This window comes from Hippoglossus hippoglossus, chromosome 24 (genome assembly GCF_009819705.1).
Source record: "Hippoglossus hippoglossus isolate fHipHip1 chromosome 24, fHipHip1.pri, whole genome shotgun sequence".
Classification (NCBI taxonomy): Eukaryota; Metazoa; Chordata; class Actinopteri; order Pleuronectiformes; family Pleuronectidae; genus Hippoglossus; species Hippoglossus hippoglossus.
In genome coordinates this window covers 16530497-16591444 of record NC_047174.1, presented here as the reverse complement: position 1 = coordinate 16591444, position 60948 = coordinate 16530497, and the positions used below count along the sequence as shown (strand labels likewise).

Genomic DNA, 60948 nt, shown 5'->3' with positions numbered 1-60948 from the left:
AGTAGTATTTGGCAGTATGGCTCTTTTCTGGGACCTCCCTGCCCGTATGTATAAAGCCTTAGGTAGCTAGAACACACCTCCCTGACCGTCCATGGGCCTTCATGGAACGTGAGGCAGGGAGAGCAGCAGCTGAAAGACCACAACTCAGATCCGCTAGTCAGCTGATGTACTGGATTGTAGCTGAGCTTTTTCTTCATGACCTGCCTGAAGTATCGCCATGCTCAGTTCTTTGATCTCAAACTCGTCCTGTGTACCACATGTTGCAGGTAAGAAATCCAATGAAGACGTAGAATGTGTAAGAAATGTACCACCTTTATTATCCAATCCATATTTCCCATTCAGAACGCAATACAAAGCCAAAGCCATTTATATAAACAGAGAGTCCGAACTCCAGAAATATTAAACAATAACTGTCAAACTGTCAGTTTAAGACAAAAACATTTTTGCATTCAACACACAGTAGCATATCATCAGCAAAGAGGGAAGCTTTGTGTACATCAATCATGACAGAAGACCTAAAAAACAACACTTCAGTCAGATATGAAATATCAGTATCATACGTACACCTCACTTTAAGTCTCATCCACGTAGTTTTCACTTGTTGCATATAAAACATTGCATCAAAAGTATGGCTCACACTCACACTCACACACACACACACACACACAGACATATATATTACTAAATACAAAAGGGTGAAAAATAAACAAGACCTATTTGAATGTTAGATACCCGACATGTTAATTTTATAATGATGTGTTAATCCAAGGGAAGGAGTGTGTGTGTGGTACAGTGGAGGCTATATGTGGCTTTATGAAATTAAATGAGAACAGGTGTCACAGGTTTAATGCTAATAGTTATTAGCTTCACAGAGGTGATGATAATGTGGTGAAAGTCATAAAGTTGAAGAAGTCAGTCCAGTTGTTCCTCTGGAAAAGTTGAACAATTTAACCAAAAACTGATGGGAGATATTTATTATCTGTATCCTTAAATATGAACTAATTCTGACCTTCATCAACTTTACAGAGAAAGTGAACCCCAACAGAGTACAACGTAAAACCATCACAGGTGATGAGATTGTCCGACCATGTGAACGAGGTTAGTTTGATCAGGTTAGGAGCAGCTACAAGTGGAGGAACCGAGGGACAATCAGGAATGTCTGTGGTGTCAAATTAGTAAAATGAGCTGGGCTATCAGAAATACACAATGAGTCTTCTATGATGAGCGACAATGACACACAGCTGCCTGAAGGCTCAAGACTTGAGTCAGTCCTCTTAATTCAAAAATCCAATTTAAAGGCAAATTGTGTGTATATTATTTCAAACTATCAGCTTTTAGGTTGTGAAATTTGTGGTTTTATTTATCTGAGACAATTGTTTGAGTTTTGTACAAGGGCTCTGTACACTAAGATGTTGCTTTAAACGTGTCACAATATCAAAATTTATATAAAAAATAAAAACCTGGTCACATTTGTCTCTCAGAAGCTGAATTTCAATTAGAGATTCAAAAGAGTTTATAAAAATGTGTTCACATGAGAACACATTTATTTAGGATTAAATAATTTTTGGGCCTTTCTTCAGGGGAAATGGATTTTCTCTTCAGTAAAAAAAAAAAAGTATTTTTTTTAAAAAAAAGGCAAAAACACAACTATCATTCAGAGCACTGTCACAGAACAATTAAATACAATATTTGTTTGGTTGATTCGATTTTGTGATTTATCATCACAGCGTTTTCAATCAGCAAAAGCAAACGTTGACATACAGGAACCTTTTGACTGTTTAAAGTGGATCTATTTATTTTATACAACAGCTAAGTATAAAAAGTGAAAACACCCAAATGCTTTGAACCATTTCATCAAACCGATCAATCCCTTATCTGCTTCAACATTTAGACCCTCAATGCAACAGAAATGTCCACTTAACATTGATTAGTATCATCCTGTCATTGAATGTCATTCTTTGTAAATTAAGTGAAAACATAGATTCAACTTCACTTTTTCTAGAAACTGTTTGAGAATTGAATTTTCCTGCTTCAGAAAAAGATTTATTTTGCTTCAAAAACATCAAGTACAATTTTGACTAAGATCTGTACGCTACACTTATTCCATTGTCAAACACAAGATTGACAAGTCTTAAGGAGATTTTCATGCTGCCTTGTTGATTTATGTCCAAGTGCTGCTTTGCAAAGCTCGGTTCTAGAATAAGGCTGATAGGTATCCATCATTTGTGCTTTGACAGCTGTTAACAGTAGAGGCAATTCACGTGATGCTTTCATTTGTTTTGTTTGCAAAGTACAAGGTACATGTTCTGCAGGTTTCAATAACTTGGAGGGAATGACTATGCAAATACACACAAGTATTAACATCGAGTCTTTTTAAATAATGTAAACATATACATCTTATTTGAGGTCAGAGCATCGATCCTCTTCATATCTATCTATATTTTTTAAAAAGAGCAAATATTACTGGAGCATCGTCCGGATGTTCTTCGGCGTGGACTCGTCATTCAGGTGTTTTGTGGTGAATCTGAATGGACATAATAAAAAATGTATATTAGTATGTCACTAGCATGACTGCTGTGTGCAGCAGCTTACACAGAGGGAATGGAACCTACTTGAGGGCGTTCAGGAGGCCTTCTACGTTGTCTGCTGGCTGGTCCTTCAGGACCTTTATGCAGCCTTTCATCTGAGATGAAATCAACAGATTTAGAATGAGAGCTCAGAAAATCAAGAACTGCTGCAAAAAGTAAATCCATGGTCTGCTGTACTCATTTGTACAACTTAAATCAGGTGTGTGTGTGTGTGTGTGTGTGTGTGTGTGTGTGTGTGTGTGTGTGTTAGGGGTTTCACAGACTACTTGACTATCAAGACATCAACATCATTGTAGACTAGTGGTTCATCTGTGGTTTTAGCACAGTGCAGTAATACAGCACTGGCAGTGGTAATGTATTTACAGCAGATATGCAGCAGGGGGTGCTGTTGTTGATGAAAATAGTTGACAAGTCAGAAGCCTAGTGATGCTTGGTCCTCAGTGAGATGCAATACACACAGTATGGGATAACATTTACCACCATGCACTTTCTTTATGATGTTTGATTATGGTGAATAAGTTTGGCATGTCTATTTAAACAGGACATTTTCTAGGTCAAATGTAGATTATGTTAATAATGTGAATAGTGTTGGAACAGCTCATGTTGATTTGTGTGAGTTACTCACTATTAAAGTTTATTTCAATAAAATAAAACAATTGTAGTGTTGTACCACCTGTGGACATCTGCATTTATCTGGGAGATTACTACTGTTCTGTTTCATACAGTGTTTCACAAATTGATTTATTTGTGACTGCCAGCCACAATATTGGCATTAATATAGCATATTGATTATGTAATATTTTACTTTTTAAAGTAGGTTAAATATTTCACCAAAATCTTAAAGGCTCAGACTACAAGTATAATGTACTGCAGAACTGAATACTGCATACAACACATTACTCAACCTCCCTCTCTCTCTCAAACAAAAAGCATATCTCAAACATATCTGATTATATCGACTACTTTTGGGGAATGGGTGACAACTACTAAAATACAGTAGTCGTAAATTACCTAGTGTGTGTGTGTGTGTGTGTGTGTGTGTGTGTGTGTGTGTGTGTGTGTGTGTGTGTGTGTCTTACGTCTATCTTGGAGGACTTGTTGAAGGCACCGTTGGGGTGGACATGGTCATAAAGAATAATGACCCCGACCATGACCCTCATGCAAAACAAGAGCGTTTCTTCGCTGCTAAAACGACTCGAATATTCTCTAGAAAAACAGAAAGAGAGAGAAACACAGGATCAGAAAAGAAAGATTACATGGTGAGGAGAGTGAACTGAGAGCCAATGATTTATTTTTAATAATCTATACAGGCAATTCATTATTTGTTGGTATGCACTTTGATCAATACAAGCATTCTGTACACTGAGCTGTGTCCTTAAATACTAATAATACTTGAAATCAGGGTTCTCACGGCCACACATCAAAAGCAAAATTTTTTCGACTGAAGTTTTTAACTTGCTTTTGAATCAACAAACAAGCTGATCTCCCTTGATTAAAATCGACTACTTTTTGGGAATGGTTGACAACTAATAAAAAGCAGTAGTCTTGTACGGCCTATTGTGTGTGGGGCAAAGCATTGTAACTCACGGTGTCTCCAGCATGACTTTACAGATGCTGGCCATGGTGCTGAGACAGTCTGTCGTATTCTCCAGTGGAAGAGTCTTGTTCTACAGAAAACAGACACAGCGGGCACATTATTACCCATGACCTTATAAAACTGTACACGTTTTCTGAAATCATCATCCTCTGAAAGTGTGAATCAGTGTTAATGTGAGTAAAATATTTTTTTCAGTCAGATGAGGTGTCACCAAGATTACTCCATTTGTATTTTGGTATCAGTTGTCAGAGCGGCAGCATTATGAGAATGAATGCTACATATTCTGCTTTTCTTTATATATGAAATTTGCGACAGACTGATATACACGCAACTGAATTTTAAACTACAAGTGTGACAACTTTGCGCTAACAATAACTGGTGTTCTCACCTCTGTCACAAAGTTTGTGGTTGCGTTGCTGAGTGTTTTCAGCATGGGCGTGGCCTCAGCGTAAAACAGAGACATCCTGTTGGCCATCTCGTTGTTCACTTCACTCTCAATGTCCAACTTCAGGTACAGAAACAAAGAACAAAGATGAAGGGTTTGTTTTTATTCCAGACTTGTTTTTTCTTCTACTGAGGAGAGGCATCATCCCTACACTGCTGGAAAAGTAGTAGTATTTTCATTTTTTCACAATAACTACATTTTTAACAGTAGTAGCAACAGTGTGGTGAGTTTGGCCTATTTCTGGATTTTGATTTGACGTAAAAGACACATGAAAACACAATTAACAGATTTATGATGTCATTCTGTTTGTTGTTTTAGACAGAGAGAGCTCTGCATATCATAAATATAGGAATATCAAAGCCTGCTGTTACACAAGTTGAAATATGTGAATTTAAAATCCCCAGGAAAAAGACGACAGTCACCACAGAACAAGCGAAAGTAGATCTGAGTTATGTATCATTTCTTGACAACTCACATTCATGTTGTTTATTCTGTTTCGACTGATTGTTCTTCTGTAGTAGCTGAAGTCGTTCTGGATGGCAGGAATTCTCATCTGAAGGAAAACAATAAGACATTTAGCCATAACTGTTAAACACACTATTTCATACAAGGTCATGTGACCGAGACTGTAGCCCTGTTCAGACCTGGTATCAACATCACTCCTGAGATCCGATCACAGTTCAAACCTGATATTAAAATGTGTCCTGAATGAGTCTCCTGTTTACACTTGTGATAAGATTTCACTTTCCCACACTATATGCAATTAAAAACATACATTAGTTTAAACTTCATGATGATGTTCGTTTTAGCCAGTCTGAATTTACAAGACAATAGATATGTTTAAGTATATATAAATATGGTGGTTGTCAGTGTGTTTTTGTGCGAGTGTGAGAAAACAGAGCCAGGAGGGACTGTGCAAAACAACAGCAGTAGTAGCAGCAACCACATAGAGTTGAAATAACATTTTAATAACTTTGGGGGAAAAGTCTTTAAGTGATGTTCAGTTATAATTTTGTGGAGGTGGCCACAGATAAATCGCTATACCTGAAAACTTTTTGGATTCATTATGAAACTGTAGCAGGTCAGAGGATGTCAGCTGAGGGGGCGTTCCCTCATTTTGGGCAAGGACACATTTACGTTCACACAGTGAAAAGAATGTGGCCCAGCCACCTCTAAATGTGGTCTAAGTTATCGGATCTCAAATGCATCTTTTAGCTGGTTGGGTGCATTCACTCCTGAACATCAAGCTGTCCACTTGTGAACTCAGGGAGATGTTGATTCTTGGTCTGAAAGTGTGTGGGTGTGTGTGGGTGTGTCTTTTTAGCGGACCTTGAGCTCATCGAAGCGCAGAGTGAAATGGAGGATCTCCGCAAACTGTTTGGCCAAGGCCTGCTCCCTCTCCAGGTGCTGAGTGGGTGTGAAGGGCGAACACGTCAGCGACTCCAAAAGACTCTGCAAGCCCTCCTCTGTAGACAGACACACATTAACTCAATGCATTAACATGCAAAGATTGTGAAAAATATGTTTATACTAATTAATGGCAAAATATAAACCCTATGATGATACCACCAGTTAAAATGCAGAAAGGTAAGAAGTGCTGTGAACGTACCTAATCTAATAGAGAAACTGTAGAACCTCTTGAGTTTGATGACCAGCGGGCAGACAGAGTTCCACGCTCGCTCCTGCAGCATGAAGTCGTTAGGGTTTTGAATTGCCTTGACAAAAAAAAAAAGAAGGAGGACCACGTTAGAAAACATCCATGATCAACATCAGGTGCAACACAAACTTTGTATGCTGTGGAAAGGATTCATCTAAACTAAGCTCTGACACATGTCTAGGACACTGTCATGTCCTACTGTTCTGCACAAAGAAAGTTGAAGTGTATATTATCAGAATGGTGAGAAAAGACAACTAACGAAAACAGAGCCGATCAGTCTCCAGTGGATATTTTGCAAAAAAAACTTTTCCCCCTCTGTGTTTAGGCCTCTCATCCACATGCAAAAGGCTTGTTAAGCAAATGCCTTCCAAAGTGCAGATTTTCAAAAACTCCATTTTGAACATGTAAAGGAACATTTGGGAAATGACGACATCACAGTTTATTTGTGCATGCCCACCGTTGCTTTGTGTAATGAGCATGAGCCAGAAAAAACAACAGCAATGGCCACTATATATTGGTTTCTCTACCTTCGATTAGCACTGCTAGATCCAATTACAAGATTGCTGCTAAATTTAGCATCACTGCACCACATTACTGGCATTCACAGAAGTTTCCCTCGCCTAATATTACTTGGACCACAGCATTTTTCTCTGGTATTTGACACATTGTTGATGTAAACTATATCGCCACCTACTGGTTCAGGTATTCGTGTAGACGGAAATAGTTTTTTATTTTTTAATTAGGGGGAAAATAGCCGTTTAAAATATCCTCAGTCGTGTAGACAAGGCCTTATACCTCATCCTCATGCAGCTGGTTTGGGAGGAATTGGACAGAAGGCGAAAGTAAAGCAAACTAATGTGCATCACATTTGTAGGAACTTCTGCAACAATGCTGGGATGAATTTTCTAAACAATGTTTCATTTTCCTTGTGGAAATAAGGAAAGAAATGAGTACTCCATGGTTAAGTTTATTCATGTTTTTAGCAGTTATTTTCTTTATTTTTGTTCTTTGCTTAAATTTTAGAAACATCGAGGCACTGAATTATGTAAACTTAAATAACAGCTGGACTAACATTTTTGAGCAGTGTATATACTGTTCTTAGTTTGTGAAAAGAGAAGAAAAAGTATAAAAAGATAGTATTTCATCCCTGCACAGAGTTGGTTTATCGAATGAGCTTATGACAAGACATGTCATGTTCACAGTGTTTGTGCGTTGGAGTGCTGTGGTGTTCTTGTTTGCATGCTCCTTACATCTCTGATCTCCTGGCCGGCTCCTTTATACGACTGCAGACCCACCAGGATGTTCTCCGAGTCCTGGAGGACTGAGTTCACCTGGTTCCACACGTCTCGCTCTCCTTCTGTCGGCTGTGCATCTAACAAACAAACACACACACACGTGAATACACAAATATATGCTGACAAAAAACATTCACCATCACAACAATTACCTAAGCTAATAGCAGTCTGACAAATCAAACACATCACAAAGCTATTCATTGTTGCCTTTTCACATCAAGAATCCGATTCTGACTGATTTGAAACTGTACAAATATTAAACTTTAACTTCCATTTATATTTAATTATCTAACTTTTTATTGCAGAATCAATTTTCATTGACGTGAAATGGCTTTAGTTACAGTAATAATGACTGAGTGTTTAATCATGATGAAACACTGACTGGGGAAAACAAAGGCTTGAGTGCTGAATGTTTTTGTCAATAAAAATTAACCCTTAAATTTGGTTCATTTCCTTCTGATAAGCTATCATTTAGAAGATGAGTAAGAAAGAGAAAAGAACAAAAAACATTCAGCACAATGAACCGTGTGTATGTGGGTCAAATCTAAAACCACAGTTTCACTTGAGTCAACATTTTCCACTTGTGGCACACACAGTGTAGTTAGTATATCCACATACGTGTCCATCCACAGTCAGCCCCCAACATTTGCTGCCTTGAGCTCCGTGATGCTTTTAATTTGAAGTAAAAAACTCAAATATTATGCATGTGCTAAAAAATATGAAAACGACACTGATGACACTGGAAAACGTTTACACAGCAATTAGAGAACTCGCTGGAAACTTTAAAAGGAACCAGATGTACATCTCTAAGTAAATACACTAGAGCTGGATGCATTTTCTGCATCTTGTTTCAAAAGAAACTGTGTTTCTTGTTTACATACGAGAAAAAAAGGGTATTTCAAGGCAGCGATATTTGGAGGCTGACAATAAAAGAACAAGTAATAAGATATTCGGTATATATTGAAAAACTTAGCATGTTCTTTTAGTGCTTTCAGTTGTACACAGTACAGTACAACTGTGTCACTGCTTAAATATTTTAAAGTGTGATTGCAGGCGATTCACTCCAAAGCATGATGCTGTGAGCTCTTATAGAGACATGGAGCGGCGGAAGAGCCTTGTTTAAGAGCCATGCAACAAATTAATAGTGGTTTTAAAAGTGTGAAGCAATGTTTTTTTTACTGCGTATGAATGATTCAATAAATTGGATTTTTTAAAAATCTACCATAAGGCCATGCCTGCAAATATGTCTTAACATAAACATCAATTATTTGCAAGGGTCTGCAGGCCCTTCTCTCCCTGAACAATCCAAAAATGTGTTGTCAGCTCGGCCTGCTACAGTCGTTGGGAAACTTTTTGTGTGTGAGCTATCGTGACCTCCATAATAAAATACATAATTCTAAGGTGTCTGCCGGCAGAATACAGGCTCTGGCTGTCATGACCCCAGAGAGTCAAAACTCTGCAACAACAGCTCTAAATATAGAGCATCACTGACATTAAAACTCAGCGTATGGGGTCTGTTTTGCATTTCAAAACCCTTCCACACCCATCATTTCCTCTTTGCTGAATAAACAAAGCCTGCGGTTTGCTACATTGTGAGTGCGTCTGAGGTGCCATAGCGGAGGCGTATTGTGTTATTTTAATTGTATTTTTTCTGTGGGAGGTTTTAGAAAAAAAGACCATAGCAGATTTTTTGCTGCGTTTTAAAAATTAGCTATATTGTCTATTTTGTGTGTAGCAGAGCAGTTTTTGTTTTAATCTTCAGTTATCAAATGTGGAGAAATGTTTTCAGCATTCACTTATATTGAACTTATACTGATTATGTCATCAATTGGTAACTACACATAACATACCTGTGCAGGAAGCGAAACAAGGCTAAAGATAAAACACTCTGTAACATGACCTGATCTCTAATATGCTAGTAATTACATTATGCCACATACATATGCATCAAATTTGCCCTATTGTTAGTGAACCTAAAGGGTCATACATGCAGACAAGTTAGTATAAACTGACAGCAAAGGTCAAGGGTCAGCTCCATTCTTCTTCATCTTGGCATACAGAGAATAGATTTTTAAACCGCACTGAAATCAATCATAAATTAAAATAACAGCCTTCAGAGGCAGCATTAGAAATTTAAAGGAGAAAGGTGCATGATTAAATTGCTGAATAGGCTGACCCCTGACCAGTCAGAGCAGCCAACGAGGGCTTAAAGGAAAAATTAATTTAGGGATGCAGAAGGGAGGGGTTGGCCTAGCACAAAGACAAGCATTAGCTGTTCTCACTTTCAAAGTCAAGGAAAAAGTTTGGCCCCTGTTCAAGCTCTGTGCAAGTGAGCACTTTTAACAGATTCCCCATTTGGTTTCTGCAAGAGAGAAAAAAGGAAGGAAGAGAAAAGAAGAAAAGAGAGTGTGATGTTAAGAAGTCATCAAAAAAAGTTACGTGAACAGAGGTGGGAGATGAGAGCTGAAATAGCGAGCGGTCATTACTGAGTGGAAGAAAAAGAAAAGGGGGAGAAGGCAAAGGAGAAGAGATGGGAGCATAAGCAGAGTCCGTCACGGGTTCGTCGTCGGGAGCAGAGACCTGCTAACAGGGAGGAAAATGCTGAGCTGGACACAACCCCCCCCCTCCCCATATCTCTCTCTTCATCCATCTTTTCTCACTTTGTTCCACTCCTTGGCCAGACTTACTTTCAAAGTCCAGGAAAAAGTGTGGATAGTTCTCTATTTCCCTTGTTAGGACTTTAAGCAGGTTACCCATCCCAGCAAACCTGATGGTCGAAATACAATGGTTAAAACAGGAGACAAAAAACAACATAAATAAGTACATTTACACAAAATACATTTATGTGAAGGTAACTTTGTACATGACAAAAAGAGTTCAAATGAAAAATGTCTTCATCACAAACATGATTCGTACCCGACAGAGGTTGTTTCTTTTGGTTTGGAATGATGATTTTTCAAAGTGAATAGATTCCTTTTCAGCTCAGGTTTGTATACTTAAGTATTGTGAACTCGAAATGTTAATGAGTTTAGTGTATTTTTCTATTTTACACACACACACACACACACACACACACACACACACACACACACACACACACACACACACACACACACACACACACACACACACACACACACACACACACACACCCTGCCTCAATGGAGCATGGACAGGAAACTCAGGTGCTTTTACTTTCCAGAAAAAGTTTCTAGATATTATTTGGTCTGACCTACAGCTTAAAAACCCAAATATGTTCAGTTTGCTATAAGTAAACAAACCCCAGCATGCATTCATAGTGAAAAGGCTGAAACCAAAAAGGATTCAATGTGTTTTATAATATTACTTTGAGATTAAAGGTCTCACAACTTTTCCCTATTTTCTGCCCGAAATTGTGGCATATTTAAAAATAAATACAATTTCACAGACTCAGAAACTTGCGTTTCTCATTAAAAGTTTGCATCTGTCAGAGGCTTTCGAGTTGATGCCTGTTCGGGATCAATTGGATCATAAGTTTGTTTTCTTCTCTCCAATATGTGGTCTCAGTGCTAGTAGCAAATCAACCTGGACTATTAACATCCTGAAATAGACCAGGAAGCAATCTGGATAATTGCAGCTTGATAAAAAGGAAATTCTCCTTAGGATTGGATGGACCTGAGGTTTTCTTTTTTCAAGGGACCACAAAATCATCCTTACTGCTCAACCCCAATTTATCTCCTACTTCGAATTTTTGTTACAAACAGGAAAACAAAATGCATCGGACTCAGTGTCCAATATTCCTATGCATGATGATTATAATTGGATGACCAATTAAAAAAAAAAAAAAAAAATACAGACTTGGTGTGCAAAGACACATTTTTGTTGATTATTTTTCTGTTAATTGACTAATCCTGTGAGGTCAGTTCTCTTCAGTCAATTGCATTATCTTTAAATGAAAATCTCACTTAAATTCATGCACATAAAAATTAACGCTATTTCTGATCATTAATGGTTTGTGTGTGTATTAATCAGAATGTGTGCACACACACAGCAGGAACTTAGTTATTAAGACAAGTAATAATTCTTTTATTTATATTGCACTGTGTACTAGTGGAAGTCACACTGTGCAGCTATTCGTATGTTTCCTTGCCAGTAAAGAGGCTGAAAAAGCAAAATATCCTCCCGCTGCCACTGAACACAACTCCTGAGGTTCTGAACCAGCTTCTCTGCTCTTTTGGATTCTCTCTGAACGTGACCAAACACGGGGAGGGAGTCGTAAATAGCAGTTACACTATAAAAACTTTTTATTGGAGGCAAAAGGCAGAAGGCAGGTAGCAATTTTCTGGTGAAAAGTTTACTTCACCAGCCTTGGAGGGTGGTCACAAACTCTGTAATCACAGCAGGCCTCAGACTTACAATATATATGAAGCCGGGATTGCGGTAAAAAGAAAGAACGTCACAGTATGTCAGGGTTACGCAAGTGGAACTAGTGTGACCTTCAAACATTTTAAAGATTTAACCAGACGTTACATTCATGACAGGTGGAGAACAAAACTTGTTATTTGAATCTGTCTATTTAGTATTTGCAAGTGACTGTGTAGTTGAAGACTCATACTGTACAGAGGAACTATAAGATCTCTCACACACACACACACACACACACACACACACACACACACACACACACACACACACACACACACACACACACACACACACACACACACACACACACACACACACACACACACACACACACCTTCTCTTTCACTTCCAACGTGGTGTGAAGGGACAACAAAAGAGTCACTGTGCTCACATGATACTCACACTGCATTTCTCTGCACAGCTTCCAGCAAGCTGGCAACTATTTTCTCTTACGGTATTCATTCCTCATCTTGCACTCATCATCTATTTATATGTACATCACAAACTAGATGAAATAGTCTGCATACTGATCCTGCACGAACAGCTTCGAGTCTGGAGAGTCTCTAAACCTTAGCATGTCTTTCATTATCAATTTCATGCAGCAACGAGTGAGTTTTGGTTAAATAGAAAAGTAAACCACAAGGGGGCAGTGCTGGTTTATTTTTTCATTTCCTTGACAAGGATTCAAGTTGCAGTGTAATGGTGGCATGTTGGTACATGTGCTGCAGCAGTTGTTTTATCTAAGAGGAATCCTAACCTGCAGCCACAAAAAGTTCCTCACTTTAATCTCCAGCCAAACTACAGATATGCTACCTGCAGGCACAGTTTTCCATGACAACTGACAGTCAGGTCTGTCAGAGACCAGAGAGCTTCTCAGTAACATCCAACGATGGTTCTGGTTTTTATTTGCCACGGACAAAGAACAACAACAAAAATAATTCAATATAAATGATAATACTAAACAGTAATGAAAAATTTGTTCTTGCTTATTTTCATTGAAAATTGAAAATCTCGAGAATTATAAAACTGAATCATGACCCTCTCTCTGTGTGTGTGTGTGTGTGTGTGTGTGTGTGTGTGTGTGTGTGTGTGTGTGTGTGTGTGTGTGTGTGTGTGTGTGTGTGTGTGTGTGTGTGTGTGTTCTCCACATTTTACTCATGTTGTGGGGATTGGTCTTCCTTACGGGGACATGAAGCAAGTCCCAATAACATAAATCATGGATGTTTTAGGGTATGGGTAGGGCTGCGCGATATGGCAAAACATCTTATTACGATAATTTTTTTCATATCAGGCGATTTTCATATATAGTGCGATATAATTCGAACCCACTTATTTATACAAAAAAAAATTGCTCGTACTGTGGCACTGCACTTTACTTAAAGGTGTATATAATGTACATACTCAGCATGTTTTTAATTTAATAATAAAAAAATTCTATTGCCTTTTTCTATTTATTTATTCTGACCTGCCTGCTGCTGTAACAACTGAATTTCCCTGGTGTGTGTATCAAAAAGTTTTTATCTTATCTTATCTTAAATCAGCTTCACTGCACTGAGGCGCATCACTACACAGGTCAACAAGTGATCCGGCTCCTCTGATGTTTTCTAATCAATCACACTTAGAACTGATCTTTATAAAAACCTGCTGAATTCATATTTATGTTCCTGGATAAACGAGGCGTCGCTTCTTCTGCAACAAAGAAGTTAAAACACTGCATTGCATCATAATCTGTAATCAGAACTTCTGTCTGGAAGAGAGTGTGTGTGTGTGTGTGTGTGTGTGTGTGTGTGTGTGTGTGTGTGTGTGTGTGTGTGTGTGTGTGTGTGTGTGTGTGTGTGTCCGCTTGTCTCTGTCCCTCTTCACACACAAACTGATAATCACATGGAATATTAACCATCTAGTCCTATATTCTAAAATAGTTATTAATCGATGGTGTCGGATTATGACACCGGATCGTTTCGGTCACTTTACCCTGGTACTGTCTGTGCGCGTCACATTATGTCTCATGTTGTGTAGCAGGTTTAAACATTTCTCATAAACTCTCGAGCGAATCAAACAAACACAAGTAAACTCCTGTACGTGTTCTAATAACTAGTGATCAGTGATGGTGTTTATTGTTAAAGTGTAAAGTGAGCGCAGGTCAAAGGGAGAGTGGTGAGAAAGCAGACTCCGACAGGACGACCGTAATTATAGCTATTGTTTTATCGCCCACCCCTATGGGTAAGGTTCGGTTTAGCGTTGGCAAGTTACAACTATATTTCTGCTTCTGTTCACAAAGAAAACAATGATTTAGAGCGACACAGATTTAACACATCGGTTACATCTGTCTCCACATCTATTAAAGAGTAAGCAATAAATGAGGTTTACAGCTTTTGTAATAGAGAGAGGGATTAAGACAATATCTGTGTAAAAACCTTATTGACACATATCTGACAGGCAAGTTAAAAAAGCTCTTTTAGTCAGATGAAGTTTAACCCCGTCTCATCCTCTCAGAAAAGTTGCCAAATGCATTAAATAGTCACAGAAAAACTTGTTCACAGTTAGAGGCTGAGTCTTGAATGAGTTTTTTTGCCACATTTCTAATCCTTCTCACAAATCTGATAGTGACACCCTTTGTAACACAAAGCTTAATGGCTTTAAGCACATCACCTTACTGTGCCTCTAAACCTTTGTCGTGACCCGAGATGAACACAGGTCAAAAGATTGGATGAGAGTTTATTTAAAAGCTATTAACAACTTTCAAACCCTGGCAAGACACAAAAAAGGAGTGAGAGATCACGAGAGAGCGTGCAGAGAAACTTAACTTCATTTAGTAGTTATGCAACGTAATTCTGTGGAACTGAATGGTTTAGCAGTAATGTGCATTAAACCACAGTTGCAGACTTAAGTCTTGTAAAAGAATATCTACAAGACTATGACAGGACAAATACAAGCTGAATACATGGTCATGCAAATGGTAAACTGCTCTACATTTTCTGTTCTAAACCACTGGAAATCAAACTTTCACATCCCCTAGTTTCACAGAATCATAAACTTCTCTGGTACAAGAGACGTTTTTTTGAATCTCAATTCCAGACAGGGAAGGAAAAATCACGCAGGGAATTTTCTTGTCCGCTCGGTTCCTCTTTCACAACCACGTATCAATATTGCTGCACTGAAAGTGGAAACTTTGACTTTCCTCTTTCCCATAGTATTCACTACCAGCTGACATGGCTTAAAGTGAATTGAAATAGCATATACAGTGAGGGAATATTTCTGTGAAGAATGTGCTGTGGGTGCAACTAAAACCTTTAAAGAAGTAAGTATTGGAGACAAAAGGTATTTCCCTATGAGTCATTTACAAGAAGTTCTTGTTTAAAAAATCAGTAAAGAAAAAAAAAAAGTTAGATTAAGATGTCTATTCAAAAAGAAACTATTTTTTAATCAATGATTAAAACAAAGTTTCAACTCCCTCCAGTTGTCCAAATGGCTTTAAAAGGTCAGAGATTTGTGTGACTGGGGAACTACTGTATATTAGCCTGTCAGTCAACTGCTGGTCTTGATTAATGACCTGCCTTTCCATTACACAAGTTGTTCTCAGTGAGAGTAAATCCCCCAACAACCCCACTGTCCTCGCCTAACCTCAATTTAAACATACCTCCTTGCTTCAAAAAATGTGCCGGTGAAACCGTGCAGCAGTCTCAACGCTATCTGTGCTTTATAATTAAAGAAAAACTCTATGCATTTAAAGCACCAAAGTGAGTGCCACGTTTAAATTGCTTTTCCCTGCTGCTGTCTGGGCATCTGAAACAACCTCTGCTGTGGGAGAAATCATGCTCCAGGCAAAGAGACTAACCAAATGATTCGTGGAAGCCTGAATGTAATTTGGCATTTTGTTTTATGGCAAGGTTTAATATTTGTCTTTTAAACAGAGGAGAAGTACAAGGATCAGATGTCAAAAGTATGATAATATCTAGCATCTGTGTTTCTGCTATCTGTTCACCTCCAACCCTGAAGAGAAATAAATCTACATTTCTTTCAATCAGGGAGATCAAGTATTTTTACATGATCTATGGTGCACTTTTCAATGCCCCTACTTTTAAAACAGAAGCACATTTTTAAGAAAATGCAAGTGATTTAAATGAATAAGAATGACCTCTGCAAACGCTTGTTGAGGAAATAAATGAAGTCAACATGTTTGTAAGACCTCATTGTGTTTTGTTGAGAAACACTGAATGTAAACAGAGCTTTTGTTTGTACGCAGGGAAACTCCACAGGGCACCTTTAACCAAAGACAATGATTTCTTTGTTATGCTCACAGAAACAACATTTCATTTTTTTCCCCCATTTAAAATCTTTCATTTGTCATGTTTGTCCTCAAGAAAAGCTTCATTTTTAATTCATTGACTGTACATGAAGATGGACGACAGCCTTTCCAATGTCCCCTGGTGACTTGCTGCAGTATAGGTCACACTATATTGATTTTTCTCAAAGATGATTTCTGTCTGCAGTTCTTATCACACTGATGTAAGGGTGGGACATGACATGAGGCAGACCTTAATACATTTTGGAGTGGATCCAAATAAAAAGCCAGATCCAGGTCACTTTCTTAAAACACAGCGAGCTATGGTGTTAGCCTTGGTGGAGTTGTGCGCTCTTTATACGTCATAGTATTAAAATGGAGTAAAACGGAGGCTGACACGCGATTAGTGAATCGTATGCATCTACAGAAATCATCCTCAGATCGTTACTGTGCAGGCTCCAAATGCCATCATCGGTGCAAGGTGGCAGCTTTCATATTCGGGATATTTTGGCTTAATTTCTGGACAGTAGGAGGAAATGAGGACACCGCATCCATCTTTACATCCAGTCTATGGTTTAAACTTGTTAACATTTTGTGTGGTTCTGTGTTGTTTGTAGCAAACACCTTTGAGCAGCAGTTACTGGACATTTACTGAACATTGCTTAAATAAACTGTCACATTTATACAACTCAGATCAATGCTCTGTCCACTTTCAATAAGGGCAATGTAGCAGTGTGGTGTGGATATCTTATAGGTACCTGACATAAAAAGTAATAAAATAAAATACAAAATAAAAAAGGGAACCATTCCTCCTTCCTTAATCAGAGAAATACGAACTGAAATGTTCAATATTCCACAGTCCTGAGAACAAACACTACAGCAGTCTCCAAGAGAGAGAAAGTTTTGGGATTAATGCAACAAGTGCAGGCTAATCTTTGCTGTAGTCACATAAACCACAGCATTGTTGCTGGGCTGATGTGACTCAGTGGCAGCTTAGAGAGTGGTCTTATACAAACATGACTACACTAGCTTGATTTTTTTTTCTTTTCCAAGGAGTGTGTGAGTGTGTGTGTGTGTGTGTGTGTGTGTGTGTGTGTGTGTGTGTGAGTGTGTGAGTGTGCGTATTCTGTACCTTCTCTGGTGGCGGACCTCTACTTTCTCTCTATATCATCCGCTTTCTCTTTTTCTCTGAGGATAAAAAAAAGAAAGAAAGAATGTGTTAAAATCAATATTTGCATGTTTTAAAAACTGTGGGTCCTGCACATCACACGCGTCATTGTCAGACTTTCCACATTAACCACCTTTTCTCCCAACATACAAGCAAACAACTACAACCCCTCCTCCCGTCTCAAAACACACCACTGAATAATTCAACAGTGAAATCTAAATCTAGTCTGTTATATCCAAAATAAAGCTGATTAAGCTTCTGTCTGCTGCATGTTCACTGGAGTATTAAATGTCTTGTGACAAGCTGTAGCTGCTAATGGTCGGTCATTGGGGTGTGCTGTGCAGTAACTTCCTGCAGGGAGATCAAATAAAATAAATAAATAGAGGGCACTGTCATAGTCGGTCAAAAACTGGGGTGGCACACATTCGGTGTGACATTTATTGCCCAGTGCAAGAAGAAAAGACCAACAGGATTATGTGAAGCTCTTTACTCATATTATATATCAAAAACAAAAAAACTGCATCTAGATATTGTAATAACCTTGTTTTCATTTTGTGTTGTCATTTTATACGAAACATTTCCTTAATTTGAAGTCAAACTCTTCAACTGCAAACTGTCAGTTTACTCAGTGTAAGTGAATTGATTGGTGCTGGATCCAATCTCTGCAGCAACTTTTCAACAATTTTAGGCATTTGCAGATTTTGATCAGGGAATTATCTTTGGGTCTAATCCTGAGACACCGGATATAATGTGACCATGTTAAATTCCAATGTTAAGAGACTAAATTATCCGATGCATTGGCTGATTAGAATTTACATAAACGACAATATCTTAAGATCACTTCTTATATTTTTGTAAAAAAGAGTGGGACGTTTGTTGAAAAAATTAAAAAACATATTTTCAATGTACTCAGTATGTGAGGGTGACACCGTTTCTACACAGCCTAAATAACCATAACAAAAATATTTTATATTGCAGATACCGTTATATCTTCTCAGTAGTTCATAAATCAAATAAACAAGAATATACACACATTTACAGAATAAACCCATCCGTATAAACATGACAAAAGAGAACTGAAGAGTGATAACTGTACTCACACACAATAATTCTGTAATCTTTTGCTTAAGATCCAACCATTAGCACTCTTAGTTCATGTCACCTATCCAAACTATCATGCCAGAGATTTAAGGCTAAAACACACTCATACAGTTTGTCTTCCTTCCCATCCGTCACAATATATAGTTCTCATCCATCTCTGATGACCCCCCCCCCCTCTCCTCTGTGGAACCTGCATAGCAACAGAGCGTAGAAGGGAAAAAAAAGAGGTGGGATGCTGTAAATGGATGGATGGATGGATGCTCCAGAGGGACACTAGTCATTCTCCTTATAAGGGGATAGTAGTGTGTGGCAGCTCCCTGTTGCCAGACACATGAGCAGACTTCACCTCAACGTCACGCAAGAGAGAGACACACACACACACACTTACTTCATTTGTCCCTTCTGGAACACCCATTTGCCAAAACACCATGTGGACAGCACAGACTGAGCACTGATGAGAACAGACACTTCACCATCACACCCACTTCACTCATTACACATGCAACTTCTCTCTCTCTCTGCGTCTACTTCTACATCCACTCTCTTCTTCCCTTTTCTTTCTTCCTCCCTTCCTTTCACTTCTCTGTTTCCCTTTTCTGTCAATAGGAGCTGGATTTTCTCAGTATTTCCAGCCAGACCGACAGATGGCAACAGGCAGTGTGCTAATTTACACAGTAGCACTGAATATGATTAGTCCAATTAGCCAGGAATTCCATTTACAAAATCAGCAGTCATGGCTCCAGATTAAAAAACAGCTATTAGCTACGCCGATAGAAAATCAACCCAGCCTCCCACTTAGCCACTACGTTAGCCTGGTGAGCCACCTATTCAATAAACAAGCCTCACATTTAACCAGGCAGTCGACAGATGAGTCGGTCAGTTTAGTAGTCACTCAGTAAATCTGTCAGTCACCCTGGCAGGTGGTGGAACCAGACAGAGAGGAGGGAGACGCACGCCGACTCCTAAAAAATAAACATGTTTTTCAGGAAACATGGACAGAGAGCAGGAATGGAATTTTCCAGGGTCCCCACAGGAACATGAAGAATAATAATACAGGTCCATTATGTCCCATTGTGAGTTATTAAACAGTGAGGGTACTTTTATCCTGAGGTTTAGTTGAGGACAGTGATGCATATGAACATTGGTTGTGTTTATTTTTTAAATAATACATTTAGATTTTCTATATTATTCCTATATTTTCTCAGCCAGTCATTTTTCCATCTCACTTGTTAATGTAATGTTGGAATCAAACTCTACGTTTGTTTAGGACATTTAGTTGATGTTGTAACTGAACCTAAAATTAGTGAGAAAAGTGAGACAGTGAAAAGTCCAGTGTTTATCCAATGTTTTATAGTTGCTGAGATACCGAGAGGGAAATGTTTAATTTCTGTTATATTATAATCTTCACCTCCACTATTTGGCCAGATGGTTCCTTGAACATGGCATTCTTCCCAGATCTTCAACAAGCAGTTTTAGTTAGTGAGGCTAGATAATACAGTAACCATGATATAGGTCCTATATGTGACATTAAAGGAAGACATATTTTAGAAAGCCATGCAGGAACACCACTGCTTTAGTTTAGTTTCTTTTTCGCATTGAGCTCCACATTTTCTTTTTGTCCTGATTATCTTATGTCACCAAAGTGATACTGAATTGAAAAACTAAAATCTGACTTCTCAACTAGTTCCACACAGCGAGCAGGGCCTGTCCTGTGCAAATGCAGTTTTTGGTGTAGCTTCCAATCCTTCTCCAGACAAGTTGTAACTGTCTGGATGAGGGCAAAGAGCAGAATAGTGATTCTGTCTGATGTTTTGACACTGAGGTGAGTTCCAAGTGTCAGTGTGTCAGGTGATTCCCTGACTTAAACTGGGGCATTGCCCTTCAAAAGCACTCAAACACCCACCACCACAAAAACATCACCATCATGAAAAAAGTAACTGTCACGTTCACTCACAGCTGCACACCTCGCGTTTGAGGCCTCGTCTAAAAGCTCTGTTTCCATGGTGACAGCGGAGACATCCATTAAAATAGGGGAAGTGAATGAATTTGACAGAGTGGAACCCAGAGGGGACAAACACACACACGCACATAAAAACAATTCGTTCTAGAATGGTTTACGGTTTAGAAAAAGGGAAGGTATGTGATGAAAGCTGCTGTCACTTCTGGTTGAACGCCTGGCGAGGAGGTTGCCAAAACCCACTGGGTAGATGTTGAGTGACAGACTGCAGGCGGGTGACAATGATGAGAAGAAAGCGCCAGAAAAAATCCTGAGAGAACTCACAGATTAAAATATATCCATGAAAAAAGTTGTGCATCTAAAATAGATGTAAAAACCTAAAGAAAGACGGCATCATTGTCTTAAAACTTCAAGGCTGCTGAGGGGATGAATCATGAAAGTATAACAAAACTGACTGAAGCAGAGTGAAACTGAAGAGGCACCATTATCAAATCTGATCCTCATGTGAAGAGAACTTCTGTTAGTGACAAGCAGGAAGGTACAGATCTCTTCGAGGTGTGTTAATGTGTGGGACATGGAAAAACGCACACAACTGGACTTTGACAGGGCTGAGTGAACTTCCTCCTCTGATGGTCTGTAGCCACAGTTTACACAAGATGACAAAAGCCTCCATATCCCACAATTCACTGGGTTTAATGAACCATAAGAGTGAACATTCACGAGTTCCTCTTATCTTCCTCTCATATCAGCTGTGTTTTCACAGTGTGTTTACTCGGCCAACATTAGCCTCAAACCACTCAAGAAAGAGTACTCAAGAAATCAGTGAGCACATATTACAATCAAATGCAAATCAGACTGAAGTGTGCTTTTCTTACCAAAAGCATAAAACTACAGTATGTAAACATAATTTATCTTGAGTGTTGTTCTGTTCGTGTAAGCTGCTGACATTAACTTGAAAATATATTCATACAAACCCTGTCTGCCAGGCATCTTTTGATTGCCATTTAAACTGAAATTACTTACCTGAGTAGCTGTGATTTGCAAATGGATGAGTCATAAACGTGAAAAGAGGAAACTACCGGCATGAGAGTGCATCGGTAATAAGGTCACTACTGAGTGAAAACACCTAATAGCATGTGCTTGACTAACAACAAAATTACAACAACTCGTGACCAGAAAAAAATATATATATTTCCACTACAGTAAGTTAATGGAGAAGAACAAATTCAGTAATATCCTGTGTATTTTCACTTGCAGTGATGAGCACAGAGACTTTGGATGTGCAGGTTCAACATCAGTTTGAACTTACAAGATGAAAATATGTTTGATTTGTGTAACATGACCAAACTTATTCAGTCAAACCAGCTGCTCCATTTTGTCCTCCATAAAACTAATAGAAGGCCTCAGTACAAACCATGGTTAGCGTGACAGCTGTTGATGTTCACGACTGAACCTGTAAATCAATTATTTACATGAATGAGCATCATCTCCACCACAGGAAAATGCACATTTCCAACATGGCTTCAGGTCACGCAAAGGGAGTTGGTGTGCAAATCTGTGTAAAAAGTAAGCACAAGTCCCAGATGAGACCAACTCCAGCTCAGGTCTCTCAACAAGGAGATGAACTCAGTGTTCGTGTGTATGTGAGTGCACGTGTCTACTATGGCAGAGGATGTGTGTGTGTGTGTGTTTTGGTTCAGGCCAGGGTTCAAACCAGGGTTAACCCTTAATGGAAGTTCAATGGGCTGGAAGACTGCAAATCTCCCATGAGTGTGTGTGTGTGTGTGTGTGTGTGTGTGTGTGTGTGTGTGTGTGTGTGTGTGTGTGTGTGTGTGTGTGTGCGTGCACTACATAGTGTCTTTTTTTCTATTCTGCATGGCAACAGCTGATGAATGGATGATTGAATCATAACAGCCCAGTGAGCTCTGGGTTTAGGGATGTTAGGTGGGGTGAAGGGAGAACAGGGACATCGCCAAGCATTAAGATTCATTGACTTGACAGCGTCGTATGACAACATGTGCCCCAACATTCACTTTATATTAATTCTATAACATCATCATAGGTGGAGCACTCTGGGGTTCACACTTCTGTGAGTAATACCTTTAATTCATCAACAGATTCACAGTTGAAAAAGAAATTCACCGTAGACCAAAAACCCAAACCGACTCAACTGATTCTTAAATGTGTGGGAACTGTATTACTTCCTTTTTTCACACAGGTGAAGCTGCACAGCTTCATGTGTGTAATGTTTTTTTTAATCCAAGTTTGACTTCATTGTAGACAACATAGTTCCTCTTCACAAAATATTTCCAGAATATCTGGTCTAGTTTCTCTTTCCTTTAATATTCCAGTTCATGACCCGGGGTAAGCAACATTATATAATTGCTGTTATATACTTGTGACGTAGAAGCACACAAAAGCAATCACAGATGTAACAGGAAATCATTTTCCCTGCTTAGAGAAAAGTCCAAGCAGGCTAAACCTGATCGCAGTTTCTGGAATCTGGTTCCAGTTTAGTTCCTCACACACGTTTTTCAGCATCTTCAGCAAACAATTGACAAAAAAAAAGTATTTTTAAAAGGTCAAATGAAATAAGGAAAAGGAATATACTTTCCTCTTTCTGAGTAAAATTGTTTCAAAACCACCGAGATTATAAAATATTGAATATGGTACATGATGAAACAAGATCTGATGCCGAGTAGCACATTCCCTGACAGAGTCAAAGCCTACTGTGTGTCATGTTGAGGATCTGCCAATGAAAAATAAATACATTTTCAAAAGGCATGTGGTACTATTCAAACACAGTAAATCAGACACAGACGAAAATGAACACCAGCCAAAAGCTTCTACATGTTGGCTGTGTCGGGGAGTAAATTTACAAGCCAAGAGCTAAGATATGGAAAACTTTTAATAACAATGTAGCTCAGTAGTGAGAAAATCACGATGATTATTGAATAAAGCACATAAAATACCCTGTAGCACATTATTATCAGCACATAAGCATGGCTTTGAATTAAATGCTCGCTGCAATTCATTCATCAAGCAAACTAGGTTAAAGCTTTGGTGGAGATACAGTTTGACCTAGCAATCACCGCCATTCACTTCCACAAGCTGAGATGCCTGTCAATTAAGCAAACATGTTAAATCTGAATTTTCTTCCTCCTCAGTCCAGGGCGTTCTTTGTGGTATGACTTATTAAACCAAATAATTACAGATTAATTGCCAGATACAATCTAATCAGATGCTACATGGAATGGCAGAACGTTGATACAAAAGTGGCTGCTCCTCCCACAGAACATTACCAGTGTGCTGCATATTCAGTACTTAAGATCCAGGTCAGAGCAATAATGAAGCCCACAGGAGTATTTCCAGCTGCAGGTGCACAACCACACTTTCAATTTACTGACAGAGTGTGTTTAGTTCTATTTCAGTTGGTTTATATTTGAGCACCTTCTGTCTTTATTTTTGTATAAAGGATCATGGCTCATTAACTTCCATTTAGTGTTGGCTATTTTCAAAATAAACTTTCTCCACGGTAGCAAACAGACATTAAACTGTGACTCCACAACTGTATTATGTGTCTGTCTTCACATTGTATCCAGCTCTAATAGTAACTAAAATTCTAAATGAGGCCTGGAAATTTCCAGTGTTTTCTCTTTCCGTTGTGTGAACATCCAAACCTGTCAATCTGCGTGTTGATGTACTCTGTGCTCCATCTCGGAGCCCATCGGCTATTTGCAACAAATTAGCCTCTGCGGGCAACAGCCAAAATGTATGGGCTTCCGGTGTTGACAGCGGTTGTCAGGGGCATGACTCTGTCTTCTGTTGGCCATACACCGTTTACAGTCCCACTAGTTTCTTTTATCACAATAGTCAAACATTCTCCACACAAAACATAAACAGAGAGGCTTTTTGTGGATGTTTTTGGTTCAGACATCATTCTGGCTAATCTCTATTAACAGCTATCTGCATATTTTACATGGCATTTGGCAGACTTACAATTAGTGCATTCAACATCTAAGAGGGGCAATTGAGGGGTTCAGTATCTTGCCCAAGGACACTTCGGCATGCAGATGGGGAAGACTGAGGATCGAACCGCCGACCTTCTGGTTGGGGACAACCACTCTACCCATTAGCCACAGCCGCCCATATGAATGCATATAAATTCAAAATCTTATATATGATGTATTTCAGTCAATGTGTTCCACCTTTTTTTACTCTCTACACAGACTGTTTACCTGTGGCCAACAAAAGCCTTCTCAAATGTGATTGGTCAAACTACAAACTGAAACCAGAAGGCTTCCAGCCCTCAAAATCATGTCCATCGCCTACAGATTCTGCATGTGAATATGCAGAAACTGTTTATAATAGAATGTGTTATTGGATGGTAAACTATAATGAAACAAGTTGAACTTTTCGACCTCTTTAAAACACTGTACTATTCCAGTAGTTATGTTAAGTCAATCCATTTCCTCTCAGAGGAACTTTGTATAAACCAAGGGAAACCAAATTCAACACCAAACACCCAAAATAACTTCTGTTGCGGAATCTCTAGGAAAATCACTGGTGAGCATAAATCAACTGGTGTCTCTTACCAGCAGTGTGATCCAAACTGAACTACACTCACAGTACAATAACAACATACTTCTTCTATGGAGTGCTTCTGCTTTTCTGCTCTCATCGACAAATATTAACATTCTAAAATTCCATAATGAAGTTAGCACTGAACGTCTTTTTCCTTCACCAAAAGCAAGTGCAAAGGAGAAGCCATCAATACACCAGCCTTCTAAGTTTACCGTTGAATTGGTCTACTTTATTAAGTATTGGGACCATATTAAGTAGACGTGCGTAGAACAACTGTCAAAAATGTAACACTAACAAAAGCAGAATAATAAAAGCTTGGCACTAACAACGCAGGATTAAAGGCTCTATCATCTCCAGACCACTCAAACTATGTATGCACATATATCACTATTAGGGACTTTAAAGAAAAGTGGTCACCAAGTGGGAGCCTCTGCTCAAGATAAGCCCATTAAGTGTAAGCCCTCAAAAAAACAAACGACATTAAAAATCACACCAGTCTGCCACTTAAAACAAAATCAACATGATTGGCCTCGGCTTCCTGTATCCATTTTTTAAATCCTTCTGCTGTTTTGACTGGCAAGGAAAACAGGCCTTCAAATTGGGTTAGGGGAGCTGCGTCGCCCTCAGGCTCCCTACGCTGGAGCAAATGTGACAGCAGGGCGTGTTGGGGGGGTTGAGCTCTGCTCGGGGGGACGTTGGCTGAGTTTTGCCCTAATATGGACAAACGCGGGGTGGGGGGGGGGGGGGCGCTGCTTGAAGGCAGGGCAGAGGGTGGGCTCGGTGGAAACATACCCAGCACCACCACAATGGCAGCCTTGCTTCCCTCTGCTGTATCACTGATGCCTCTCATCCTTTGATGCCAGTCAACTACATTCACCAGCAGAGGATTCAAATGTTTTGGTTCAGTAACCGCTCTCAGCTCTCTACGCACAATGAAGAACTCTTTAGCAGTTAGGACCCGTACATCAAGCACCGTTAAGTTTCAAGCACTCCTGATACGCACACGCACACACACACACGCGTCAGTGACACTAAAGCACAGTGTCAAGTCTCCTCCTCTGCAGCAGTGCTCATCTCTGTTCAGCTGCTGGCTCTGTGTGGCCTCTGGTTCAGTCAGTCGGGTTGCTGCCTAATTTTACACTTGCTCCTTACAAACTCACCACTATCCCTCCTCCACATCTGGTGCAGAGAAGAGGCAGAGATGCTGATAATGGCCACAGAGACAAAACACTCACAGTGGTCATATTTTTCTGCTAAGGGAGCTGAGGGGGAGGCTGCTGGATGGGGTGGGGGGTGCCCGAGAACGTGGTAAACAACTCAGAGATGTCCGTCGACACTGAGAAAGAGAAAGTGGGATGGAGAGACTGCCAAGGCACATAAGAGCAATGAAGAGAACAATAGAGGGAGGAAAAGAAATCCAAGCAAAAAGCTAGTAGGAAAGTAAAGGAGGGCGTTTGGTATTTGGAGAGGAGGAGGAGGCAGAGTGGCTGTCTGGCCATCGCTGCATAGAGTGGGACTCCAGGCGTAAAAATTCCTCCTACGTCTTTACTCAATGCCACTTCTGTTCTGCCAGGCCCTGCATGTCAGCAGCACTGCAGATACAAAGGGAACCATGTCTGTGTGTGACCGACTTGTGTGGCTCTAGTGTTAGCAAGTGTGTATGTGAGGGCATCAAGCCATCTCCACCACTACAGGCTCCTTCTCTGCTGGGTGTAGGTGTGGCAAGCTACGCTCAATGAACTACCATGACCGTGGCAGCAAGATTATTCTTAACAGTATAATCAAGCAGACAGATGTGCTACTGTTATGGATGTTCTTAAAAATGCCAACATCAACAAACACTGAAATTTGAAAAATGTATTCATACAAAAGAGCCATGCAACAAATTAATATATTTTTAGCAATGGCATACGGTTGCCGAATCTGTGCCTTGATGTCTTCATTGGTCTCGCATTTAGTTTGTTGTACTGTATACTGTATCAGGCTTACAATTAGACTATTTTATTAACTTACAATGAACAGTTGGGAATTTTGGGAAATACTCTTTGCTTTCTTGATGAGACTAAGATGGTCAGTTATATTTGAGGCTCCTTTCCGCAACTGGTTACCTTAGCTTCACATAATCAATGGACAATCTGCAGTTGGTTGCTTACAGAAAATACTATGAACGAGACAAAACAATGGTAAAATGTAACGGGAAAGGATTTATTCCCTTGGACTGACAACAAAGTGGAACTGTTAAAGAAAGTTTCAACAATGTTTTGCATTCACCACTGCTAGTTGAGTCGTGACTGATAAGACCCAATCGGGAAGTGTATGCAGGTGACTGTGCCATAGTTTCCAGTCTCCGTTTCTGCCAGTCCAGATAATAAATGGAGCTCCCGAGTTTTCAGACCTAATCAGGGCCAAAGGCGTTTCCAAAATTCTCTGTTTTAGGTGTTCAAAAACTTGAGTAGTGTGTAGTGCGAGTAGTGTGGACGGCAGACGTGAACTTAGCAGCAGTAATGAGCTTTAAAACTACAATGAAGTACTGTGGATGTAGCTTAACTGAGGTAGCTGTTCACAGCTGAAATAGGGATAGAGTGAGAGAGATGGTCTCGCACTAATTTGTGTAAAAAACAGGCTGTAAAAACACAGGGAGTCAGTGGGGCACAGGGGTTTCCTTGTGAAAACAAACCTATTTATGGCTTTCCATGAACGCTGGCTCGACTATAAAGGATCAGCGCTTATCAATCACAATGGCCGAGCAGACGATGCTTGACATTTACAGACCATGCAGGCCTTTGGTCTCTGTCACCAGACAAGTCTGTCAACCGAGGCCAAGATCAAGTGCACTCAGTTAGTCATGCTACATAACTAGGCCAAGTGTTTTGCTTTTCCCTCTTTATGTAAGTTTTTCACATTGTTACCTTTACTTTGTGTCTGCATGCTGTTATACATCTTAAATCTATGGCTGATAAGTGAAAACCTGGCCCCACACACAAGTTAGGGAATCCACTCACCATTTATAATTTTACACACTGTTTTGTTCTATCTGCTGTTTTTAATATGTTTAGTATATATTATGCCATTAATTGCTACTTTTCACTGCGTTTACATATGGGTGTGTGCATAGCACCTTTATCATCAGTAGCCATATGCAACACCCACCTTTGTAGTCTTATTCTGTTTCCTGTGTCATAAGTTTTATGTTGTGTAGCATTAGTTTGGCCCTTTGGCCTATGAGAAATTACATTTCGTTCAGCCGTGTACTTTGTATGAGGATGAATTACAATAAAGTCAATGAATTTAAACATAGGCTGCAAAATTATTTAATCATGCATACTGGTATACTATGGGTTTATTGCAGCAACCTGTGGACCTCTAGGTAAGTACATAATTAAATTATCAAGCATAATAATCATCATTAATCATCATAATCCGAACATTCAGTAAGAGTTTAAGACATTAATCTGTAGTACTCACACATTAAATCAGTTTGGACACAGTCAGTGAGCTGTTCTCACAGACCTGCTGTTGTTTTGGTGCCTGCACTGTTATTTTTTTGTGCCGATACTCCCTCGTTACCAAAGGTCCTAATAAAGATCCCAATAACTCTGCTCGCGCTGACGGTTAGCCTGTCAGGAACAATAAACAGCTGTAAATCTGTAGATTCCTGCACCTGCTGAGATCAGTGAGTGTGCTGCTGAGTTGCACAAAGCCAGTCAGACAGAGGCCAAGATCCCTTTGCCAGCTGTGGACATGCAGAAAAAAACAGGTGGAGTGGCAGAGCTCAGCAAAACCAGCTCACTATTCTCTGTAAAGATTAAATGTGACAGTAAACTCAGCTAGTGGTACACATGGTGATGGATTTCGTTTAATCCCTTTTTAGTTTCCAACTCAATATGATTTCACACTCACTGATCTGGCAGCAGGTTATTTCACCTAACTTGTGACTCACAGCAGAAGGGTGATGTTTGCCATTTGTGAATTGTCAACTTTGCCAAACTGAACAGGAAAATGATGTTTGCAGAATAAATATGATCAGTCGCGAAAGGAAGATAACTAAATCTAAGGAGCCTTTTTTAATTTTATTTGTAGTTTCTTAGCTTTCAATCCAGCTCAGTACTGTTACACATTTTCCAAGCCTCTCCAATTTTCCACTGGCCTAGAAAGTATGATGCTTTGGGCATTTGGGCATAAATAAACTGCAAAAGCAAAGATGCCCGTTGTTGAAAGTAATTTGCAGAAAATCCATAAGACAGATGGCGTGCATTGTAAATGACCCCAGTGTACCACCACTCAGGTTTCAAAGACAACACTTACTTTTCTAACATGAGGCAGCATTGCCCCTCACAAGGTTAAATAAGGCCAAAGTCAGACTTGAGCAAAAAGGAAGAAAAGAGGGATGTCAAAAATTTGTCACCACAATAATCAAAACAGGATGAGAGTTCAGTAAAGAAATATGAGAGTTAAATAAAGAAATACTGAATACGATGGAGGATTTGAAACCCCCAGAGTCATTATTATGAAATAAACCTTACATTTTTCCTGAGGAGAACCTGTGTTTTTACATAAGCCAACAACGACAAACCAAAGAAAAAGTCATTGACAGTAAAAAAAAAAAAAAAGGGAAAATAACCATAAAAGAACAACACTAGCAAGTGACAAAGTGAAACTGCACTGACTCACAGAGAGCTGTTGTCCCGCTGACAGGATGTGAGCATAAAAAGTGAAACGTGAGCGGGAAGTGTGCAGGGTCATAAGGAAGCACAGTGCCGCACACTTACTCTATGGTAGACATGCAGACAGACGTGCAGACAGAAAGACAGGCAGTATTGAGGTAAAACAGGAACTCAGAGCAGACAGTCCCATTCACAGTGTTTTACTGCGACACAGACACGGCCGGCTACACACAAATTACTCCTTTCCTGAGACAAATAAAAACAGGAGGGGTTCAAGCGGGGCGAAAAATGAATAAAAATATGAGGGGAATTTTGGCTGGAAAATATTATTCCTGGTGAATATTGAATGCTGGAGGCTTAAGTGTTTGAAGCTTTTAGGAGATAAGCTGTTCCTAAGGCTGAGATTTACTAATCCTACTTTGCCAAATTGTGAGAGAGAAAAGGCTCCTTGTGTAAATGGGCACCCAATTACAGCAAAAATGATAAACTTGATTCATGGGTCTTTTTCACAGCAGACATTTTATGTAATAGTAAGAAAGGCACAGGTGTTATTAAACAATTGCTCTGTTCTATTCAAATGTCCCAGTAAAGCTGCTGTCAGACATGAATTGAACTCCGCAGTTCCACCGTATTTTCTCCAGAGGAAACCAATGTGTGAACGCAAATGTCCAAGTGAGACGCTCCGCAGCCTCGGCGGACTTTCTCCTCCTGGCCTCCTAGTGTAATGTGTCAGAGTACCTCATGCTGTGTTGTGCATGTGTGTAAGGCAAACTCTGGAAAAACTCCGTAGCCAATTCTCTGGATTACCCACAGCTCATGTCTGAAGTAGCTTAAGTAATGACAGTGTGAGTGAGCCTACATGCACAATAAAAGGACCCGGAAACTGAAGCAGCTAAATACAATGTGTCAAAATGTCATGTGTGAAAAAGGCACGATAACTCATCATGACGCCACTATACCGCCTTGGTACAACAATACAGGCGGTTTTGCTTGTCACTGGTGAGAACTCCATTTTAAGCTACAGTCACACCAAAATTCTCTTCCCATCAGGCTTTTATCTCCAAGGGAATGGGAAGAAGAAACATTTGCAGGGATGAAACAGTTAGGCAGTCAAGCATTTAGCTGACCTACAGGAAAGCAGTTTTTAATTGTTACTTAAATTACTTTTAAACAATCAGTTTGTTTTAAATAGCTAAATTCAGTTGAGTTTTAACCTACAACATAGTGGGACTCTCAAATGTTCGACCAGCAGCTGTGTCTGGCACGTCAGTGTTAAATGTTTATGGAAATGCTGGTAAAGGAAAACAAGCTGGAGAGCTTGTGATTTTACATAAACATTATTTTAGAGTTTACAACTGGACATGCAAATTTGAGTTTAGTTGATATAACCACAATAATCCACAGTATCAATAGTGCTGTCAGGAAAATCCTGGCTAAAGCACAATTGCCACAAGATGAGTATCCATTCTAATTAGTACATTACATACACCCAATTTTAACCTGTGCAGACTTCATTGTTGGTGCAATACAAAAAATTTAAAAAATAAAAAGAATATATGATATTCTCTTAAGACTTCATCTGCATAGTGTTTCCATAGTTATCACTATCCCAGTTTGACATGACTGTCACTTTAATGCTCTCTGAAGATCTCAACTTTATCCACCGTCACACGTGTGCACACACAAGCACACACACATGCACACACACTCAATCTGTTAGCCGAGCATCTGAGGCTCTAGAGCCAGTGAGAAGTCTGTTGTGTTTTCTGTTCCAGCCCAGATGGCAGCATTGGCTGAGTCAGCGGTGGCTGATGGTCCACTGGATGATTAGACGTGGATAACAGGAGGAGAGCCGAGCACTAAGAGCCAGGAGCAGTGGAACTGAGGGACGCCACTTTGTTCTGTTTGAATCAAGTAATCACTTAAGCAAGTGTAATGAGTGTTCAGCTTCTCCTGGATGGACGGACACACACACACACACACACACACACACACACACACACACACACACACACACACACACACACACACACACACACACACACACACACACACACACACACACACACACACACACACACACACACACACACACACACACACACACACCAGAGCTAGGCGATATGACTTCCAATCGATATAACGATTATTTCAAACTTTTACCTCAATTACAATTAATGAAGGATTATTTTCGGTTAATTGCTCAGCCCTAACACACATGATCTAATAAGGAAAATCAAGATGACTAAGCACAATTCACATCCTGACACACTTCAACTCATATGAGATCAAATGTACAAGAGACAGGGGTGCAGTACTGCAGGTTAATCTGAGCTGGCATCAGGAGTGAAATGATGCCAGAAGGGTTCACGCTGCTTGTTCAGCTAAAATCTCAATGAGATATTAAGACTTGGCACTGGTGCACTGAGAAGCGTTGGTAGGGAATCCTCTGGGATTTCCCATTTAGTGTTAAAAAGCATATTGTGATTGATAACAGGACTCGCATTAAAAAAAAGAAAATGCTGCTGAAAGCAGTTTCATTTGGCGTTTGAGAACAGCTAAACTGAAAATATCACATTACCTCTATCCGGTCTACTGAGACTTTAATGCAGCATATTTCAGTAACTGGAAACCCCTTTGAAATATGACCGTAATGGCTATAGTCATTATATTTCACACATCAGAAGGTTGCACCAATACCAGTTTGTAAACCTTGTTGAAAGGTGGATACTGGAATCTGATCACAACTACACACACACTCAACCCAAAGGGGAAGTATTGCACACGTTCCTGTGTGATTTTGGTTTAGGTTTGATTGTACATATTTTGGACCGGTGTGGGTTATTGGGGAGGTTGTCAATGGATAAAAGTTACACCTGCCTAATCGTGATATGAATAATAATGCTGAACATCTTCCACATGCTTACTATGGTTAGCATTTGTGCATTCTTTTCTGTGGCAGAGCTCTTGCTCTAGCATCCTAGCAGAGCTACTTAAGTGCAAAAGAAACATTGCGTTGCAACACAAAGGATTTCCCCATGTGCTCGCCTCAGGCAACCTGTAATACAGCAGCACGTTAAAAACCACAATATGAAAAAAAACGCCGCTGTTCGAGAGGGTGTGAGATGCCATATCCTGTTTTTCTGTTTAACACAAACACTGATCGGTGAGAACAGCCATAAAAACACACTGCATTCATACTCTGCCAAGACACATTTGTAAAGCCTGGCTTGTATTCTGCTCTTTTTAGTGTTCTCCCATTTGCTGTAGCACAAAGCATCAGCACGGCGTCTGAACCCAACAAGAGCTGATTAGTCAGTTTACATGAGCTGCAGAGTCATAACAATGAATAAAATTATCAGCTGGATATTTTAACTATTGCCAAACCAAGTCTGGAAGGGGACTAAAGACATAGTCAACATATAATGGGAGCGAGGCCGTGATTAAGAGGAGTCTCTCTACTGTGGAGACAGTGTGGGGAATGTTATGCTGTCCAGACATTTGAAAGCAACAGTCCAACACCTCCGTAGAGTCAAACAGATTTGATTTGCACATGGTTTTGAAACAAGTGCCACATATGGGATTCTTTTAATATCTTGCTGTACATAGCATTGACTTGGCACCTTCCCTTTGGGGCTATATAAAGCCCTGCATGCCATAACTCGCCCCCACCACCTAAAAGTGAATACTGAGGTGCACACCTAGACTAGACCACGCAAAGAACATGCAAAGCATTTCGACTTATTCCGAGAGAGATCTGGTTCATCCAGAATAGTTATTGTCCACAGTATGTTGTAAGTCACAGAATTCAACCAGCATTCCAGAAGTGCTGCAATTACAGCCTGGCATACCAACTGAATCAAAACACATAGACACTCACACATGTGCACACACAAGCTGTTGTTAGGGGGTGCAGCTGTTGCTGTATGTCTTCTCGAACAAAAGAGCGCCATTTCAGTCCAACGAGAGCCGCAAAACAGCACATTCCTCTCAGAACTAACAAAAAGTTGGTATCTCAGCTGGTGGCATCCAATAAATAACTCATTTTGAGTCCTAACACCCTTTGCATTGACTACTTGGCTCCTTTGCATAACTTCTTTGGATATGATCCTTGAGAAGTTCTTATTTGTAGGGGTGGGAGTTGCAGGGTAACTCCGGATACATGGCCCACGAAAAACGAAAATAAAACCATGCAGCGATTCTGTGATATATTGTACGACAATCATATAACGATATCATATCTGTCAAAACTGAAGAATAAAAAAATGGTAAAGTGCAGGATAGGTGTATTTATTCACTGCAGTTTGGTGTCAGTTTCACAGCGTTTGACTCAAACTGAGATTAAACAAAGTACAAAGAAAGTGCCTAAAATCGGATCTTACTCTCTAGTCTGTAACTTGTCAATGTGTCATATTCCAAAATGATATAACCATCGATATTTGCCACCAGCATATTACATTCTCTTCTCGTGAGTTAGGACGACTACACATATTACCATGACTTATTCTAACCCTTAATTCTTAAATAATCAACTCTCGCCCTCGCCCCCCACCACCACCTCATTGTGAGTTTTGCTCGGTGAAGTGGTGGTGGAATGAATCAATCATGGGCACTGATTTCACTGCTGCCGTTGGACATAGTGAAGTATGTGCTCCACTAACATCCCACGAGGCGGGAGGACGCAGTCAGTCCGCGGCAGCAGAGAAGCGAAGGAAACAGCTGCTGGAGTCTGGTATTTACAGCGGCAGTCTGGTTACCGGGGGGCTCCTCCACCGGCCAAACAGGTTGAGAATCGGATTGTGTTCAAACCACCTGCTTGTCTGTGTGTGCACTTCGTTGTTGTCACTACGTGTTGGACTTCACTGTTGTGGAGGCAGTGATTGCGGATGGAAACACGTCGTGACGTTCAACAAACAGCGATCTTCACTCCACTCGGTCACTCCTTCGCGTGGCTCAGTAATAAAGTAAAGCAGCAATGATATACAATCTGTGAGTTGACAACGAGGAAACTGAAATGAAATGTAAACTGCAAACTGGCTGCTTCTCGCAAAGCTACGTTTGCAGGCTAGCCCGTTAGCGCGGCACCAGCCCTGCTGTCAGGTCGAGCCTGGAAATGGAGGTACATTCCCCAAAAGAGACTAAAGTGGGTAAAAACTTTGACCCGTGTTAAAGTCTCCCACTCGCCCAACGCTTCATCTCGGACACACACAACTCATCCCAGCGCTCTGCAGAGGCTAACGCTAGCTAGCACGTTAGCGCCTCGTCCCCGGCATCTCTCTCCATGTGAATTCGTTTGACAGTCACTGATTCGACGGGGCCACACGATTTGGCGCGACACCAGGCGAAGTCCAGCCGACTCAGCGGCCACTAAACACGGGTAAAAGTGGGTAAAAGTGGGGGGGGAACTCACCGCTGCGACTCCCGGGGGTCGTAGTTTGTTCGGAAGTCAGAACCGAAGTGTTGCTCTTCGCAGGACTTTCACCGGCCCTGGCAGCTCCGTCTGTCCCCAGCAGCCGCACCACAACACGCAGCACTTCCCCCTCCCTCCGCCGCCACAGGCACCAAGAGAAAAAAGTCCAGTCTCAAGCCCCGCCCAGTCACACTTTTAATTGGTCCAAATTAGGGACAGTGCGAAACAAACCAATTAAATTAGCTATTGATGTTGTCTTTGTCCAATACAAATGCGTCAACTCATTTTCTCCCGGCGGTGCCTGGCAAATGTTTGTTTTTTTCTCAAAATGCAATTCAAGCTGAAAATGAAATTGATGATGAAAACACAACATAACAGAGTCAGATCTGTCTTCATGGATTAAAACAGGTCAGGACAACACAATCACTGCATTCAGAACATAGAGGTATTTACAATTTACAAATGTAGTTACTACATGGATTTCTGGGGGCATGTGAGATTCATCTTACCCTTCTCAGTGTTTCTTTTGTGAAGCAAGTATACTATCAGATATAGCGAGTCAAAGATAGTTAGGCCATATGTTTATTAATAGTCACATGATTGATAAACCCAAGCTTTCCTGATTTTTGAAATTTTGTGATTAGAAACGAAAGTGAATAACTTTGCATTTAGCGCTGTGAGTTGGATCGACCTAGAAATCTAAAGAAGTCCCCCCTAAAATAAATTTGAATATATTATTGTCAATTGTTAAAAATACATTTCAATTTATTTTAAGGTGAGAGTTTCAATTTCAAATTGGGCATCACACATTAAAGAAGTTAAAGTCAACTTTATTGTAAATTTTTGCCATATGTACAGAACATAGACAAGAAATGCTGTTTCTCTCAGAACACAAGCCGATTCAATTAATAAGAGCCAAAACATAACAAGTGGGAGCAGAACACAACAGATAAGAGCTCAAATATAACGAATAAGAGCTCAATCATAAACAATAAGAGCTAAAACATAACAAATAAGAGCTAAAACACAACCAACAAGGGCTAAAACATGACCAATAAGACCTAAAACATAACCAGTAAGAGCTAAAACACAAGAGATAAGAGCTAAAACCTAAAGAATAAGAGCTAAAACATGATGAATTAGAGCTTAAACACAATGGATAAGACCTAAAGAAAAAAGCAAGCAAGATTAACAAATTATCTCAGTAAATAAATTAGAATTTAATCAAAAAAGGATTAATTGGTTCCAGTCCTAAGTTTAAGTTACAGTAATTTTCAAGCGTTTTTTTTAGATCTTGTCATAACTTGCCCCCAGTGATCTGTTCATGTCATCCCACCAAATGCTTTGGTTATGGCCTCATCTCAAAACTGGGTCAGGATTCAAACTGGAACTTACATCATAGCAAACTTCCTGCCCATAATGGCTGCTCTATGCTGGCATCAAGATTGATGAATGACGTCAAAGGCGTGTTTGAACACTTGTGGCTCGAGAGAATAGGGTCCTGCACCCTTCGCCCTTAGGGCTACAATAAAAAGCAAAAGGACCCCCCCCCCCCCACACACACACACAAACACACACAGTTTCCTTGTCATTGCAATGATGAACAGGGTCAACACACATATATGGGCCAATGAGGTTACATGATAGAGGGACACCCATGTCTTGCAGTATTACATCCGCTGGTTGTCATGGTGTTGATTTTGAAGTTGTTGGTGCAACTGTTAATTGTTGTCAGTGCTGAGGAAAAAAAATGATGCATGAAGTAGCATGTTGACAAGCACCACTTTGAGGGATGACCTCTGACCTGAGACTTTCTACACAGAAGTCATCAGTTTGTCACAGAATATGTATAAAAAGTATTTTAGTTGGTCAACTTGTCCAAAAGTGACATCTAGTGGTGACTGATGGTAGTGTCTGCTGCCATAGCTGATGCAGAGTCTCAAGAGAGATCACTGCTGCAGTGTAAAGTTCCCACTCACACAGAGACTGCACCAAATGGCCCATTTACTGAACAGGCTGTGTGCAATAATCACTATAATACAGATGAGATGAAACTTTCCTGTGGCTACACTGGGAGTAATCTGTTGCAGTAAATTAGGTCCCTGCATGAATGTTCTCCAGAATCTACATGAATAGGTTTATTTGGATCACCAGAGAAAATTGGACCACATGAGTTTTCCATAAATAATGCAATCATAGGGTTTAACCCTACGTAAATGGGAATAGAATCTTTCAAATGGAAAAATCTGAATTACAAAAAAAAATGCATAAAAGAGTTGGCATATTGTTTTTCTCGTGAAAGTTTGCACTCCACCACAGACCTGCATAGAATGTCTGTTCTATTCTATTACTTTAAGAGTCAAAGTGTGTCTCTAATGATTGTTAAAGTAAAATTTGCAAGTCAAATTGCTAAAATATATTCCTGACCCTGGTTTTCTGCTTGTTTCAAAAATGTAACATTGTCAAAAATAATTTGCTGAGATATCTGCCTTTTCCAACATTTTATTTAATAAAACATCGAAACAAGCAGCTATCAAGTGGTATTTTACTATATCATTTTAGACAATCGTCATTTGTCATGGCTGACTAAGTCTCTAAATGGAACTTCAGGGCAGATGTGATACCACTGTGCTGTTGTTGATAACAGAATGAGCATTTAATTTAGGCACTGAACCAAGTCAATGCAAATTGCCACAATGAACACAGGGGCAGTGGTGAGCAAAGAAACCCAAAGCCAGCTTCACAACATGCTCTATTTCACAAATGACAGCCTATGTGGCATCCTGTTTCTTTTTTAATACATCTGTACAATCTATATAACGATTAAATGACACACCCTCATTCCAGAATAAAGTGACAACAAACTGAGCTGATATTATACCTTATATATGCAAATGTCACTGGTGGTTTCTATGGCTTCCACTTTGGTCCATGGTGCAGAATTAACATGAACAACATCTTCAGCCTCTGGGTGGCAGTAGTTCACCACACTGCTGAGTCAGCTGACCCCAGCTCTATCTGCACAGATATCAACAAAATTAATATAATGAATAATCTTTGCTTTAAGAAAGGATGCACAGCAGCTAATCCAGTTGAATAAAAGTATGATCTACAGTTTGTGCATTCAAAAAAACAATACTGGTGCCGAATCTATCTAAATGTTCCAAGCTGCTTCACTTAATACGCTTTCTCATCCATGTCCTACAGTACCTGCTTAATTATTTACACTTTATTCCTGATGATTTATGTATATGGGTGGAGATTTCCAGCAGTCACCTACTGGTTTATAGGATTATAACTTAATATTGTCCCTGAGCAAGGACACAGAAATCTTGTTTAGTGTCTGCACTTATCTACTCCCAGGACGGGATCATAAATTAGCTTAATATGGTGATGTAATGCAGTGGGCTGCTGTCTCCGAGAGGTGGCTTCAAAAGAGGTCGTGTAATGTGAGCATAAAATAAAACACGTACCAATATCAGCGTTCACGCCTCAGCGGTGGAAGCCGATACAAAAACAAATGCCCTGTTTGATCTGCCTGCTCGGTTTGCCCTCGGCACCGTGCAGAGCGGGACGACAGTTTCCACTCTTTCATCCCTTTAATGTTGACACCTTGCTGGGCGCTGAGATGCTTGTGTTAATGCAGGGGCTCTGGTGTGGCACTCTTCATAAGCCCGAACCAAAACATTTTTCACCATTGGGAAATAAACTAAAAGGATCCAAGTTGGATTTCAGTGAAACAAAGTAGAATTTTAATGAGACGAAGATCAATCTTATTCCTTCAAATTGATTTGATTCCATATTTTTCTCTCGGTCATCCATCTCAAGAGCAGTGCCTGTATGCCCCCTGTTTGACAACCTGAGCGTGGACCTAGTGCAATCCAACTTGTTCATTTGATACTTAAAGTTGATTCCCACTCATTTCCCCTTTCTACCTATTAGCTTTAAAACAGAGGCAGGAAAGATGTTAAATAATATGTCAACATTAACATTTTTTGTGGGTGAGAATCTGAACGCTGCCAGAACAGCTGTGAATATACATGGGTTCTAAATGTCACCACTGCTGCATGATGGAAAGGCTTTTCTGTTGCCCTGTGGACCAGGTGCATTGAAGTGTCACCGCCACTTCCTCACAACCTCTCCAAAGTGTCCAAATGTCAGCCCTGTGTTTGGCCCAGTTATGGAAACACCAGCATCTTCGTGGTGGGCTGCAAGTTCAGCATAGAGGACAAAATGAATCAAATCAGCCGCCCCTTTTGCTTCCAGGTTCCTCTGGTCTAGTGACACTCGACTAAACTGATCCTCCTTGTTTGCATGTTTAAGTTTTTCATATGCTACCATAGCTTAAAAATACAAGTGAAACCTGACTGAACATAAAACCTCCAGTCTGAACTGGTCTGTCTGACAGAATGTTTAGGAAACATCCCAAACAGGCTGTGAATCATCAAGCTCACAGCTTGAATCACGTTTCAATTTTCGCCTGTCCTAAAAGGAGGCAGCACTCAAGTGCTCCGCTGCCCTGCAACACCCATGTGCCTCCCAGTGTTGTCACACTAATTGGCTTCTTTTCTGCGAGCATGCTGTGCAGTCACACACACACCCACACACACACACACACACACACACACCCACACACACACACACCCACACACACGTACAGCTGGACAGTAAACAGCCTGTCTCAGATCTGCCAGGCTCTATAGACTTTAGATCTTTCTGGGCATTTTGATCTAATTAACTTGGTCATAACCCCCTTCGCCTCTTCTTTGTCGTTCTGTCTCCTCCTTTTGCCTGTTTCTCTGCAGCTCACTGGATCATTATCCAGGCGGCTGCCTCCAGAGCTTTGCTGCACTGGTGGTGGTTTTAATGCTGCTTGCTGTTAATCGCATATATGCATCTCTCTTTTTTCCTCCATTCTCCACCTTTTGAACACTGATCTGCCTGTGAAAAGTCAATTTTAGCCACACTGGGCAGTTCATCCAAAGGACTCCAAGGTTACTGATGGCAACAGCGTCTTCTTTTGTGTCTGGATCAATGGCCAGACAACCACAGTGGAATTACAGGTGCAGAAACAGAAAACACAACAGCAGAAGCCATGACTGACTGATTAGTGCAGACAGAAGGGAGAAGAAAAAGTACAGGAATCCCCCACAAGGGAAAGCAGAGTAATCTGAATCCAAACCCACAGTATTCTCAAGCTATGATGCACCTACACCCCAGGCTTTGTCATCAGATTAGCTTCAGACAGTAATGGGGCGATGAGGACTCAGGCAATTGTTGGTATAGGAGCATTTATATTGTTTGCACTGAAATTGAACAGGAGTCAATGTTTGCCCTGGAGCTCTACCCTGTGCTTGAATATTCAAGTCAGTAGCCTGAATGTGCCTGCAGTGAAGCCCAGCTTGTGTTGTGGTTGGAGGAAAATGAATCCTTTAGGCTTGGTCCGCTCCCATAAGGTTTGGCCATAATTCTAAAATGCTGATGATTGTTTTTCACCAGAGGGTTTTTTTTTATGACCTATTTTTTACCAAGATCATTTCCCATTTTTCACTTCAGGTCAATATCAGTGTTATCGCTTATAGAACCAAAGAAATAAAAATACAAATAAGAAATTGTAAAATAAAACAGAAATGAGGCTGAGAATAAGAAAGCTAGTATCAACACCACACAGGCAGTCAATGCTGAGTTCGTTACTCTTGAAGAAAAATGTACACATGCTGTACATCAACATTAGGAGACCTTTTAAGATAAAAACTTTGTTACTAGATCACATTATTTTGAAGAAAACAAGTAGCATAGACACAACATTGACATATTTGCACCTTTTAAGCTATTAGTGAAGTTGCTAGCAGTTGCCTATACATCCAGCAGATATGGCGTAACATTAACATTAGGTTGTAGTCCTATTTCTGTCCTCCTATTAAATGTAAGTCTAGTATCTCCTCTCCTCTATACCACTGGTCTCCTCTCTCAGCAGGAAGTTAAACGTTGGCATAAGGCATTACCTTCCACCAGGGTTGTCCCCTGTCACCAATCCTGTTTGTGGTCTTGGAGAAGATTTCAAATTGCAGCCAGGGGCCGTAGAATTTCCTCTCTGTTCTTTGCAAATGATGAAGTTCGGTTGACTTCATCAGACCATGACCTTAAGTAGGTCTGGCACGTGCAAGAAGACTTTTCTTTTTGGTTGGTGTAATACATCCTTACTTATCCAGATTCAATGTCTCAGTCAGTAACCTTTGACATCTAAAGTATGTATTTTTTCACTTGCCAGTAGGGGGCAGGCTAGGACTGCCTGTGATAGCAATAGGCAGGAGTTTCAGGATGTGGTTGTGAGGCACTTGGTACCAGAAGGGTGTGGTGTGTGGCAACTTGTAGGATTTGCCTGTCCTGCCATGAATTAATGAAGTGAGCTATTTTCTACACCATTCTGCTGCAATCTGTGATGTAGGCTATGCATTGAGGCGCTTTGCAGCCAAGTGGTTAGGATGGATTTACAGTTTGCACTTTTCAGGTTGGGATGGAGCTTCTTCCCCAAGTGGACTTTATGTAGCTCAGGATCTTTCTTGTTAATGAGTGAGGGTAGACTGGAGCAGGAGACTGACAGGTGGTTTATTTCGAACCTGGCCTATGTTCTTGAGCTTTGAGCAGTGACTGAAAGAATGAGACTGTGGTTACAAGAAGTGGAAACTAGCGGGAACACAGCTCCTTTGTGTTGGAAAGAGCCAGTTGAGGTTATTAGGAAATCTGAAAAGAAATCTTCCGAGGCGCCTTCTATTGGAGGTCTTATGGGCATGTCCAATTAGTGGGAGGTGCCGAGGTAGACCTGTTGGAAAGATCACAGATCTCATCAAACCTGGGAATGCACCGGCACTACCATGGCAACTGACCCCCGGAAAAGCTGCACAACATGAATTGATGGATGTATGATTCAGGTTTCACTTGGACTTCTTTTCAAGATGGTTGGATTATGTATTGAACAGATGGGGACTATGTCATGCAGAAAGCAATCTACTGTTTTGCGTATGAGATCTCCTTTTTTTTCCAGAACCGTTTCGAAATGTGCAAATGTTGAAACAGCGGTGGAAATCCCCGCAAAGCCCAAACACAACCACAAACACAAGCCATTCTGTTGTGGGCAGTGGTGTTAGCGTTTCTCCACCCATCTCTACCAATGCTGACAGAGTGGCTGCTTGACGCTGTGTTCTTAGGTAATCAGCCGAGGCATCAGAGCGTGACTATTGAGGAGGTGCGGGGGACAACTGGGTGCCAGAGAGAGCGACCAAGTGACGGCTGCCTATGAATGTTAGGAGGGAGTGAGAGAGGGGGGAAAGAAGACAATGGTTAGGGAGAGGTCCGTAAATACTGTAAACAACTCGCACACGCTCCTGTCAATGCTGTGTGAAAGGACAGACTGGGATGGATGGAAGGAGGAGGAGAAGAGAGGAATAGTATGGCAAGGTTACAGGAGACAGAGGGGGATACACTGGGGATGAAACGAGGAATAGGGATTTAAGAATCAAATAAAAGGGATCAATGAAATCAAGAGAAAAAGAAAAAGGGGCTAAGAAACCAAAGGAGGAGTTGAGAGAGGATGCAGAGCCTATGTGGGATGCTGCCGTCTCCACAGCTCAGTGAAGAGGTCTGGCCAAAGCGGCTCAGAAAGTCAGGACTAACACACTGCGACACTCACTCCAGCGCTCATCATTCTTCTTCTGTCCAACACTGCAGTGCTTTTTGATTTATGCCTTAATCTGAAGCCTATAATGGCGGCTCTTAACTTCATCAGAATGGAATGGGGAATTAATATTCTTACCACACACATACATGGCACCATGAAGATAAACTCATCAATTAATCAACAAATGATTGAAAGGCTGTAAGGAGTACAACATTAAACTGTAATTCCACTGGCCTGTGCAGCCTTACCAGAAAAAAGTTAGAAGACAGTAAGAAAGTGTAATGGGATGATGTCCAATATAAGAATTTCCTTACGTCCTCACTTTTGCACTCCTTGCAGGATTTCATTGTGTTCGCTGAAAGTGCTGCACTGTTAATATCATGTTCCCCTCAGTGAAGCGTTTCTGCATATTAGCACTTTTACAATTCCTGCAGGTATAGTTTCTTTGATGGGACAACATCAGCGAGATAGTGTTTCCTCATTATTGTCAGTTTCTTCTTTTTTTGCCAGTGTCAGTGTCAGCATCGGTTTATTACACAGCACTGGACTGAAGTTACTGAAAGTGTGCTAAGTGTGGCCCATTGATCAGCTTGTCCATGCATTTCCCAAGATATCTGTTGTGTGTGATGACATTTTAGTGTACTGATCAATCAGCTCAAGACTCACTGTTTCCTATATTTCTCTCAACTCAATAATGTCCTCCTGCAGACATTTGAAAAACTTAAATGTCTCATGACCTCAAGGAGATCATGTTTTCAATGCTGTTTGTCTGTTAACAGGATTAAACACGGAATTTATTGGGTGAGGTATGGGCGACAGAAGAAAACGTTATCTTTTTTGTTTAAGGGGAGAGACTTTCTCTTTAACAATGCGTTTTTGACATTTTTGTGAATTTCTCGAGTAATAATCCAAAGAACTTTAGGTAAAAACCAGGCATGTGAAGAATATCTATGAACAGATACAATTCAGCTCAAATGTGGATCATGATCCAGATATTGTGAATCAAAAGAAGTTTTGGATATCTATCATTCAGTTAATGTACGGTAACAGATGTTTCTTTCAACAATATCAGAGAATGGATATTTTGCTTTAATGTGAGCAGTTTGCAGAAAATCTCAATGCATTATTATTATTATGGTGAAATAGTGGCCAATCAGTGGCTTTGTTGGTGGTATCCGCTCTCTGAGTGCCCTTCCAGTTCCTTGAGCGACGGTTTTAGTGGTTTCCCATTAACATTTTAACTGCTTTCATATTTTATTTTGTAACTGAAGTGCAGTTTCTTATGTCTCTAATATTTCTTAAGACAGTTCAGCTTCTTTCGACCCTCACACATCAACTGACAGTTTCACTGCTTTCGTTTCTTATTATTTAACAGATAACTGATCTGCTTTCAATTGAGTACACAAGTTACATCTCAACTTATTTAAGTTTAGGAAGAAATAAATGAACTGCCACAACAGCCTACCTATATAGGTAGATAAGTGACTGATAAGTGACATCCTCCAGGTTACCCACTTTAACTGGCAATAATTTATTGAAGGACTTCTCCTTCCAGCCAAATTCATTACTTACACTTCTGCCAATTTAACGTAGCACTTAGACTTGATTTAAAACTTCAACTTCTTTAACTCCCGCCATTTAAACTGCCACCTTATCTTCTTTTAGTTCTTTCACTATTCTAAATTCTGCAGCAACACACATTTATCCTTTCTATTGCTATTCTGCAACCTGTACGAGCCTCAGTATTCAAGATCAGTGAAGCAACTGATGAATGATCGGGAATTTCTGCATCTCCTCTGGTTGACGCTCCAACAGATTCCTCAGTCCAATCAAATATCCAGTCAGGCATTTATGAGCATCACTAAAATAAATTTACCACCCTGCCTTCAAGCCTTTTCTCTTTGCTGCTAGTTGTCAGTGGATACTGAACCATAGGAGCCTCCTTACTCACTCAATAGCTGCCCCCGCCTGGAGGATTACAATGAAGTTGTCAGATTACAGAAGGCCCCTTGATGTGAATGGGGGTTGAATGCTAATTTTTCGCCGACCCTACTAACCAGTAAAATACAGTCAAAACGACAGTTCATCTTAAACAAAGCAAAGAGCTGTAGTTTTAATGAATTTGTAAGCAGTCAAGCAAGCTGCAGCCCTGAACTAGCTTGGCTTACATAGATTTTCCATATGAGGCTCACAAGCCTCCTCTTTATGCCATCCATCACAGAGAGCCCCGCTGTGTGCTCCCGCTTTATCATCTCAGCGCTGCTCGCTTTCCCGGCCACTGCCGCTGCTAATGATGCTGTGAATCTATATATAGTCTCCTATGTATGCTTTGAAAATATAGAGGGATGGAGCGACAGACAGGCAGACAGACAGACAGACAGACAGACAGAACAAAAAAATGCCACTGACAGACAGAGATGGAGAGACAACCAGTGATGGGGTAGATGAAGTAAGAACAGATGAATAGAGGGAGCAGATGGAGAGAGAGAAAGAGAGAGAGAAAGAAGAAGGAAAAAACAACACAACATGAAAGAAGAGAAACATGGAGGGCTTAACTGAAACGTGAAAGTTGCAAAGAGACAAATGTGATTACATTTAGTTAAAACCAGCACCAAGTCAGTACAAACAGTATAAACCTGACAACAATATTGAACTGAAAATACCATTATCATTTGTTTCTGTTACAAAAATAGCTAGTTAGCACATTCATCTGTCCCTGTAAATTCAATATTTCAATATTTTTGATGTGCAGTTCCTCTCAGACTCTATTTATCCTGTTAACAGTTCACAATTGTACTTGTGGGACTTATAAGGAATACATTTTCTTATCTTATCTTATCTCACATGCATTTGGATGACTACCTTTTCTTCATTATCAATGCTGTTATGGAAGTTTTCTGGAAGCTGGTGAAAGGAGAACTCAGGCAGCAGCTGATGTCTTATGCAGAAGAGTTTAATTTAAACTTGATACATCAAGGAGACCAGAAGGTGGAACAATATACAAACGCTAACAGAGTAACATGAGCAATTGTCACCCACAGGTCTCAAGATGTCTCCCACAGCAACCGCATATATCTCCCTCTACTTGCGTCACCCATTCTAACAGCACATCCATGAATGGCTAGAATTGCTGTCACTCTCTATGTTACATGTAGGTGTTCGCATCCTATTGGATAGTTAAGCCTAAAGTATGCATTCCTAAAGCTAGGAGGGAGAGGGAAGAGGGGAGGCGTATTCAGTTGGTTGCAATATAGAAATGACGTCAATATGAAATGGCATTGTTACAACAACAAAGTTAGGGGGTGCAGGGGGTGTGTCTCATCCCTTTGATGCGTTTTCATTCACTGTAAATTCTTCACCATGAGTGGCAAGTGGTTTGACTCTTTGTTAACACAGAAAATAGTGAGTAGTGCATAGAAATCTACTTTACATGAGTGTTGGGTTAGAAGACAGAGAGTTTCACAGTGCTACTTACACTGTGCTACTTCTTTAGCATCACAGGCTGCAACCCAATCTGTTTCCTCTTGCCTCCCTTCCATAATCCCTTTGAGTTGGGAAAGTGTGCTTCACTGACTGACTGTATATCATTGGGTCACATTTGGATTTAAAGGGCATAAACAGCCACAAGTAGTGTATGAGCTGTATTGGGAGTGGATTCCCTGGTTATTACATTAAGAGTGTAGTGCGTGCACACCAGTTACAGTTCATACAAGCTTTCCTCCCTCTAATCTCTGACTTCCTCCCTCTCAGGCATTTTGCAGTCTTTTGTCCCCTTCACTATTTCATGGCACTGAATTTAATTCAGCGGCGACAGCCCCTCGGGAGCCCGGCCGCTCCCTTCTGTGTTTGAACTCAAGCGTGAAACTACAGAAAAGGGAGATGCGGCGGAAAAAGTGGATTTCTCTTGTGCGTGAATACGGGGGCCGCTGCTCTGTGGCAGTGACCTCGCCGTTTTGTGAGCGCTTTCATCAGAGCTGCACAGGAAGGGAAACAAATAAGATCTTCTGACAGGAGCTCTGACAAAAGCTGTTATTTTTCTACGCACACAATAGTCTTTCAAGAACATTATGTTCAAGACGTAACACAACGGGGAAATTCGGCTCAAGACGTTCTCCTCATTAAGTCCAAAAAATCAGAGAAGGAGAGACAGCCGACTTCCTTTAGTAAATAATAGATTCTCTCTGAAATATACATGAAAGTCTCTGCACTTGAGTTATGTAATCAGGGGCTCTGCGAATCAAGCTTTTCAGAGTCAGAGTTAGGTAACACCTCGGGGCAGCATCATTATTTCGACTTAAAACAAACAACTTCCCCATGTTCTAAACATTGGCAGCTGTTACCACATTATATAAAAAGGGAAAAATGAAAAATGTCTCTGTTTTCTCAGTTGTTCTCTTTTTTTCCTACGCCCCCCCACGTTCGCTCGTGCACACAAACCACTTAGTGAAATGAGACAGACGCCGCTGATTGCCTTCGGCTCCCAACCACCGAGCACACGTCACGTTGGATTTTGTTTGCTCCCCTGTGGTAGTTTGCTGGGACGATGAGGAACCTCCCGTGGCCCGTTTGCATCCAGACAAATACACAATTAAGCTTGTATTTTGATTATTATGTTCTTCTAGTAATGTCAAGTACTTGTGTATTGGTGTATCTTGTTAATGCCATTCTGCTGAATCTTTGCAAAATGGCACATAATTTAGGCCTTTTTCTTAAATTATGCTTTTTCTGAGGCCTGATTTCAAATAAGATACCAAATTATAAAAATTCAACGCACACAGTGGATTGCATTATGGCTCGGGATGATTGTTGATGGGGCTCACAAAGGCTAAAGTAATGATTAGAATTACTGTTCTTGGTGAGTCAATCGATAGGACAAATTAACCTTTATCCCCTGAATAACTCGAAGGCAGCTTTGAATGCTATGATCTTGGCCACAGAAGCAGTAATTTCACACATTTCATCCACTCAGACAGTGGATTCCCAGAGTCTTTGCTGTGACAATGAGTCACCCCTCTGATGCTAAGTGAGGACCACCATTTTCTCCAGCTAAAATGACAGAATCTTCCCAGCCCCATAACCGAGGCAGGTTAAATCATGTGCCAACCCTTTTTAACCGCACATTGTGGAATTATCCGGTGTGCAGCTTTGGGCAAATGAATTGGAGCGGCACAGTTCTTTTTTTGTTTTTTATCTCACCTCATTTTCTCCTTCGCCAGAGTTATCTGCGAGGGTCCCCCCAGATTTATCACCTTACTCCAAGGGCAGACGCATGATTGGCAAAGGATGATACGCCACGCTACAGTTGGTTTGTGAGGCGCCACACCCAGTTTCCATCTCCGAGGGAAGGGCGGCCAAGCAAGGAAGGAGATAACGCTTCAGTTACAGACCTGTTTGCATTTCCAGCATATACAGTGGAGACCACAGCAGACGTGTCCCCACTGTGCACACAGCCGAATGAATTATAATCTGTCAGCCGTCACATATTTTACCCTATTCAGGTGATAAGTATCTCTTCAAGATGAGCAGAACAATTTAGATTTTGTTTACATCTTGTGCAGTCATCTTTCTCTACAGAAGTATTTGGACAGGCTCTGTGTACAAGCACATTCGATTAGTAATAAAAAGAAGTAGATGCTATATTAAAGTGCCAAGACTCAGCTTTATTTGTGAAGGTTTACATCGATGTAGAAAGAAATGTGTGGGAGGTGTGGAGAAGTCATTTTAACACAAAGTCTCCGAAGTTCAGAGAAATTGGACACATGAAGTCTAACAAACTAATTATTAAGAATAATTGAAAATTAAAAGTCCTTCAGCTCAGAGGCTGAAGAACAAAATATTTGTCTATCCAAAGCATCAAGCTGAATAATTGTTGCATTAACCAAAAACAGAAATTCTATTGTGGCTGTTAAACCGTTGCCAATATTGATTCTGCAGGAAATATACTAAATTAACACACATATTTAATAAAACATTCTATCACAGTGTGCAGGTGATAAAATTCATTTCTACAGTTTCAGCTGACAATGTGTAGATTCCCCCCTCCAGAAAGCTGCTGGATGTCAGGGATGTTTTGCGATCAATGCATCCATCCCTGCATATTTTATATGTTGCGCTAAAACTGCTTATTGATTGCAGTACTCATGACTTTTCAATATTTACAGTATCTTAGCCATGTAAACTCCATTAGCCTTTTCTAACACAGGATTATTGTCCTTTTCATTAGGACCGTGCAGCATAGGGAGGTCAGAACTCTCTTTTCTTACAGAGAGAAGAATGTTTCGTTTTGTGCGTCAATAAAAACAAGATACACAACAGATGTACACTATGTGTCTCCTTTGGTGATCAAGAATTAAACACCATTGTTGTGCCTAGTAAGAAAAGTCCAGGCTGTATAATGACGTCACATTAAAAGCTGTATAACAGGCATGATTTTTGTATTCATTGAAATGGCCACACATCATTATAAACTACAACAGAGTGGACATCCTGCAGCATACAGCTTTATCAGTTTCCCTCATGTAATGAAGCAATCTCCCTCGTAAAAACAAACCTGACTTAAGCGATCAGGCAAAGGTTTTGATTCCATGGCGTCTGGCGGGGAATGAAAACCGCTTTGGCTGGAAAGGCTCTTCATCAACATAATTAACGCTAGCGGAGAATTGTCCACCGTTAGCCGCCATTGAACCATTCAGAAGAGGGTGTTGGAGACATTGCATTGACATTGGCACCGCTTGCTAGCAGCTGCTTATCTGTTTTCTCCTCCTCAGGGCTGCTAGACTGACAGAGGCTGCCTCTCAGCGGTAAAGAGGTGACTGCCGGCCTATTCTCTAAACATCTTTGCTGTTCGGCTTTGGGGCGATTGTTAAAAAATTAGATATTCTTTTTTGAGACATGGTGGTGAAGTGCAGTAGAGACACGGATCACACAATTGCTGATTACCAAAAATCTGTGATCCTGAGACACCAGAGACACAGAAAATAGCCTCCATTGAAAGTTATACAATGAAATCAGATATCATTTAAAGGGTGAATTCAATCATTTAATTAACAAACATGATCAATTAACTCTGTAGTGTGTACTCTCAACAAAATAAAAGTTTTTCAATATTTTCATTAGCAACTTATTGGTATTGCAGTTACAGGCCCCCGTCAGTAGGAGTTGCTGTGACTTCAGCACCCGTCCGTCCTATTGGCCCCCCCACCACAGTCTCACCCCTCATGTTTACAGGGTTGATCTGTTGAACTGAGCGAGCCAGGTTTGATTGACTAATTCGGTTTTCGCCAAAAGCGCTCTGTCTCCCCTGATGATAGATCCTGAGGGAAGCAAACAGGTGCTAGCTTCGGAAGCATAGAGGATAAATCTTAACACTAATTGACAAACTCCAACACTGATGCACTTTCTATTGTGAATGTATGATGTCATTTGCAGTCTTTATTACATCTGAACATTTTGATACCAGGGTAAATAGTGAACTTCTCCACTTAAATATTCACATAGTTTGGTCTGATGACGCCACATCATTGACAAAATGTGCTTCAGTTATTATTTGAGAACACTTGAGCAAAACGCTGAAGGTTCTCCAAACTGGAGAACCTTCAGCTAATTCAGAAGCACTCTCCATCCTCTCTCTTTTAAAACAGGCCAGAGCATCTGGACATACAGTTCAACAATCTCCTTCTCATGCTTCTTTTTTGAACGCTTTCAAATTTTGAAGCATCAAAATTTGAAAGCGTCTCTGCACTTGTTCTCAAGGTGAAATCGAACAGACCTGCTGTGCTGGGCAGGGCGGCTGCAACGCATGAATAGTGATGAGTCTAAAGTCCTGTGTGAATCAGGATCTAACTGGGAATTAAGTGAAAATCACAGGTTTAGATTTGCAGCCAGACGGCTTCCAAAGATCCAAACCAGTGGTGAATCCTCTAAGTCTGTATCCAAGACCTTTCTCTCCATCTCCTCCATTTCTAACTCTGCTAGCAGGGCAGCTACACAGCTGCAGGGCAGCAGTGTTATTATCTATGAGTGTCTCGTAGTGACCAGCATTTTATTTCTGGATTAAGATGAGTTTGATCCTGTTGTAATCTATTCCACAGTTTTTGTTTGGATAATATGACATAGTCTCACATAAAAGCGATTCAAGACACTTTCGGGACCTCAGGCAGAAGGGACCTGGGAAAGAAATAACACATGATACATTTTTTTCCCTCAAGAATCATCAGAATTTTCCGTTTTCTTCAGCTACCCTCGATGTGTACACATCATTAAACAGGAAATGAGCAGAACATTTCTGATATACGTCATTGAAGAGGCGACACTGTGACTCGCAGCATTGTGATGCTTGGTAGTTGAGAGTGATGTGTACAGTTCAGTTGCAACACCAATAGAAAAAAAGACGCTCTGGTATAACATTTACATCCACTGCGTTTTAAAGCCAGTATTATTAAATGAACAGAGGAGACACCTGCAATAGAAGTTAAACAGAATCAAGCTAATCAAAAGAAGGTCCTAAAAACTGTGTATGCAAGTGACAACCCACTGCAACGTCAGCCCTTGGTTTGTGCACCACTGTTTAGAAGCCTTGAGTTTGGCATAGTGGCCAGCGCCATCTTGGTGTTTTGAACTGCAGAATGTACCCATTGGATCGGACTCGCTGTCAAACACACGGTGTCCAAACCTAAATGCATATTGTGCTTTATTGTGGATTTGACTGTAAATGGGACCATACCTGACCATCAAGCTGTATTGGAGAAGACTTGAAACTACAGACTAAGACCATAAACCCTGAATGAAACTGTTGACTGATGTCATGAATCAACTGAGAGTCATTGTTTTTATAGACTTCTACAGAAACTGACATCATTTTGCAACTAGTGGAGTCTCCCTCTGGTGGTCTTTTGAGAGAATACAGGTTTCAGGCACTTTGGACATTGGCTTCACTTTCCAGAGTGTATACGTATATACATCCATTTTTATATACAGGTCTACAGTAAAATCATAACACAATCCTGATCAAAACACACGTCCTGCATTATTTATAGCTGTGGGATGCGAACTTTGACAGCCCTGCCCCATGAGAACACCTGGATGAAGCTCAAACTCTTCAAATATCCCATTGTCAACATGTGAACCCTTGTCACAGGCAGCATATCCAGCTGTTGTGACCAGTTCAAAAATGTATTTCTTTGTTTTATATGAACTATTTGTATGGTTAAAATGATCCAGTAATTTACAGATTAATTTACAAGAACAAAAGCAAGGACCAGAGAAACGTCTGATGAAGAAAACTTAAAATCAACTTCATGAAACAACCTATATGGCAGACAAGTGCACATTTGAATGGAATTGCGTTGCATCTGGCTCACACTACAGTAGAAAGACAGATGCATATTAAGAATAAATATCAATGGGCAACTTCTAAATATAATTTATTTAAAAGCAGCATTCAGCCTAAAATTGGGTATGTAACACCTTAAATATAAGTATGTGGCACATAAAAAAAAGGGTATTGTACGCTTACATATATAGTACATACAATATTTAAATACATTTACTGTGAAAATAACAGCATCAAACTCAACCGAGGCTGAATCGTAACCAAAGCTAACACAAACTCTCGGGCTGCATATTCATTGCAGACCACTTTTCAAACCCTTCTTCCCGTCAAGTTAAACGTTATGACAGCAGTGGTCAAAACAGACCTTCAGCTAAGCATGATGGACGTGTATCCACCTTCTCTGACTTTTACACTGAGAACAGATGAAGAAATATCTGCTGCAGTCCAGACTGCAGTTTACCCTTGGCTGATCATTGTTCTCGCTCCCTGAGCACGAATGGCGGGGTATCAAATGTCAACATCCATCTCCTTCTGCCCATTAAACCTCGCGCTGGTTCCAGTTACCGCTCCTCCTGCCCTGCAGCTCTCCCGAAAAATATATCAAACGTGCACCTCTCAGCTATTTGATACCACCCAGGTTTAAAATAAATCCTTCTCCCAAAGCCCAGCAAAGTGAATTAAGCAAACGATTATTCCAGCTCCTCTCTGAATTTGCTTTGTGTCTTGAAGGCCGCTCCCCGGCCCTTTACATCACATCAGACACACTCCATGAGCTTCAATCGACTCTTTCGTCCATTTTTAGAAGCAGTCAATACTGTCATCAAGACAAAGTAGAAGAGCCTCCGCTGCGCCACCTGACTGCCAGGCGTCTGCAGCTATACCTGCCTCCCCCCCACACCCCCCTCCTCCCTTTGCAGGGGAAGCCTGGGAAGGAGAATCCCTTTGTATGAACTGCAGAGCTGTAACCTGCTCGGCCTGGGCAGGATGACAGGCTGACTGCAGAGGTGAAAACGAGGAGAGACGTTGAGAGGGAGGAGGGGGGTTCTTCTTCTCTCTTATCTCTTGCTCCTTGTCTCTGCATTACAGGATCCCTCTCTCTCTCTCTCTCTCTTTACCTCACTCTCTCCTCACTCTTTCTCCATCTGTCTGTCTCTCGCTCTCTCTCTCTCTCTCCCTTTCTGATTGGTATGCAGAGCCAGACCCGCTCTGTTCTGCAGTGTGGGTTTGTGAACACTGCTGCATGTCAGGGAGCAGGGGGAATCGCAATGCAGTGTTGGGTGGAGTGAGCACGCACACGCACACACACACACACACACACACACACACACACACACACACACACACACACACAGATCCATAGACCCCCCTCCTGTGCTTTACCAGGAAACCCTTTTTGGACCGACTGTGTCACGATTTCCCAGTTTTTCATATGAAATTCAAATGAAGCATCTGCTCCTCTCCTTCTGCCCGTGAGTAAAAATGTGTTTGCAGCCATCGATCACTGGGCTTTCATGGTAAATGTTCCGTTACTCTATGCAGTCTAGTCCCCAATACAATAGTATTGAATGCCACAAGAAAAAATAACAGTAAATTCCCGTTATCTATCGACATGCTATGTGGAGAATGCTATTAATAGAGAAGGAAGCGCTGCTGCTGTAGATTCAGTATCGTGCCCTACAGATGAATCTGTACAAAGGGGAGGATCCAGACCTGGGACCTCTCTGCTTGAGGCCCACAGCTGGACACAGTTCCTCATTTACATTGTGAGTGGGAGTGGACATGTTGGTTTGAATCATGGCCACCAGTCGCATCCTCTGACAGATGAAGGCTGTTTGTATGAATATGGAGGGTTATTAAGTCTCAAATCACTCGTTTGAAACAGGTTGTGACACGGGAGAGAAAAGTAACAATAATGTGCTGCTTCTGTCCAACCTCCACAGTGTGGATCTGAAAATACAGCTAATTAAACATCACAGAAATTACCGGCTAGCTTTTGATTTTAATCATGGAAGTTCACGGCTTTTTGTCTTCCACGGAAACCATGGAAATCCCAAATACATGATAGTATAGACGTGGTATTTCAGCTGGGAAACAGCACTTGAGCTAGAAATAGATATAAAGGATGGTGGCTCAGCATTAGTGCCTATAGGCCTCCCGAGGTTTTATAAATCTGCTTTCGTAAACACGCAAACACAGAGGAAATCTGTGGCTGAACAGTTGGAACATCAGCTGTTTGAGATGAATAAACACAGTCACACAGTTCAGCCGTCAAGTCTGTGTGGATGACACAAGGCAAAAATCTGCTTCTGCTCTCTGAAGCCAAAGCATCTTTATCGCCACCTGGTGGCTGGATGCAGTGTAAATCACAAACCCCGCCTCCTCCATGTTATCAGATGGGACATTAGCCAAAATAAAAAGTCTACATCTTAAATACATGCCAAATAAATCTTACTCCACTTCTATAGGAAAGTGAAATTGATTTCATTGAGCAGAGAAATGCAAGTTTTACTTTCCCTTTTTTCCTATCAACATCTGTCTAGTTGTATGCCCTTTGTATGATAAGTTTACATTTAATAAATTATTTCCTTTGCATCAGCAGAATTGGTTTCTTATACTTTCAGCATAAAGATGGTTCTACACCGTCCACTGGACAGATTACTTTGAAAAAAAGTGTTTAAAAAGTCAAATCATTTACATACATTCGATATCCACAGGTTTACAAGTGAGGTGCCACTGCAGTAGCTGTGGCTGCTTCCACCTACAACCGAGATTTGTCTACTGGGAAACTCAAATAGAATGTTGTGAAGAAAAAGCTTCAACAATGGAAGTTTATATTACAGCCCATAAAACCAGAACTCAGTTATAATCAAACCATCATCAGGGTCCAAGCAGCTCATTTGAGTTTCAAAGTGAACTGCTAAGTATCTTAAAATTACAACTCGGTGACTATTATGCTATTTAGGTGTGTTCACTTTCGGTGAGATGCCTGTGCAGCAAAACCTGAGTCTGTAGCGGCAGCATTAGCATTAGCAGCATTAACAGCAGCAGTGAGGATGTGGGAGTCAGGGAGGCTCGACAACCGGCTCTCCACTGCACCACAGAGGAGACTTCAATGGATTTTCTCTCCTGGCGCTGGTTGAACCCAATTACACTTGAAGCAATAAATCCTTAGCAATGCAATTTCCCCTCCAGACAAGATCTGCTGCCCCGCCACCCCCCCCCCCCCCAACCCTCCCTCGTGCTCCCCGCCTGTCTCTCTCTCTTTCCCTCCCCTCCTGCACACACACACTAACAGTCTCTCTCCCTGTCTGTCTCACCCTCATTCACTCCACTTATTTCATCCCCTGTCTTGAATCATCCCTTCTTTTTCTTTTTCTCATAATGTATTGGAACTGTATAGCTTTCATTTTTTTTCACTCTCTTGTCTCTAACCTCCTATTTCCCTCGCTCTTCATCCATCCCTTGCTCCCTCAGTCTCTCACATTCCCCCTTTTCCTTCCTCTCTTCTGATCGCTTTGTCATCCCGGACCTCTTTCCCAGCATCATGTCATCATAGCATCATAGTTTTTTCGTTATGTCCCATAACACTAATTTACCACAACATCTGCCTCTGCCTCTCCCCCAGCTGCGTACACACAACTCTCTTTGTGCACCATCCCCACATATAACTCATCCTCAGACCCACTCCTCTCAGTGCTTTAGTGCTTTGGACATCACTGAGAACATGCCCGGTCATTAGTCCTGGGATTTCTCTGTAATGATATTGTAGTAGTTGTATTAGAAACATTCTGTAGCAGCCTAATGGTGGAAGTAGATGTAGTAGTATGAGTATTATAAGTGGTGTCAGCATAAATTAGCTTTATTTTCTCAAGCTACATTAATATACAATGGTAATCATCAGGGAGTCACTGCACATGTTACAAACAAACTGTACATATTGTGTATATATATATATATATTAGTATTATATGTTCTAAGGGTATAATATAATATGTGAGATATAAGAGATATGACACAAAGTGCACGTTATCACTTTAGCAATTGAATTGTAATTCTTCTCCTTTCTCCATGCATCCTGCATTATAGTTACGGACTGCTGCAGTATTCATATGTTTAGTTTAGATGTGTTTTTAAAAATATATTTATATCTAATATTAGATATAAAATATTCAATCTATATCAAATGGGGAAAAACAAACAAACATTCAACTTAATTAATGGTTTTTTTTGCTCTTAACTTTAAAAAAGTATATATTTATTGTAATGTATAAGGTAACCCTGATAAAAAAAAAATACAAGCTGAAATGTGCTGGTTTGACAATAAATCGTGTTGAGGGAGTTTCGATTTGTTTTTCCTTCTCCAAGCACCATGGGAGTATGGTGAGTTGTTCCAGAACTCCAAACTCAGCCTCTACGGCTTCCATCACATACATGAGTATCAATGCACATTTAATTATAAATTAAGAAATACAACAGTAATAACAACTAAATAACCTGAGGAAAAGAAACAACGATAGAAGCAACAAGTCCTGAGAATCACACCCTGTTGTCCCAACTTAGCCATTTTCCAGCAGATGGAAAGGAAGCGTTTCAAGGATTAAATGACTTAATGCAGATTCAAGGCAATGACCTATAATATGAAAAGTGTCAAAAGAAAAGGGTTAAATGTTTAAACCCATGAAAATAAGAATATGGCTTACAGTTGCATGTGAGGGACGGCATCAACATTAGTTTTATTTTAGAAAACGCTGAGTAGTATTGTAAACTGAGTTCGAATGTCTGAGTGTGGACATGCAGCAGCAAGTCACACGTGTTTTTCAAAAGTAGGAGCTGTACAGAAATACCAACCTCTGTGACTGATTTTTGAATATTATTTTAAAAAGTTGGTCTGAAAACAAGATCTTCTTCATTCCATATGCTTGCCACATGCCTACTAACTGGCGAATAAAGACATTTCAAATTGATTCATTAATTAAAACAGGACAAAAACTCAGCTTGCTGCACTGTTTCTTCATGTGGCTGTTTCCTGATAATTTCTAACTGAAATGAAACAAAGACACTGCAGGCGTTCAGTCAGCACGTACAGTAGAACGTCCTCTGCTGGGGCTTCATCACTTAACGCCATACTTATATAAGTCACCCTGGTATTTGTAAATACTGTGTGTACACAGAAGGGTTGCAGAGGATTGTGTCTCACAGTGTGACTGTCGTACAGAGTTAGCAGTGTTGTTCCTGTGCCTATATGACATATCAGTGAAGCTGTAGGCGTTGTTACTTCAAAGACTACTGCGTTGTTCCTTTGTGCTGTGGCTGCTGGTGCCCGGGGCCAGGAGCACTGTTTTATCCTTCTGATTATTCACTTCATATGCAAACACATACCTGGGTTTGGTTTTTCCTGATGTGAAAATAAACATCTGGCTTTTGAAATGAAAAGTTCTCATTCTTGTGGATGGACTGCACCCTTCGTTGATCATTTTCCAACCATTAAAACTAGTTACTGATGCTGTGCCTGATCTGTGTATGTTGTGACCTCAGGATCATCCCTGTGCGCACCTGATTACTGCAGCCATTTACTATTTATCTATTTAGTAATGTCGTTGCTGAAAGCAGAGGGCGAGTACTGAACTCCACGTCAGAGCAGTAGACGTGCTACAGTGTGTTTGATGCTCAACACAGCCAGTTCCTGCCCCTGAAGCGTTCGCTCCTCCTACGTTCAAACAGAGTCTACTTGCTTGTCACTAAATCAACAAAATTGGTTGTACCCGTAGACTATATATAAAGATTGACGGCATGATAGCTCCCATAGAGTGATGCTAACACATCTTGATCACCCCCTGGTGGCTGGCTGGAGTGTAGGACATAAAACCCACCTCCTCCTTGTTGGCAGATGGGACTCTAAACAAACGAAAAAGTTAAATTACACGCCAAATAAAAATGTCTGGTTTCTGTCATTTTAGGACGTTCTTATCTCACTGATGTTTGTTCAAGTCTTCATATGGTAGCGTCCATCAATCAGGTACACAGCTCGAACTCTCGCCAGCTGTTTATTTATAACTCGGATACACAGTTTACTGTCGGCCATAGCCTGCGTCCAAACAATAAAAAGAAGCAAATACAGTAATTGTGATCTATGCACCATCAATCTCAACTCCCGGGCCGGAGAAAAGAAAAAGCAATGAACATGTCATCCCCTTTAGCCAATCCCAGGTCCTCTTTTTTTTTAATCACATCCCTCTCATTGGCAGCTGACAGGCTTCACAGCCTTGTGTCACATTCATGTACATCCTGGAACTTTGACTAACAGCAGTAAAATCCCTTTTACAATATCCTATTACAATACTTCTATTAAGTTTTGGTTTTCATTATTATTTGATGCTATAAAAACAGGATGAAACATAATGATTGAAAGCTGAGACTGACTTGTGATTGGTCAGGGGCGTGAATATGTGGGACCTCGACACTGTGGTTCCACTTCACCATCAGTGCTGCAAAGACTCTGGCTCCAAATGACGTCACAAACGCAGAATAGCAGCATCTGTATCCGGGATATTTTGGCTGGATTTTTGTACAGTGATTGGATGTGGAGACATGTCATCCATCTTTATTTACAGTCATTGGATGCACGACACAAACTAGTGCTTGTGTAGAGATTAGTTGTGTCTAGAGCAGGGGTCAGCAACCTAAGGCAAACCTTATGGCAACCTTATGGCGCCGCGTGCCATCATTGGCACGCGGCGCCATAATCATTGGCACACAGGCTATTTCTTATTAAAGAAATGTTCAAAGGTTTTGCCGTCACACAGCCTGTATTATTTAGCTTGATTGATGTTAACACCTCCCAGCCACTAGGTGCCAGTAATGCGCCATAGGCTGGATGCCAATCGCCATTAAATAACAATAAGAAGAAGCCTCCCAGCCTGAGGTGCTTGCATTTTCCCACATGAATCTCCATGAAGTGCAGCCGTTCAGGTGTATTGGTGATGGCATGCCCGCTGTCTAATAAACCGAAGGTACGGGCATTTCAGCCCTCATGGGCAGAAGACTGTGGCTTTGTTTTTCATAAGGACCATAAGTTTCAAAGATCAGGCAGACAAGGGAGAATCAATCAAACGTGCAGTGTCCAGGTATGAGAAGCAAGTCAACTCTCTCAAAGTCTTTGCCACCGCCAAAAACCATGCGACTGAAGCAAGCTTTCGCAAATCTGAATACGAGTGTGGTTGGTGGGGTTAATGACAAACTTATTATTGCAATCATAATGAGATAAACATGTTTCTTTAAAGTGTTGTTCTATATAGCCAATATGGATGGAATAAAATGACATGTCTGTTGGAAATATTAATGTGGTTCAATAATAAAACTTAATATAATTTTTTTTTTTGATATGGCACACTAATTAACAAGAAAATTTCACATTGGCACTTATTGTCAAAAAGGTTGCCGACCCCTGGTCTAGAGATTCATACACAGTAACTGCCAGTTAAACTGCTGCTCACATATATTTCTCTACATATTTATATATAGATAAGACTAAGAAGACAACTCAATAAGTATTAGTAGCAGTAACTCTCAACCTCAGAAAACAATAACTGTAGACTGTGCTTGCTGCGTGTTTGGGAGGCAGCTCCACAGACGCCACCGGCACTTCCCACATTTTCTGTGGGGTCAGAGCTGTCGACTGCAGGTCAGGTCCCACTGTGACATTTCTAAAGGGACCAGGAGGGAACAGGCTTTGTTATTATCGATCTGACCTTCCAAGACGCTGTCATTTTGTGTATGCTAATGTCATGTAAAGCAGGTTGAGTCAATACAAGCTCGGGGTAAACCGGTCGATCATTGATAAATCTAATTAGGAGAGTTCCCGGGGAGGATTCACACAAACATGTGAGGGAGTGACTCATGGTTTTGGGGCTTTTCTACTGTACGTGTGTCGCAGTCTTAAGCCGTTGCTACATAATCAGGTCAGCACCTCAGCCCTGCAGCAGTGGGAACAGCTCTGGCTTCAGCTTGTGTTTGAGGAGAAAAGACAATATATTGACTATGAACACAAAGTGAGCAGGATGCTCAATCATTAACTCTGGGGTTTAGTGTGATGCACTGTGGCTGTGCACATGTAAGAATTAGATTCACCTTCACGGAGTACGGATTAACATGATTGTTACCTCTGTCAAGTTGTGTTTTCACCCCTGTCCTTTGTTTGTCTGTTAGTTAGCAGGATTACGCAAAAACTACTGGACGGATCACTACGAAACTTAGAGGAAGGTATGGTATGGGTCAGGGAAGCACAGATCACATGTATCATTTAGGATTTGTCAGATTTGTTCACTTTCTTTAACATTCCGAGATAGGGAATTTCTTTGACATTTTCTTAGATTTCTCTGAGAATAACTCACGAATCTTGATGAAAAAGTGTGTGCAATAACGACTATTGGGCCCGGGCGGACTGAGTCTATTCAAAGTCCAGTCATTGCCTTGGATTTAAATCTAATCTATTTAACAATGAAGCAGTTATAATGATCAAGCCTTACTTTGAGCGTCCTGAAAACCCACTCAGCTTCTTATTCTGAGTAATAATTCAACTTTTTTTGGCCAAAGTGAAAGCACATCCAGTTATTACACTTAAGAGATTTGTGTAAAAGTTTCTCGAAGGGAAACTCAACCAAGTCCGGTTGACAAGCATGTAGCACTTGGATTGGATATAATGTATCATAATTCTCATTCTGATCTCATCCATCTTGTTTGTAAGAGACGTGGAGTTGGTGAGGAACAGACTCAGGAGCGTTGGTCTGT

General features: G+C 40.6%; 1 protein-coding gene across 5 annotated transcripts; it reads right to left on the bottom strand.

Annotated features, from left to right (window-relative positions):
- Positions 1 to 294: 294 nt before the first annotated feature.
- Positions 295 to 35321, bottom strand: fam49a (family with sequence similarity 49 member A). 5 transcript variants are annotated; one of them, XM_034579887.1, is made up of 13 exons: positions 35153 to 35306; positions 17401 to 17456; positions 10270 to 10349; positions 9865 to 9944; positions 7538 to 7659; positions 6240 to 6345; positions 5960 to 6096; positions 5106 to 5183; positions 4574 to 4690; positions 4176 to 4255; positions 3668 to 3794; positions 2613 to 2683; positions 295 to 2524 (listed from the first exon to the last, which is right to left on the bottom strand). In XM_034579887.1, the coding sequence occupies exons 4-13, from the start codon at positions 9935 to 9937 to the stop codon at positions 2461 to 2463; spliced, it is 975 nt and encodes a 324-aa protein (XP_034435778.1). In that variant the 5' UTR covers positions 9938 to 9944; positions 10270 to 10349; positions 17401 to 17456; positions 35153 to 35306; the 3' UTR covers positions 295 to 2460. The 5 variants fall into 5 exon arrangements, with proteins under 5 accessions (XP_034435778.1, XP_034435777.1, XP_034435782.1 ...); XM_034579886.1 differs by lacking the exon at positions 10270 to 10349 and having other exon boundaries at positions 35153 to 35290; XM_034579890.1 differs by lacking the exon at positions 9865 to 9944 and having other exon boundaries at positions 1568 to 2524; positions 35153 to 35321.
- Between the last annotated feature and the right edge of the window lie 25627 nt (positions 35322 to 60948).

What these genes read in the sequence shown, in the direction of transcription:
- fam49a (XM_034579887.1), bottom strand. Translation starts at nt 9,937, where the DNA reads ATGGGGAATCTGTTAAAAGTGCTCACTTGCACAGAGCTTGAACAGGGG. An exon ending in CCACAAACTTTGTGACAGAG is followed by an intron (nt 4,256 to 4,573) that starts GTGAGAACACCA and finishes TGTTTTCTGTAG; the next exon opens with AACAAGACTCTTCCACTGGA. An exon ending in ACAAGTCCTCCAAGATAGAC is followed by an intron (nt 2,684 to 3,667) that starts GTAAGACACACA and finishes ATTTCATCTCAG; the next exon opens with ATGAAAGGCTGCATAAAGGT.